This window comes from Aquarana catesbeiana, linkage group LG06, assembly GCF_042186555.1.
Source record: "Aquarana catesbeiana isolate 2022-GZ linkage group LG06, ASM4218655v1, whole genome shotgun sequence".
In the NCBI taxonomy this organism is placed as follows: domain Eukaryota; kingdom Metazoa; phylum Chordata; class Amphibia; order Anura; family Ranidae; genus Aquarana; species Aquarana catesbeiana.
This window is the reverse complement of record NC_133329.1, coordinates 146,881,130-146,953,218: the sequence shown is the minus strand read 5'-3', so window position 1 is coordinate 146,953,218 and position 72,089 is coordinate 146,881,130. Positions and strand designations below refer to the sequence as shown.

The 72,089-nt window shown below is 44.9% G+C and overlaps 1 protein-coding gene across 2 annotated transcripts; it reads right to left on the bottom strand.

The window, feature by feature from the left end:
• Window positions 1-17,658: 17,658 nt before the first annotated feature.
• Window positions 17,659-58,320, bottom strand: LOC141101732 (ras-related C3 botulinum toxin substrate 1). Of its 2 annotated transcripts, XM_073591025.1 has the most exons (7): window positions 58,032-58,320; window positions 41,910-41,981; window positions 40,147-40,264; window positions 39,347-39,382; window positions 38,906-38,968; window positions 38,031-38,190; window positions 17,659-19,889 (listed from the first exon to the last, which is right to left on the bottom strand). In XM_073591025.1, exons 1-7 carry the CDS (start codon window positions 58,064-58,066, stop codon window positions 19,759-19,761), a joined length of 615 nt encoding a protein of 204 aa, XP_073447126.1. In that variant the 5' UTR covers window positions 58,067-58,320; the 3' UTR covers window positions 17,659-19,758. The 2 variants fall into 2 exon arrangements, with proteins under 2 accessions (XP_073447126.1, XP_073447127.1); XM_073591026.1 differs by lacking the exon at window positions 39,347-39,382 and having other exon boundaries at window positions 58,032-58,317.
• Window positions 58,321-72,089: the final 13,769 nt, after the last annotated feature.

The window sequence follows — 72,089 nt, the reverse complement described above, 5'->3', positions numbered from 1 at the left end:
CTGGGAGAAGAGGCTGGAGAGAGCGGAGAAGAACCGGATGCCGGGAGAAAAGGCCGGAGAGACCCCCGAAGTCGGAAGAAGACCCCCAAAGTCGGAAGAAGACCTCCGAAGCCGGAAGAAGACCCCAGAAGCTGTCTAATAAATTACTTTAAAAAACTGTGTAGTGTGTTTTTTTTATTGACACTTTTTCCCTAGGTGAATGGGAAGGGGTACGATGTACCCCATACTCATTCACATAGGGTGGGGGGCCGGGATCTGGGGGCCCCCTTATTAAAGGGGGCTCCTGGATTCCAATAAGCCCCCCGCCCGCAGACCCCGACAACCAATGGCCAGGGTTGTCGGGAAGAGGCTCTTGTCCTCATCAACATGGGGACAAGGTGCTTTGGGGTGGGGGGGCCCGCAGACCTAAGGGCCTGGTATGCCCCGCGACGGGGCTCGCAAGGTGCCAATCTCGCCGATAAAAGGGGCGAGATTGACTTCCTTTTCTAGTCCCGTTGAACCCGAGTCACGTTCAATATTAATGGACTTGTCCGTGTGTGGGCAAGTCCGTTCATTCGGAAAGTCCGCCGTAACTCCGTCGAAAGTCCGTCAGGAGGACCGGCGGACCTATTCTGCCGGATAGTCCGGTCGTGTGTAGGCAAGTCCGTCCGTTCAGAAAGTCCGTCGGAAGTCCGTCGGGAAGAACGTCGAACCTAGTTTCCCAGAAAGTCCGGTCGTGTGTACACTGCATTAAGTTGCAATGGATTACATATTTTTTATGGGTTTAATACTGCTGTAATGCAAACACAGAGCAAAGTCTCTGGGAGAAAATGATTTCAGTGCTACTGTAATCCTTTAAGATGAGTTGCTCTACAGTGCCTGCAGCTACATAAAACTCAGTGATGTTCCCAGGTGCTATATTGAAAAAAAGACGGGGGGGGGGAGCTCAGGAACCTTCAACCCAAAGCTGTGGTCTTCTTCACCACAGGATGTCCTTAGGCTTCCGGGTTGAATGAAACCTAGTGTCACTCAACCTGAAAGATGGAGGATATTATAGTAAATGCAGCGTGTCATGGCACCACTTCCTGAGGGGGTGGTTATCTTGGCACCCTTCATTTAGCCCATATTCACACTACTGTAGTGTGTTGAGTGCGTGCGCACACACTCGTTTTTCATCTGTCACCCTTCATGCACAGAGTAGTCTATTTCAGGCTGTCCTACATGAGAAAAAGAAGCTCGGGCATCTTTTTGAGCTTTTCGTGAAGATAGTTTGGACAAAGCTGGCCCAAACAAACTACTACCTTCACTACTAGATGTGCCTGCTGTCTGCGCTGAGTTCCAGCAGTGAGAAGGGAATTTCCTGTCTCACTGCTGGAACAAAACAGTCAGGCTGAGTGCTGCTCAGCTTTTCACAGGGAGTTTTGTATTCTATGAATGAGTAAAAAGCTGATTGGCTGAGTCATACAAACAAGCAGATGATGTCACGATCTCCGACTCCATTTCACAGAATACAAAGCGGCGCTCAGGCCCAACTTGATTTTAGTCCCCGTTCCACTGCCAGAACAGAGTGCTGTATGTAAAGAAATGTTCAAACTGTTTGCACTATATAAAACCTGTATAATAATAGCTGGGATACATACAGCGCACACATCTAGTAGTGAAGGTAGTAGTTCCCTTGGATCAGCTTGGTCCAAATGAACTATATAACCACTTCCCTACTAGCTCCTGTACATATATACGGTGGCAAGATGGCTCTCCTGCGTGAATCGGCAGCTCCTTTAAGAGCAATAGCAGGCACGGAAACCAAAATGGGAATTTGTGTGTTCTGTTTCTCCTCCCCCTCCTAAGTAGGAACATTGATGTGGAATACATATTGGCCTCAACAGATGAAGAAATTTGTTTTTTAAAAAGTTTTGAGGATATTTATCATAGCAAAAAGTAAAGTAAAAAAGCAAAAAAGTTTGTTTTTCAAAATGGTCGCCCTTTTTTTGATTATAGCACAAAAAAAAAAAAAAACAACAGGAGGTAATCAAATACCACCAAAAGAAAGCTCTATTTGTGAGGAAAAAAAAGGGCATCAACTTTGTTTGGGTACAACATCGCACGACCACGCAACTGTCAGTTAAAGCAACGCAGTGCCATATCGCAAAAAATGCTTTAGTCATTAAGGGGGTAAAACCTTCCACAGCTGAAGTGGTTAAACTTCAATAAAAGCTTAAAATTTGCTTTAATTCTGTGTTTGTAGTGCCATTAACAATGAATGGCACTGCAACACATGGTTATTGTACTACACAAGTGTGAAAGAAGGCTTAAGCTCCGTACACACGGGCAGAATGTCGGGCGACATTTGCAGGTTCAAAAAAAAAAAGGGTGACAATCGGGCCGTGTGTACGTCAGTCTGTCAGAGGTGCATGCTGGAAAACCAGCAGCTGCCCGACTTCCGATCAGCGCTCTCAGCCAATAGCAGAGGCTGGCTGTTTGGGAAGGGGGGCCGTCTCCCTGTCAGAACACAACAGCTCAGCAGGGGAGATCACTGAACTAACCTCGCATGGTTAGTACAGCGGCTCTGACCGGAGCGGTCAGTTTTTTTAGTGGATTGCACAAAAAAAAACAAACACTTTAGTGTGTACCCGGGCTTTACACTGTCCTGGTGCAGAGAGCAGCGCCGATGTCATCACAAGTCGCTGTCTGCATCAGTATGGAGTACCCAGCCGAGACAAGATGAAGAAGACCCAGCAGCATCACAAGACCCACTGCAGCCAAAATGACCTTTTTTTATTTTATTTTAAGTTAATGGAGTTGTAAACCCTCAAGGTTTTTCACCTTAATGCATCCTATGCATTAAGGTGAAAAACCTTCTGCCCTGCAGCTGCCCCCCAGAGCACCCCTTTTACTTACTTGAACCCGATCGTTCCAGCAATAAGCATGAGCCCAGCAGCTCCAGCCACTGTCTTGGGTCCTAACTGAATAAATTGATAGCAGCAGGAGCCATTGGCTCCCGCTGCCGTTAATCAAATCCAGTGACACGGGAGCCTGGGGCAGGGCCGAGTCCTGCTGTCTGTGTCAATGGACGCAGCAGCAGAACTCGGGAGCACACCCGCACAGGTGCCCCCATGGAAAGCGTCTCTCCGTGGGGGCACCCAATGAAGGAGGAGCTAGGAGCACCGCCGGGACACCCCAGAAAAAGGGGATTGGGGCCGCTCTGTGCAAAACCCTTGCACAGAGCAGGTAAGTATGACAGGTTTGTTATTTTACAAAAAAAAAAACTTTACAATCAATCTAAGAATAAGCTGCAGAACAGTTTGTCATGTGCTCACTGGTCTAGTGAGACCAGTGCGAATATTTCTCCTTACTTCCTGGCCCAGTGACACCAGGACAAGTAAATGACAACACCTGGTTTTGCCAAGACGTGAAGACATAGCATTAACCTTACAGAGGTTCTAACCCTTAGAAGGTGGTTAATATGTGGGGGTTTTTTTTTCCACTGGAGAGATTACGTATCACTTCCTGCCCCTGGGATACCTTGTCATTAGTGCAGGAGCTAAAGCGATGTCTCAGCAAAGGGGGAAAACTAGACTAAATGCTTTAAATGACAGCAAACCATATCTGTTGAAAGTACAGCCCACCACTTAAGATATTCTGGAACACTTTAGTATGCAACGTAGAATTCCATTCTAGTTCTGTCTTGTTACTTCAGAATATATCTGAATCCATCTGGGTATAAAGAATGAACAAACTGTAGGGTGAAAATTCCAGATAAAACTAGTTAAGTCATGTAACCAAGTGTAGCCTGTATTTTAAAGCAAAAATGCTGATCACCCAATCATAAATTGTCACTTGTTTGTGGCGCTCCACTTTTCTTTTAGATCACAAGGGTTAAATGCTTGTTTAGTCGGGGGGGGGGGGGGGGGGGGGTAAGGATGTAAAGCCAAGAAATATTGCTATGTGACCAGTCCCACAAAGCTGCTTCTATTTGCCAGTCAATGCTGCATTACTCTCTCCAATGTTCTCATGTACAAGACAGGGCTACTATATGTGATAACAGACAAAAAACTTCAAGTTTTTCTGCTGGCTGGAGTTTTTCTTTAAGCAATTAAGATTACCTTTGTGTATTTTTTTTTTCTTTTCTCAGCCACCTATTCCTCATCCAGCAATTTTATAATAGATCATACCAACAAACCTGTTCCTCCGACATAGTCACTATGTTGACTGCCTGGCGCTGCGCTGCCTCTGCCCAAAATATTTTGACTTCTGCAAAACACCACCCATGAGTGCAAGGCACTTTATTAGAAAGTATGTCCCCCAACTTGACAGACAGCCTATACATTCAAGTGAATGGAGGCTGCGATACATGAGTGGGCACAGCTCTGTAGAATTCAGATTATGTTGGGAATTCCTGCACTTTGAAAATGCCAGCTAAGCAGGGTTATAGACAAGTCTAAAATTGATGAAAATACCACAGGTGGTGTCAGGAAGCAAGAAGTACAAGTGCACAATGTTCACCATTACCCAATACATTTAACAGTACACCATCAATGGTGTAAATTATTATACAAGATTTATATAGCGCCAACAGTTTACACAGCGCTTTACAATATAAAAGGGATACAATACAGCTTTTCCTTCAGCCTTGTGCTATTTACAGACATCTAATGTACCCTTAAATACCCAAAGTATACAAATTGCTGCAGTATGAAAATAGAACACGGTCACCCCCTTAGCTTAGACGCATATACAAGGAATTTCTTCAAAGAAAATAAAAACAAAAACATTAAATAGGATTAGGATCCAGGCTATGGAAAGATAGAGGAACATTTTCAGGTGAAAGTTTGCTCTAAATGTATCACATTGTACATCATACAGCATCCAGAAAGAATAACATAGCAAGATTCATTAGCTCACAACAGCGCAGTTCCATTCTGTGCTATGAAGTACATGTATAACTCACAGAAAACAGCATAGCCCGTCTCCTGGGAAACAGTCCCAGGGAAATGCATCCTCTTAATAGGAGGGGGCAGGGTAGGAAGAGCAGTGTGTTGTAACTTGAAAACAATCATTAATGTGCACAGATTTAAAAAAAAAATAATTAGTTTTTAAATGATCCATTATAACTACCACATGCCATCTTGTGATTCTAAATGATAAAATTACCTATTCATTTCAATACTGCCAAATTTTTCTGCCTTGCATGAGAACAGTGCTCATGTAGATTATTTTTTTCCCGAATTGCCATCTGTGCGTGTCTACAAATGGCCATCTTCCACAGAAGTCTGCACAGAGCTAAAAATCCAAATAAAGGTCAACAGTTATGTCCTTAGCGGCAGTGCGCTGGGAGCTTCATCTTTGGCAAGACAGCATATCTACTTGTAAAACAGGGTTGCAGGATTGAGAATATAAGACATAAAAAAGTAAGAGCTTACAATCAATTATCTGCAGACGAGAAGCTGGTACTGTATGTATCAGCATTGGTGCCAAAATCCTTGCCATGTTACGTGACTGACCTGGAAAAGGACTAAATATTTAGTTTCAAAAATTTTGAGTTAGATTTTTGTGTATATTTACAGTTTAAAATGATTAACATGTACCAGGTGTTAAAAAGGGTCTACAATTCCTTTAGGGCTATATCCTTTATACTTAGATGGCAAGCATTCCCAGCTGTAGGCCCATTGCTCTGCTGAATGTACACTTGAAATGGTTTACCAAAATATTGACAAACAGATGGCTTCCACACTAATCTTGTATATACCAACTAGGCAAGCTTCATGCCCCATCGAGAACCCTGATACAATCAGACTCCTAAACCTTTTCAACACTGCCAGAACCACCAGTCATCTTCTGCTACTTTTGACAGACATTGAGAAGACGTTTGATAGGGAGGACTGGCAGTTCACGCAGGCCAGCCCCTGCCATATCGGCCTAGGAGTAAACAGGGCCAAGTGAGATCCTCTCTATATTCAACTCCATCAGCAGCCTTTAAAGTGAAAGAACTCAGATAAAATTATTTCCATATTACAAACGGTACAGGGCAGGGGGGTCTCCTTTCTGCAACCCTGACATTGCACGATACGATAAAGCTCCAGTTATGCACAAGATCGCTGCTTTCGCCGATTAGGTTTCTTGGTTTCTAAACCCCTCTCACCACGTTTCCTAATGTACTACATTTAGTAAAGGAATATGGATCCCCTTCGAGCTTTAAAATTAATACTTCCAAACCTATAGCCCTCAATATAAAATCGACCCCTCCAGCCATCGTACGACTTCAACAAAATTTCAGTTCCATTGGGCTGAGGACTATACGTTATCTTGGAACAAATAGAACCAATAATCCAGCGACTCTTTATGCTGTGAATTTTGAACCACTCCTGTAAAAAATCAAAACCTATTTGACTCACTGGCACTCCCTTACCTAGACTTGTTTTGGAAAGTAATTCTTTGAAAAATACAAATTTTCCCTCATACTTTCTGTTGCAAGTCCAACCCAATCAAAATACCCTTCACCTTTTTCAAACACATTAGTGGAATTTGTGTGGTCCTATAAAAGGTCTAGGATTAAATACAAACACGATCTCTCCCAAAGGTACAGGGCTGCATAGGTCTGCCTGTTATGCTTGCATATTACCATGCTGCTGACTTAACCAGTATTGACTGGTGTTGCAATGAGGCAACTAAATGCTGGTTATCTATGGAGATGGAAGACTGACAACATGGCTCAAGGCCTTCTTTGGCTTTCTTCAGCACTACCTCCTGAACTGGGAGACGATCCTACCCTGGGTAATACCAATCTCAATTGCTAGATAAACCTTCCATTCTTCCATGAAATCTCCCTCTTCACTTAGTTTGGTTATGGGTAATGGAGTTCAGGTCCCAGTATACGTAACAAAAACCTTCAGACTGCCCTTGTGCAGCAAGTCGAAATTCATGGATTTTCTGCTTCTGAACAAGATACCATTCCACACGGACTTGGCGCAGTCTTCAGACCCACCTTTAGTTTCATGGTGTGTCACAACTACACCACTTTTTGCTTTTACTGTCAGAGAGAGAAGGATAATACCACCTCTGATGGCATTTGAATCAGTTTGCCATAAGGGGGAAACATTTTGCCATGCCTTCTCTGCCAGTTATGCATCCCTGTTAACACTAAGGACCAAGTTCATTCCACCCCATCTTAAAAAATGGTAATCTTAACTTGATACCCAATTTACATCCCCCCGCCCCCCAGCAACAGGTGAAAATTATTTTTTTTCTCCCATAGATCATTTATGGATAATCAGCTCCAGGATATTAACTAGGTGGTACCTACTCCACTCCATCAAATTTTCCCTCACATTCCAGATAAGTGCTGGCAGTATGGCAAGGAAAGGGGCGCTATGTTGCACTTTTTTTGGAAGTGCACTAAATGTCAATCTTTCTGGACAGATGTCACTGACAATTTAACAACTCACCCCTTACTGGATCATCAAGAACTTCAAAAGGAGAGGAGGTTCAATTGTTGTGAAGAAGGCTTCAGGGTGCCCAAGAAAGCCCAAGTGCCAGGACCGTCTCCTACAGTTGATTCAGTTGCATGATCGGGGCACCACCGGTGCAGAGCTTGATCGGGAATGGCAGCAGGCAGGTGTGATTGCATCTGCACGCACAGTGAGGCAAAGAGTTTTGGAGGATAGCCTGGTGTCAAGAAGGGCTGCAAAGAAGCCACTTCTCTCCAGGAAAAACATCAGGGACAGACTGATATTCTGCAAAAGGTACAGGGAGATTGGACTGCTAAGGACTGGGGTAAAGTCATTTTCTCTGATGAATCCCCCTTCTAATTGTTAGGGGCATCCGGAAAAAAACCTTGTCCGGAGAAGTAAAGATGAGCGCTACCATCAGTCCTGTGTCATGCCAACATTAAAAAGCATCCTGAGGCACCTGGAGCTGTACTCACCCGCAGACCGGTGCTGACCCCACCAGAGCCCCAGGGAGTCCCACAGATTAAGAGGGAGCCGTCTGGGATCGAGATCGCGGCAATCGCGGAGCTCCGGCCGCCTGATAGGAAAGGCCGTGGCTCCGGCCTTCCCACGGGGGAATGGTGGCCATCTTGCTCCCCCCTGGATACTGAGCCGGCACCGTCTCCGGCTGCTACACTTGCCCTGAGACCAGATCTCCTCCTGCAATATAACTGGGGACATACAGCCTGCTACCCGGGGCCCGTGATCCCCTCCGTGCCACTCTAGGAGGCCTGTCAGTGGGACCTGGTAAGTGACGGCAGCCATTTTGCTACACCCAGCGGCCTATCCATCTCTCCTGGGCCCAATCCGAACCCCAGCCACCCCCAGGAGCACCCTGGCCTGGCCAATTGAGACCCCCGACGGGGATATTAAGTGAACATTCACCCCAATCTGTGCTCAAGGTTCTGCCCTGGCCCCAGAGACTGAGTGTGGCAGCCATCTTGCTACACCCCGGCAGCCCCGTCTCCTCTGGGACTAATCTTAGCCTCACCCACCCTTGGTGGCACCCTGGCCTGGCAGATTGTGGCCCTCGATGGAGATACTAACAAGCATCTAACCCCATCAGTACGCGGACTGTAACCACGGCCCTGACCATAGCTGGTGGCCATCTTGCTCCACCCAAGCTGCAGTATACACATACGCTCCTGGTCTTCTTACCCCTCTGAGCCTAGATCTCTCCCTGCACAGCCACAAGAGTGGCCCAGCGGGGTCGGCGCCCACCTGTAGTCCCCATCCATACAACTTTGCAGAGGAGCAGGACAGACCATGTATGGCTAAAGCAATGAGCTGCTGAGCTCCGTGACTGCCTGTAGCTGACAGGCTATCCTTCAGTCATCGCACATCTTTGATAAGCATGTCCGCACACAGTGCTTCTTGTACTGAGTCCACGGACCCGCAACAGGGCACAATCCAACGATACCTGCTCCGCACATCTCAGTCTGATCCCCGCACTCCCAAAAACAAGATGGCGCCCGCTCGTAACCCGGGGAAGGGCAAGCCCCCTCCCCCCACTCAGCCAGCGACAGACAGCAACGAAAAATCGGATGACAACCCCCGGCCTGCACTCGGACCTATCAGCTGTGGCGTCCAGATCTGGGACCCCTGCTGCCCCGCTTCTGGACACAGGCCCTGGGGATGTGGCCCCTCAAGCTTCAGGAGGATGGACTAGATCTGAGGCCTCGACCCTTCTGGCGGCCTTCCGAGTGGAGTTTGAGTCCTGGGCGATCAAAATGGAGACCTCACTCCACAAAGACCTTCAGACCCTCCAACAACAGGTCTCAACTAATAGGACCGCAGTGTCTGCCCTAACTGACATTCAATCTGACCATGTGGCCCGCATCACATCCCTTGAACAGGCCTCCAGGGAGCACTTCACCGTATACGACAACATCAATTGCGCATAGAAGACGGAGAAAATAGGAGCCGCAGGAATAATATACGGCTACAAGGCATACCGGAGGCTACGGCAGGTACAGACTTAAAACCTTCTGTCACTGCCATCCTCAACATAGTCCTGGGCAGAGAGGCTTCATCCCCCATTGAACTAGACCGGGTGCACAGAGTGGGGAGGCCGAGGAGAGAACAAAGTGACCGCCCACGCGATGTCCTCTGCAGGGTTCATTATTACACCCTTAAAGAAGAACTTATGCACAAGGCATGGCGTTTGGGTCTCGTGGACTTTGATGGTTCTGCTATCCACCTATGCCCAGACCTCTCTCGCAACACTCCACATGCGCCGCACTACTAGACCTGATACGTCAAGCCGGAGCAACTTACACATGGGGACACCCCTTCAGTATTAGGGTAACCAGGGCTGAGCACAAATTTATCCCCTCCAACCCGGATCAACTCCCAGCCTTTTTCAGCTTTCTGGAACAAGACCCAACTGATGTACCGAACTGGCTGGACCCGCCGGATGACCGCACCAGGGTGCAAACACGTGACCCTCTCCCACAACGACGCAGGCACCCGAGGTCCAGATCACATTCTATAGGCCCTAGAATACGGCGGCCTACCTCCCCAGAAGATTAAGGTACCTCTAAGACGTTGCAAGAAATCATTTCAACACTCTCCACATGACTAGCACCAATCCAGTTCACTGCTCATCTTTTGTCTCCTGGTCAGGTCGATGTTTGGATCCCCCACTCCCCCTCTACAGAGTTTTTTGGGGGCTTTTTCTTTTTACATTCCTTCTTTGTTCCACCTGATTTCAGCAGGATATGTTACGCTGGGAGACAAAATGACCTGCTCCGTACCCCAATGTCTCAGGATAGAAGGTGCAAAACATTAGTGGGCCTTTTCCCTGCCCTTTGCTAGTGTGTTGTACCAAGCTGGGGTTCGGGAGAGGCTAAGGGACTGCAAATTTCTGATGTTGGATTTGGATATGCTATTGTTGAGCTTCTAACATATTTTACTACACTGGCCTAATCTTTATGTGTTAAGTGGAAATGTCCCACCTGGATACAGGTGGAGGGGCCGACAGATGGACTGGATGGGTCCATGGTCTCTTGCCATTATCCACGTGGACACCTCTAGCTCTCGGTATACGATTTCTCATACACCGCTTAGCCTCACCTTAAAATGTTATTACACATTGTTACTGACAGTATTACTACATAGATTTGTTTCCGGGGCCCCTGTTGGGGTGTATGGATAGCATATATTGAAAATGTTCACTCCCCCCCATGATGTTATTTCACGGATTGATGTCTCCTCTGTGAAGGAGAGAGGGCGGGCTTGTGCGGAGACATTTGCCCACACGGACCGCCACCCTCCTTCACAGACGATCTGATGTGTGTTCTGCGGTTTAAATGTTTTGTTACACTGATGTGCCTCAGATAAGCTACATATGCCTGTTATGCTACTGGGCTCACAGCTCGGATATGTACGATTTACGTCTAATCGACATTTGGAGGGTTCTGTTCCCAAAAAAAAAAAAATCGCAACTATACCCACTTCTCACAGGTTCATCACTCTTATAGTTGTATTGACTATTTTTTTCTTGACCACAGCTGTTTGGATTGGTCACCTGAATGTGAGATAGATAGGCGAGTGGTCAGACCAGACCATTGAGTCTGACACTAATGATTCCCTCCACACCGGTGCAGGAGTGGACGTGGAGGCTGAATGATTCCATCCTCACAAACTCTTGATTGCTCCCAAAAAGGTTTCAGCAACCATTTCTAACTTCTTAATAGATCATTCATCGGACACTACCTCGCTACCCTTACAATGGGAGGCGCTTAAAGCTGTCCTGTGAGGAATCTTTATTCAGATGGGGACCCGCTTGAAGAAGGTTCACTCAGCCGCAATAACCTCAACAAAGCTTCGAGACCTTGAGACCCAACATAAACGAGCCCCAACGGTGGCGACTTATATGAGGCTTTGGCTCGTACCTTTAGGAGGGTCTATAACATTAGGAGCAATGCTGTGACGCAAAGAGCCTTACATGTGCGTCTTGATGAACATGTGGGCAACATTAAACGTGGTTATTCTAAACACAACCTTTCCAGGCATTATGCCAAACGTCACGACAAAAAACTTAAAGGTACCCTTTTTTTTACTCATTGATAAGATTAAACCAGATTGGAGGGGGGTTAATAAGATTAGATCAATCTCCAAGCTTGAAACAAAATGGATCTTCGATATGAAATCTCACGTGCCCTTTGGCCTAAACGTCGACTGGGACATTGTTTTATCAATAATGCATAACCATTTTTCCTCTTTTCGGTTTTATATCTTTTAAAGATTTTACCATTTTAAATACATTTACATTTTAGTTTAGTGTATATTTAGTTTGCACGTCATAATAATTTACCTGATTTGTAAAATGTGTAATGTTAGTTGATTGTATTTTTTACGTCTGTCTCGGCTTCCAATTCCTGTTTTGCTGTGATCCATAGCTCACTACATTTTATATTCTTTAATGTACTACTCTTATTCTGCCACAAGATGGCGTTAATATTTACAGCTTCCTCTTCTTCAACTTCAGCCAGCTTGCCATTAACTAAAATGGCGCTGGCTTCAGCGCTCTATCATTATAGTGGCCCTCACCTAAAATGGCGCCGCGCTACTATATAAACAATGTGCATGATGACCTAATCACAGCAGCAAATACTGACGATGTCCTATCGTGACAAAATGCGTAGGGCAGGCCTGTGTTCGTGACGTCATCACGTTTCTCAGTGTCAGTGTCTCTTTGGAGATCGTAGTTTGGTGATACAGCAACCAGCAGACGGAGGAAGCTCGTGAAGACGCCGCTATTTTTGTTTATACAATGCGCTAACATCAGCTTTATCTTGTAAGTGCAATCTTGTTTGATCTTAATAAACCATTTTAGTACATACTGCACTATGGGCGCAATTCTCTTTTATGTCTTTGAGGGATAAGGACCCAGCTGACCGGGACATCCGTTTAGGTTTTTGGGAGACCCAATTCCCTGGGCTTAGTGTGACCGCCATTGCGGTCATCCCTGCAGGTAAGGAGACTACATAATCACTCTGGGTGCATAATTTGATTGGAAGAAGAGCCTCCACTTCTCTCTTCACGGCGTCAAGTTGTTTCACTTGCATGGACATTTTTTATTTATTTTGTCATCGTATTTTGGGACTTTATTTGCTTTTGCAACTTCACAATCTATACGAGTGATTTTTGTATATACCTTGTGATCACCACTATATATATATATATATATATATATATATATATATATATGCGCCATTCCATCTTCTGTGATATTTCACTTCTATATTTGACTCATTATTATTATAGTCATTTATAGGATTTACACAATTTTCTCTCTTTTTTTTTTTTTTTTAACACAGAAAATGTTTATTGAGTATGTTGCACTTTACAATTGGATGTAGTAAATATCATTTTACAAGAAGCATCTGCGAATAATTACCACAGTTCAAGATAATACAAAGTTCAACGTAGGGTTATAACTGGGCTTATGGCCATGCACTTATCAATAATATTTATTAACAAATGTGATAACAAAGAAGATAAAACACTTTCTCACCTACTTTGAGTATGATATCTATTTTCCACTTATTGTGTCATTGCATACGGCAAGTCTGGTCTCCGTGAGACTCTTCCTGACTTAAAAACGTTGCGGTAGCAAGGGGGGGGGGGGGGGGGGGGAAGCCAGAAAGATAAGGAAGACTTGAGGAGCTGAAAGGAGTGCGAGGAAGATCACCGAAAGGGACAAGGGGGAAGTAAGAGAAGAGGTGGAGGGACAGAAGCAAATTTTCTCTTTTTACTTGTTTATATGATTGTCATTTTTCCTATTTTGAGGTTTAGGGATTTTTGCCTTAGTTTTCTTCATACACATTTTTTCACCACTACTGAATGTTCATTCATTTGGTCTTTGCTCCTTTTTTCTTGTTTTTGTGGTATAGGGACTTTGTCTTAGGTTTTCCATTTTTTATTTTATTCTTCAACACCACTGATTATTCACTTTATTAATTTTTTTTACGTCTGGATTAATACATTCAGCGCCGCACCCACCCCACGTTTTACACTGATTTGAGTTTTTGTATTTAGGACTTTTTGGTGCTGGCAGCTTTATACATAATATTTTTTTCACTTATTTAAATTTTATTTTCAAGCGCAGCATTAACCATTCGGTTTTACTATCTGGTTGTTGTAAGTGGTCGCAAGGCAAGGGATAACACCCTGAAACCGCTGCTTCTGACTATGCACGCACCCATGATGTCCCTCTATGCGGAAAAGGCATTTGACCGGGTCAACTGGCAATTCCTCCAGATGTCTCTGAAACAAATAGGTCTTGGCCCCAAAATGCTACTCCGAATTATGTCCCTTTACTCCTCTCCTTCTGCTAGAATTTGGGCGAATGGCTCATTATTACCTACATTTTCCATCCATAACGGGACACAACAAGGCTGTCCTCTATCTCCCCTTCTCTATGTCCTTGTCATGGAACACCTGGCAATTGCCTTGCGCAATAACTCTAACATCTCGGGTGTATCGATAGGCCCTACTCATTCCAAACTGGCTCTCTTTGCGGATGACCTGTTAATGTTTGTAACCCAACCCCATCTATCTTTACCACATATTATGCAGGAATTCATGAGGTTTGGGAAGCTGAGTAATTTCAAAGTGAATCATACTAAGTCAGAAATCCTGAACATCTTTGTCCCAGGAGGCCCTCCACCAAGTCTCCATTAAGTTTCCCTTTAAAACAGGTTCCACTTCCATCCGTTACCTCGAAATCCAAATACCCACAGAAAGGTCCCAATTGTTCTCTCTGAATTATGCTCCCCTTTCTGCTTAGAACCAAGACAGATCTAGCAAACTACACAAAAAAAAAAAAAAAAAAAAAACCTATCATGGCTAGGCAGGGTGAATGCTCTAAAAATGGATGTCCTCCCTCTGTTTCTCTATTTGTTCCAGACAATTCCCATTTCAATACCCTCCTGGTTCTTTAAGAAGCCTTGCCAACTGTTCTCCTTTATCTGGGGGGGGCTCGTCCTCGGATACACTATGAGACTATCACTCCCCAAGATTTGCGGTGGAGCTGGAGCTCCAGATGCCTCTATATACTATAGAGCAGCAGTACTCACACGTATACTTAACTGGTTCCATCATTCCTCCGCCAAATTATGGGTACAAATAGAGAGCCATATCAATTCAATAGATCTCCGCGCACTACCATGGACACCTACTGAATTCCTGAAAGGGGGATACCCCTGAGCGACCTCACCCAACAAACTATATAAATTTGGACACGAATGAATTCCTCCAAGACCCTATCTCCCCTGGAAGGACCCATGACTCCACTGTTTGGAACTCCGGCTTTTCCACCAGCCCTACAAGTAGCAAGTTTTGGCCCTTGGTGTAAGGAGGACCACAGAAGACTTGCCCAAGTCCTGCGTTCAGATTCTTCTCCGATTCAAGACGTTCCCTCCGGCCCATCTTCCCATACTTCAACGCACTGGCTGCAGAGGCAACAGGTGCTATCTTTTATTCGAACCTTCCCATCCTTGCCTGATATACTTACTGACCTGACAGACTTGGAGAGCATGCTGCTCCAGACTGACCCCCCTACGCATGTGGTCTCTCAACTATACTCTCTCATACATATGGTCTATAATCCAGACCTCCCCCCATACACACAGGCCTGGAGGGAAGATTTGGGTCACTCCATTTCACCTGTAGATTGGCAAAAGTGCTTCATTCTTACTCACAAAATATCCTTAGCCTCAAAATCGCAAGAAAAAGGATTCAAGTTGGTGACCTGTTGGTACAGATGCCCCTCGACTATACACTGGATAAACCCGGCGCGCCCAGATACCTGCTGGCGTTGTTTGTCATCCAAGGGAACCTTACTCCACATTTGGTGGGAATGCCCCCGTGTGGAGGTTCTGGCAAAAGATCCTCGACTTGTGCTGCACTCATGGCGACCTCAATTACACCCTCTCCTGAGGTAGTTCTGCTATCTATGCTCCCTGGCCCACTTAAATCGGTCAAAAAAGACGTTCTGCATCACTTTCTGGCAGCAGCTAGAACGGTTCTGCCCAGACACTGGAAGTCGACAAGCAAGCCTTCCCTGGGGGATTGGGCAATTGAAGTGGACCAAATCAATAGACTGGAACAAATGTTGTCACAGGAAACGGGTAAGGCGGAGCAATTCTCCAAGACCTGGACCTCGTAGTCTGTTTCGTTATTCCGTGGTATTCCATGGGCTACAGAGGACTCCACCGATGCAACTGTGTAACCAGAGTGGAATGTCTCTCTTAATATCTATATTCCTTACTCCCTTGTCCCCTCTATCCCTACTCTTCTTTTTTCCTTTCCCTTTATATGTTGCAGCACTACACGACCACCTAAATCATACTCGCTAATCTCATCAGACCGATAGTGTGACACACAAAGCTTCCCCCTCAGAGAAAACGGTGTTTAGCACAGCAACAAAAGCCCTAGCTTGTTTGCAATAGGTGGGCGCCACTCGTTGAGTGGATAGTGGTGCTCACCTACCCTTAATCAGTCAGGTTAGACGATATAGCTACACAGGCTTATATATATGAAACTAAATCAATTGAAGCTCACACATTGTCTAAACCATGAGACGATATGTTACCAGTATCGCATTGATGTCTATTTCTATTTTTGTATGACATAACTGTCTACTATACATTTTTCCCTTTCGCAATAAAACAAGATTGAATAAAAAAAAAAAAAAAAAAAAAAAAAAAAAAAAAAAAAGCCATCCTGGGGCCATTCATGCATGGAATTGCCTCTCAGTCAAGTGAGTGGGCTCACTCACAATTTTGCCTAAGAACGCAGCCATGAATAAAGAATGGTACAAAAATATCCTGAGAGCAACTTCTCCCAACCATCCAACACCAGTTTGGTGATGAACAAAGCCTTTTCCAGCATGATGGAGCACCTTGCCATAAAGGCAAAAGTGATAAGCGGCTTGGGAGACAAAACATCAAAATTTTGTGTTCATGGCCAGGAAACTCCCCAGGTCTTCATCCCAACGAGAGCTTGTGGTCAATCTTCAAGGAGGCAGATGAACAAAACCCCCACAAATTCTGAAAAACTCCAAGCGTGGATTATGCAAGAATGGGCTGCCATCAGTCAGAATGTGGCCCAGAAGTTGATTGACAGCAAGCCAGGGCAAGTTTCAGAGGTCTTGTAAAAGAAGGGTCAACACTGCAAATATCGAGTTTTTGCATAAACCTAATGTAGTTGTCCATAAAAGCCTTTAACACTAATGAAATGCTTGTAATTATATTTCAGTATACCATAGTGGGGGGGGGGGGGGGGTTTAAAACGCATACACACACTTAGGCTTGGTTCACGCCTATGCAATTTGCATTCCTGCAGTGCATTTTGCACACGTTTTGCATTTATGTTTTTTTTTTTTTTTAGCCAATTTGTTGGGGGGGGGGGGGAATAAAGTGCAAATCGTAGCAAAAACGCACTATATGCTTTTCTGCAGCTTCTCCACTGAACCAAAAACGCACTGTTTGCTTTAAACAGATGTGAACATGTCCCATAGGAAACCATGTTGAATGAACTGTAGTGCCTTTCTGCAAAAAGCAATAAAAATGCATAGGTGTGAACTGAGTCTTGGGCCCCATTTAAACTTGCACTCCTGCATTTAGCTTTTCTAAACGGGAAACATTTTTCCGTGGGAATTATACATTTTTAGGACTTCAAGATCACTTTTTCCTCCTTTTAGATAATCCAGGTTTACAGCAGGTTCACAGATGAGTGCAATCAGATCCTGGATCCATTGAGGTAGATGTACTAAAGGCAAATAAACAGTGCACTCATTTTCCCCAGAGCTTAGTGAAGATGGTAAAGCTTCACTTTGTAAAAAGATATCCGGTCAGGTGCAAGGGGGAAAAAATATGTTGTTTTCTTGCACATGATAATGCAAATCAGTAGAGCTTTACCACATTTACTGAGCTCTGGGAAAAATGAGTGCAACTGCACTTACAAAGTGCATGGTCTATTTGCCTTTAGTCAATCCATCCCAAAAAATTCTATTTTCTCTACATGCAGCTAAAATGACTGCAAGTATAAAACGCAGAGTGTGAATGACAACATTGAAAAATAATTACATGCATTTAGAAATACCATCTAAAAAACACATATGAAAGCAGGTTTACAGTGCCAGTGATAACAAGCCCTTACATTTGAAAAATAATTAAAAGACAGCTTTTTGTAGTTTAAGGATTTATTAATTCAAACATGCATGTAAAACACTAAACTGCATTAGCAAAAGATGTAAAAACACTGTTCACAATTTTTTTTTTTTTTTTTGCAACATTTTCAAATGCGCTTTGAATTTGTTCTTTGTAGAAAGGTTGAGCCATGTTACGTCTCATAGTGTTTAGTTAGGGGTGTGCATCATTAATACTCGCTCTATAATTAAGACCTCACAGACCCTATGGAACAGAACCAATAGAAGAAGAAAAAAAAAAAAGATAATTTCACTGGGGGGAGTGTCAGGATGACAGTATGAATTAGCTACTAATCTTGAGTAAAGTAAAAGTACAATTTTATAGACTAGGAAAAAAAAATAATAAAAATAGGAAAAAAACATAAAAAGGGTTACTGTGTATAGCAGGTTCACATGATTTGTACACCTAGTGTTACAGGAAAGGTAATGAAAACGCACACCTTTATAAGCAAAATAACATGAGAAGAAAGTATTAGGAATAACCTCCTATAAACTACAAAAATTTCCAAGCTACAATATTTAGAAAGATATTAAAATACAAGATATTCTACAAGCAAGCCAACATAGAAAGCCTGTGCATATCAGAATCTGTGGGAATGATGGTTGTAACCTACGAGGGCACTATCCCCAACCCTTTCCCTCTTTAGATAGGCACATATATAGTGGTTGATCATAAAATAGCACTACCACATAGCCAGGAATAAAGAAAACAGAACAATTCTATCCATCAACCAATGACATATGTTACCCAAGTGTTTGGCTGTCCCAGAAGAGAACCAAACTGCCCAAGTGAAAAGAGGGCATGGGGATTACCTGAAATTAAATACTCAACAGCAACTGTTTCTACTGCATTTATAACACATCTTAGGGCTGGTAGTCAAGAGCATTTCACTGCCCCAGTTTGTGCCGTCTGCAAGGCACCTGTCATAGTTAATGGTCCTATAAAGTTGACACTGATGTCCACATTTGTGGACACCAAGCTGAGAAGTAGAGGCAACTAAGGAAGATACATCCAACTAAGGTCAGTGACCAACTCCTGCAGCCAGCATAGAATGCTTCAACCATTCTCTCCCCCAACCTACTGCCCAGGAGTGGTTAAACATAAAAGCAAATCAAACAGGACCAGGCCTTATACAATAACCTCTTGAGTGGGGTAAAAAGAGGATCTCCACGAGGGACCAACACTTTCCAATTACTAATGGAGGAAATTGTTGGGCAAAACAGCCTTTAGCCCACAATTACTTTGTGGGTAGAAGAGGGCTGTATCATGTCTAAGCCCTTAATAAGGCTGAGAGAGCTTGCTGCACCCCCACCCCGCAAGCTGGTCTCCAAACACTAGGTTTCAAAGCCAGGCTTAGGCTTCACACAGACCACAGACCTCAAGTCTCCAAAGTTAACAAGCCAAGGGCTGCGAAACACTAAAATTCCTCCTTAGAAAAAAAGCAAAAACATTTTTAACTGAAAGTCTCAGAAGCAGTAGTGTCACTTTTAAATACTGTTGCTTATGTTTGCTAGTAAAATCCTGAAACCTATTTTATATTTTTGCCTAAATAGTTTGTCCAAAAGAGCAGATTAGTACCCTTTAACCAAAACTTTATTTTTAGCTCAAGCAGTAAAAAGATACATAATTGATCTAACATTCCTAAATAACAATTTTGATTTACAATGCAATACAGTGAATTAAGATTAATAAAGTGTTTAATATATGCAGTAAGGCTCCTGCCTACTGTCAGTTTTTTGTTTCCTCTGTCCAGAAAATCAGATCTGAGTAAAAAGTCATGTCTCTAATAGGTTCGATGGCTCATGTTTGTAGCAGAAAATATAGAAACTGAGCTGAGTGGGTGTTTTGGCAACATTTAATTAGTTCAAGCAAAAAGGAGAAACCGTTTTCAGAAAAATAAGGCTAAATTGACTGATCTATCATTCAGGAAAGGGTTTTAGTAGAGTCTGAAAAAGATGTGTCACTTAATGGATTTTATATTTAAGATTTTATAGGCAGAGAATGAATTCTTACAAATAGGACTGGGGGTTGGCATTTTCGAGTCTGGGACTGGGGTAGGAGAAGGAGTGCAAGGATTACAAAATCAGACACTTTCTCTTCCTCTTCTTCACTGGTGGTGGGCAGAGAACAGCTCTTATTGCTTCATCGAACACAGTCTTCAGTCCTCTTTGCGTAAGTGCTGAACATTCTAAGTATTTCACGGCACCTGTCAGAAGAAAGCCAAAGTAAGACAATCGTTTCCTCTCTCTGGGGATTTCCCATTTGATAATGAAAAAAAAATCTATTTAAATCCAAAAGGTAATATTGACAAACCCCTTTGAGCTATGGCAAAGCTTTTACAGATGTCAATGACTGTAAAATGAACTTTCTTGTTCTATTGACATCTGAGAAAAATAAATCTTTGGCCATGCTAATGACATTCTAAAACTGTTCGTGACACCAAAATAAAAAAGGACATTCAAGCATTTACCAGAGAAAATATTAAACCTATTCATTTAAAGCGGTAGTACATCACATCAATTTTTTTTTGACCCTGCAAGGTAAAAGGCATAATGTGCTAGTATGCATCGCATACTAGCACATTATGAAATACTTACCCTAGAACAAAGCCTTCCAGCGGTACGCTTCCATCTTCACCCAGTCTTCCTTCCAGGTTCGTATCCTCCGGCCGTCTGACTGGCCGTGCCGACGATGCGGAGGAGACACAGACCACGGCAAGGAGTTGGGTATGCTGTCCCTTCAGAGCTCATGCGTCGGTGACGTCACTGGCTGCATGCAGTGGGAATGTTTCCTAAACCATGCAAATTTAGGAGATATTCACTGTACCTACAGGTAAGCCTTACTATAGGCTTACCCGTAAGTATAAGTGGCAAAAAAAGGGGTTTACTTCCACTTTAACCACTTGCCGACCACTGCACGCCAATACACGTTGGCACAATGGCAGCAGTGGGCAAATGGGCGTACCTGTATGTCCCCTTTAAGAGCCGGGGATAGAAGGCCAGCCGCGTACACCGTGACCGGCGGACTATATGTCCGCCGGTCTCCCGGAGACTCAGAATAGGTAAGTGCCTAGGTAAACAAGGCATTTCCCCATTCTGGCTTGTGTCATGACAGAGATCACCGCTCCCTGTCATCGGGAGCAGCGATCGATGTCATGTGACTTGAAGCCCCCCCCCCCCCCAGTTAGAATCACTCCCTAGGACACACTTAACCCCTTCATCGCCCCCTACTGGTTAACCCCTTCACTGCCATTTACACAGTAATCGGTGCATTTTTATAGGAGCTCGCCACCATTACTAAATAAAAAAAAAAATTTAAATGCCATAAAACTATCCCCCATTTTGTAGACTTTTGCGCAAATCAATATACGCTTATTGCGATTTTTTTTTTTTACCAAAAATATGTAGAAAAATACATATCGGCCTAAACTGAAGAAAAAAAATTGTTTTATATATTTTTGGGGAACATTATAGCAAAAAATAATGCGTTTTTTCTTCAAAATTGACACACTGTTTATAGCGCAAAAATAAAAACTGGAGAGGGATCAAAAACCACTAAAAGAAAGCTCTATTTGTGAGGGAAAAAAAAAAAAAGAACGTCAATTTTGTTTGGGTGCAATTGTCAGTTAAAGCGACGCAGTGCCGAATCGCAAAAAGTGCTCTGGTCAGGAAGGGGGTAAAATCTTACGGGGCTGAAACGGTTAATACACTATTAATCTATTCAACTGCAGAAGTCTGCAGCCGTTTGGTGTAGTGGTGCACTGAGAGGGAAGGAAGATATATCCGTACCAAACTCCGCTCTGATGTAGGAAACCTGAAGCAACAAGGATTTTGTCACCATCAGTACCGGCTTGTAAAGCCGGTACAGAGAGATCTGGGGTCGAACAGTTTTTTTTGGGATATTTCATTTTATTAAAAATCGAAAGTGCCCTTGATCCTCCATTCTCACAGCAGATGCGAACACATATGTAAGCCCTGCATGCATATATAAACAGTGATCGCACCATGCGAAGTATTGCTGAAATAATTAAAGCAATAATCGTAGAACCAGAATTCCGGTGCACCTTACCTGTTAAGGCTTTTAAAGCGTCGCCTATGGAGATTTTTTTTTTTTTTTTTTTTTTTAGATACCGCAGTTGATCGCCATTGCTTAGGTGGCGCAAATTTAAAATGTAGCATGTTGGGTATTTACTTGGCGTAACATCTTTTATATTTAACCAAAAATTGAGTATCTTTGCTGGGGAGCACTTTACTGGGGTTCTCTCCTTTAGGGATTCTCTCTCTCTAAGAAATGCTTAATACAAGTGATATGCACTTCAGGCTCTGCATCACCTGACTGTCTTATCTAAACATTTCTTCTTTGTCCCTCCACAGGTATATTCCTGCTTTGCATCCACCCAAAACTGAAAATTTACTTTCAATTTTACTTTCACATAATTGGTATGCACTTCCTGCCTTCACTATCTGTTGCCCTGTTTGCATCATTATGTTTATGTTCCTCTGTAGTGTCTTACCCAAGTTATGGTCTAATCTTATCTTTACAACTCTTCCCTCTTGCAAGCCTGACTTAAGCTGGCCATACACCATACAATTTTCCTGTTCAATTTTCTTTAGATTTACCTTCAACTATGTAGTACAAGGGCCTGCCTGATTGCATCCAAATTGAAAGTGTTTAGGTTTGACCTCCTATTATATGGTTTTGGTAAATCTAAAGGAAAGTTGAACAGGAAAATTGAATAGTGTATGGCCAGCCTTAGATGTGGAAGGTTTGCTTTGATAGCAAGCCATCCTTATATTAACTCATAAACAACCATCCCTACACTTCGTGTAAAACTAGAGCACCCTTTTGGGGACAGCACTCTGTTGGGGTTCTTTCCTTTAGGGATTGTTTATACAAGTTATATGCACTTCAGCAATTGCACAAAGCAAACTGCATTGAAAAAGCACCAAACGGGCGGCAGGCGACCCTGTCTTTATTCAGCTGTCGTTTCACTCCAACATGCGCTCTCTACCACTCCTTTACGACAGTGTCCTCTGTCCTTAAACTCTTTCCTTCAGCTTAGATATCACCCTCCTGTCTGTCCTCCTATTACTGCACTCACCAACTCCTACCAATTCTACAACCACGTGCTAATAACACCTCCAGGATGCTGGGGTTATGTCCCTTCATATAAATCACACACTCCCAGATTACCTCCCTCACACTTCTGCTTCTCCTAACCCCTGGTGATATATCCCCAAATCTTGGGCATTCATCATTTAATTGTGCCCAACGCTCCCATCACCCTACACCCTCTGGCAGCAGCCACTGCAATCCACAGAACTTTGTTTCCATTCCTCTTCTCAAAACCAGCCTCCCCTTCTCCTGTGCCCTCTGTCGGTAACAAACTCACCTCCCTCCACGACCTCCATCACAAATTCCTTTAACCTACTTGCCATTACCGAAACCTGGGTTCATGAATCCAACACTGCTTCTACAGGTTCCCTCTCCCATGGTAGCCTTCTCTGGACTCACTCCCAGACCCAGTGGACAAAAAGGAAGGCGAAGTGGGAAACCTTCTAGCCCCACGCAGCACCTATCAGGTACTTCACCCACCTACCTCTGACACTTCTTTTGAGGCACATTGTATTAGTCTATTTTCTCCCATTTCTCTAAGAATTTCTGTGATCTACTGGCCTCCTTGACCGGTATCAACCTTCCTTGATCATTCTCGGTGACTTCAACATCCCTGTTAATGCAAATACTTCTAAACTTTAGTCAAACCTCTTGACCTGAAGCAATGATACAGGCTCCTTCACATTCCGACAGCAACACCCCCCTGCGTAACTTCTCAAACAATCCTATTCCACTCTCCGATTACCACCTTATTAGCTGCGTTCTCTCCCTGTCTTTCACCTCCTCTCCCTCCAACCAACTAATCATTACCTGTAAAATCCTCCACCACCTCAACCCTTCTCTGCTACAGACCACCTCTAACAAAATCTCACCCCTGTCCTGCCTCAATCTAGCCACTTCTGTCTACAACAGCGACTAGCTACACACAGACACAGACCCCTGCAACCTTGGCAAACAGATGACACCAGAAGTCTCAAAATACGTAGTCTTTCCCTAGAGTGCCTGTGGAGTAAACACCAAGTCTCAAAGATTTCAACCAATATAAATCTGCCCTCCAAAAATACTATTCCTGCCTCCTCATTGCCAAGCTGACCAATTTTTCACTCATTAACACCTTCTCATCCAGTCAACTCTTTTCTACTTTCAACTCTCTTCTTCGTCCTCCACCCACTAATTGACTCACTGCCCGGAGATCGACAATCACTTTAAAAATAAGTGATACAATTCTTAAGGAGGAGATCTCCAATGCGCAGATACCTCCCCCACTTAACACCCTATGTCCACAGGTACAATCATTACTTCCCTCATTCAACCCTGCTACTATAGAGGAGGTTGCTAAACTTTTTTTTCTAACGCCCACCTAACCACCGGCCCCCTGTTCCCTCGCAAATGCTACAGTAACCATCTGGCTCTATTGTACACCCTTTAACTCACATCCTCAATCTCTCACTCTCATCTGGCATCTTTCCCAACTCCCTAAAACATGCACTAGTAAACCCCAACCTTAAAAAAAAGTCCTCACTGGACCCCTTAACCATCTTAACCTAAGCCCCGTCTCCGTAGTCCCCTTTTCCCCCCAAATTTCGTTGTCTGGTCTACAACCGACTGAGCGATCATCTGACTAAGAACAAACCTCAGTCCAGATGTCACCCTAACACTCCACAGAAACTGCTCTCCCTAAACTCCCATACGATCTATTAATAGCTAAAAACCAATGGACACTATTCTGTACTCCTAATTCCTGGACCTCTCTGCTGCCTTTGACACGGTGAACCTCCTCCTCACAAAAATCTACTTCTTTGGGTCCTCGCTGGTTCCCATGCTACCTATCCCATCACACCTTCAGTGTCACTTACAATACTACTCCCTTTTCTCTCCCTTTCTCCGTCTGGGTTCCCCAAGGTACTGTTCTTGGACCTCTCCTATTGTAAATCTACACCTCCCTGGGTCCGTTGACAGCCTCCCATGGCTTTTTAGATACCATTTCTATGACAAGGACACCCAAATCTCTCTACCCCTCAGCTTACTCCATCAGTCTCCTCACATATCACCAATTTACTAACACAGACAGATCTGCCTGGATGTCACACCACTTCCTCAAACACAATCTATCCAAAACCGAGCTCATAATACTGTATCTCACAAAAGTGATTACACCCCTCACAGTTTTGTAAATATTTTAATTTGATCTTTTAATGTGAAAACACTGAAGAAATTACACTTTGCTACAATGTAAAGTAGTGAGTGTACAGCTGATACAACAGTGTAAATTTACTGTCCCCTCAAAATAACGCAACACACAGCCATTAATGTCTAAACTGCTAGCAACAAAGGAGAGTACACTCCTAAGTGAAAATGTCCAAACTGGGCCCAAAGTGTCAATATTGTGTGGCCACCATTAGATTCCAGCACTGCCTTAACCCTCTTGGGCATGGAGTTCACCAGAGCTTCACAGGTTGCCACTGGAGTCCTCTTCCACTCCTTCATAAGCTGGTGGATTTTAGAGACCTTGCGCTCCTCCACCTTTTGTTTGAGGATGCCCCACAGATGCTCAATAGGGTTTAGGTCTGGAGACATGCTTGGCCAGTCCATCACCTTTACCCTCAGCTTCTTTAGCGAAGCAGTGGTCATCTTGGAGGTGTGTTTGGGGTCGTTATGTTGGAATACTGCCCAGCGGCCCAGTCTCCGAAGGGGTCGGGATCATGCTCTGCTTCAGTATGTCACAGTACATGTTGGCATTCATGGTTCCCACAATGAACTGTAGCTCCCGAGTGCCGGAAGCACTCATGCAGCCCCGGACCATGACACTCCCACCACCATGCTTGACTATAGGCAAGACGCATACTTGTTTTTGTATTCCTCACCTGGTTGCCACCACACACGCTTGACACCATCTGAACCAAATAAGTTTATTATGCTCTCATCAGACCACAGGACATGTTTCCAGTAATCCATGTCCTTAGTTCCCTTGTCTTCAGCAAACTGTTTGAGGGTTTTCTTGTGCATCATCTTTAGAAGAGGCTTCCTTTTGGGACAACAGCCATGCCAATTTGATACAGAGTGCGGCGTATGGTCTGAGCACTGACAGGCTGACCCCCCCACCCCTTCAACCTCTGCAGCAATGCTGGCAGCACTCATACGTCTAATTTCCCAAAGACAACCTCTGGATATGACACTGATCACGTGCACTCAGCTTCTTTGGTCCACCTTGGCGAGGCCTGTTCTAAGTGGAACCTGTCCTGTTAAACCGCTGTATGGTCTTGGCCACCGTGCTGCTGTTTAGTTTCAGGGTCTTGGCAATAGTTTTATAGCCTAGGCCATCTTTATGTAGAGCAACAGTTCCTCAGAGAGGTCTTTGACATGAGGTGCCATGTTGAACTTCCAGTGACCAGTAAAAGAGTGAGCGATAATACCAAATTTAACACACCTGCTCACCATTCACACCTGAGACCTTGTAACACCAATGAGTCACATGACCGGGGGGGGGGGGGGGCTAATTGGGCCCAATTTGGACATTTTCACTTAGGGGTGTATTCACTTTTGTTGCTAGCAGTTTAGACATTAAAGGCTGTGTGTGAGTTATTTTGAGGTGACAGTAAATTTACATTGTTATACAAGCTGTACACTCGCTACTTTACATTGTAGCAAAGTGTCATTTCTTGGCAACAATCACCATTTTCGTCTCCAGGGTATCTGCTTTCAAACAAATATATGTTTGGCATTACGAAATTTCTAGGGGAAAAAAAAAAAAAAAGGTAGATTTTTATGGGAGAAGTGTCAGCAGTGGCTCAGGGGGCCAAGTGGTTAAGATAATGGACCTAGAGACTGTAAGAGAGGAGATATTTCAGATTCTGGAACACGATAACAAAACAGAAGTCAGGTGAATAGCAGCTGATAACGTGCCATAATACAGAATCTACTTTGCCAAAACACATTACACAGCCTATGACTCATTTCTTATTGTACTTTGTCAGTTAACAGAAAGATAACATTGTATAGGATTTCAGTTCTGACTTATGTTTGCTTTTTGTGGGAGTAGAAACCTGTAAAATATATATGTTTTACCGTTCACTAGACCCATGGATATTTACCTAGCGAGTACCTAATTAAGTGGAACCCCCCCCCCCCAAAACAAAAATAAAAAGCCCATAATGCTTATTGGATGCCAAGGCTTCTAACCATCTGTGATGAAGAAGAATTAGCACTCTGTTACTTTAACTGACAATTGTGTGGTCATGCAATGTTGTACAAATGAAATTTACATTTATAAAAAAGAAAAAAAAATTCACAATCATAAAGTCGATCATAAAACCCCCCCCCCCCCCCCCCCCAAGATTTTTTACTCTGCTATAAAACCTAATAGAATGAAAAAAAGTTTTACAAAAATCTTATTTCATAAATTTAGGCCCATTTGTATTTGAGTTTTGAATTCATAATAGCACCATTTTTTTTTTTTACTTAAAACAAAAAACACACACACTCCTATTGGGTATGCTCTTAATTAGATCAGCAGTATTATTCATATAAATGTTTCATCCTTTTCTTCTCCCCTCCCACTTTATCTGCCTTATCCTATATCCATCCACAGGAAAATTCCCCCAGCAGTGATACGGGCAGTCATACAAGTCTACCAGTGCACTGTCAAGACAATCCATTTATATCCTATACTTATCCCTCTACTTCCTCTTTCCTTCACTTATTCAACCCCCTTTTTACTTATCCATCCCCACATTTTCTATAATTAGAAAAGGATCCATCCATCCCTGGGGTTCCCTCTGTTGCTCTGATAAAAAGGAGTCATACCAGGCATACCCAACCACAATTCCCATGTTTTTTTTTTTCTCCCAACAAAGTTCTTTATTGTGAATCAGAATACATACAAGTCATATCATTTGCACGTATTTATACATGTATACATTGCAATGTAATTGTACGTGATATAAAAATAGTTACATATATAAGTGGTCTGTAGTACATTTCTTCTGATGTTTTCTATTGTTATTATCTTTTAATATAGGGTATAATTATAGTGTTTTCATTGAGGAAAGGTATTTCTCCAGTGCATAGAAATTTATATTGGTCATGAGCAGGTTTCCGAGTCCTGTAGCCATCGATCCCATATTCTATTATATTTGTCAGGGCAGCCTCTATTGATGTATATCACCCGTTTATATGGGAGTGTCCCATTTACCTCTGCTTTCCATTCTTTAGTCTCGGGTGGTAGGGGACGCATCCATTTCCTAGCTATTATCTTTCTGCATGAGAACAGGGTCTCCTGTAAAAATACCTTGGTGTATTTTTCCAGTGGGTTTGGGAACACACCCAACAGGCATTGTTTGGGGTCCAGTGTCACAGGTGAGCCCATGTTGTCATGAAGGAAGGTCACTATTTGTTTCCATAGGCCTTGTATCTGAGGGCATGACCAGAGGAGATGGTAGAACGAGCTCTCCGGGGACCTACACATTGGGCACAGTGTTGGACAGTTGTGTTTGTATCTGGCTATCCTATGTGGAGTTAGGTATGTACGGTGTATTATATTTAATTGTATCAACCTGTCTGACAGTTTGGGAGATACCTCCTTACATGTATCCAGTGCTTCTTCCCATTCCTCATCTTCTAAGTTACCCAGATTCCTTTCCCAGCGGGACTTGAGACCGTATATTATTTTTGTGGCTATTGGGATAGTGAGCATGTTGTAGAAACAAGATATTAATTTTTTTGGGTCTGTGTCTTTTATGATTGCTATTAGGGGATTGGGGGTTGACTGTGGTGGGGGTTGCGAGAATTGTGCCTGTAGTGCGTGTCTCAATTGGAGAAATCTGAATACCATATTGTTGGCTAGATGGAATTCCTCCTTAAGAGTGTCAAAGTTTTTAAGGGTTCCGTTTGACCAGACATGATGTAAGTAGAGTATACCCCTCTCCAGCCAAGGTTTCGGGTCGTGAATATTATGGAGTTCTTGTAGGTCTCTGTTGCACCATAAGGGAGTGAAGTCGTTGTGTCTAGGTATATTGAGTTTGCTGTTTGCAAGTTCCCAGATGCGTCTGTATTGATACAACAAAGATGTTTTGTGTGTGTTGCCTTCGTTGGTCTTAGTGCCCACAGTGATAGCGTATATGGAGTCCAAGGTTCCTTGGGCCCATTGTGGGCAGATTAGCATCCGAAATCTTTCACTGTCCACCTTATCTATATGGTATAGTTGGGAGAGTTGGGACGCAATATAGTAGTGATTAAGGTCCGGAAGTGCTGTACCCCCCCTGTCTGTTGGGTTTTTGAGGGTTTGCCATGCAATCTTATGTCTATTTTTTCCCCACACAAAGGGCTTGAGAAGGGACTCCATTATTTTAAAGTGTTTTAGAGGTATATATGTTGGGGTATGCCAGAGTATGTATAATATTTTGGGGAGTAGTATCATTTTTATGAGGTTAATGCGGCCCCATACTCCTAAGGGTAGTCTAGTCCAAGATTGTGTTTTAGTTTTAATAAGGGAATATAATGGTTTAATGTTTAGTGTTATGTAGTCTGCTGGATTTTTAGAAGTATTTATTCCTAAGTATTTGATTGTGTCTACTCTTTGTAATGGTAGGGTGGCTTGGAATTCCGTGGGTGGGAAAGTGTCTAATGGTAGAATTTGGGATTTCCCCCAGTTTATTTTGAGGCCCGAGAATTTCCCAAAACGTTCAATTGTTTGGAGAGCCTGGTGGAGGGAAGGACCTGGGTCCGCCAGATAAAGTAGTGTGTCATCAGCGTACATGCTGATTTTTTCTGTGAGGGTTCCAATTTTTAATCCTATGATCTCTGGGTCTGTCCGGATAGATACAGCCAGTGGTTCCGCAGCCAGAGCGTACAGCAGTGGGGACAATGGGCAGCCCTGTCTCGTGCCTCTGTGGAGGTCGAACTTCTGAGACGGCCATCCATTTGCCACCACTCTGGCCGTGGGGCTCTGGTATAGTAATTGCACCCATTGGATAAAGTTTGGACCAAAGCCATATCGCTCAAGACAGCACCAAAGGTATCCCCACTCGACCGAGTCGAAGGCCTTAGCAGTATCGAGGGTGACTATAACTCTTGTGCCTACGTTCTCATGTGTGGCCTGCAGGTTTATAAATAATTTCCGTAGGTTAAAGGAAGTGTTACGTCCCGGCATAAAACCTGCCTGGTCAGCATGTATAAGGTTGAGTATCACTTGATTGAGTCGCATGGCTAGAATTTTGGCCAGAATCTTAATATCAGCCTGCAATAAAGAGATAGGGCGATAGGATTCCGGGTGACCCAAGTCCTTGCCCGGTTTAGGTATCAAGACAATTGTGGCCTCACCCATAGAGGGTGGGAGGGTGAATTGTTGAAACATGACATTATAGAGGGTAAGCAGTTTGGGAGTGATTATTTCATTATAATGTGAGTAGAATTCTATGGGTAGCCCATCTGAGCCAGGGGATTTAGATTTGGCAAAGCTTGCGATTGCGGCGTCTATTTCTTCTTTAGTGAGAGGGGCCTCTAAAAGTTCCCTTTGTTCAAGTGTAAGTTGAGGGAATGCTACTCCTTCCAGGAAGGAGATCATATCATCTGGTCCCTCTTGGGTCCTGGAATTGTATAAGTCCACAAAGAATTCCCTAAATTTGGATGACACAGCAGGAGGATCAGTGATTTTTTGCCCCTCTGGGCTATGCAGTGCAATTACCACTGGGGGTTTGTCCTCATTTCGAGCTAGAAACGCCAAAAGTTTTCCAGCTCTCTCACCCTGCTCAAAATATTTCTGTTTGGCAAAAAATAATTTCTGTCTTGCTTTTTCGTATTGGAGTTGGTTCATGATCCTAGATTGTAGTTTTAAGTGGGAGGCATTAGCTTGGGATGGGTCATTTTGATATATGTGTTCTATGCGTGAGAATTCAGTCTCCGCCCTCTCATATAGATCTGATGAGTTTGCTTTGATCTTATTGATGCGAGTTATTAGGGTGGCCCTGGCGTGTATTTTAAAAGTTTCCCATACTATCGGAAAAGAAGCAGTGTTTGTGTTATCCCGAAAGAAGGTCTCCCATTCGGCCGACAAGTCGTCATCTTCTGGCAACAATGTCAGCCAGAATGGATTAAGGCGCCATGTAGTTGGTGGTTTGTCTACATGGAAGGCGAGGGTGATCCAGTATGGAGCATGGTCCGAGAGCGATCTAGGACCAAACTCTGTCTCAAGGAGACGTGCTATCAGATTGTGGGATATGAAAATAAAGTCAATTCTTGACATGGTATTGTGTGTTGCTGAGAAGCAGGAGTATTTACGCGTGTGCGGGTGTTTATGTCTCCAGGTATCCATCAAGTAAAAAGGTGAGAAAAGCCTGGCAAGTTTAGTATCTCTGGGGGGATTTGTAGCAGGTGGAGTTGGTCTCAGTCTGTCCAGTTCCTCATTGAGTGTGCTATTGAAATCTCCCATCCATACTGTCTGAGCTGATGGGTATTTTGCTATAAAGGAGAGTCCCTCTAGTAGTATGGAAGTGGAAAATGGGGGAGGGACATAGACAGCTAGGATCAAAAAGGGTTCCCCGTGTAATTTAGCGGATATAAATATAAATCTACCTTGTGAATCAGTGTGTAGTTCGCATAATTCAAAGTGCACTGTTTTTGCGATAAGTACCGAGACGCCTCTCGAGTGTGATGTATGGGTCGAGTGGAATGCCCAACCCACCCATGGGCGACGCAGTGTCATCTGAAGTCTCCCCTCAATGTGGGTCTCCACCAGGGTCACCACATCCGCTCTTTGCTTTTTAATAAATGCGAGGGCTGCCGCCCGTTTAATCTTATCACGTAATCCCCTCACGTTCCATGTAAGGAACTTCAGTGATATTTTAGGCATTGTTGTTTGTGCTTATATTTTAGTGTGTTAATGTAGCTTTTAGCCCCATTGTAGCGGGACGGTGTAGGAAGGTTAAACAATAGGGGTGCGTAATATAGCATATTGTATTTGTCCAGTGAACACCCGATGGGACCGGGGCGTGCTGGTGTTGTGGACGTAGCAATTAAAGTGCGCACGTTTAAGTCTAGTTTTTCAGCTTCCCTTTTCCACTCTCCCCTCCCAGCAACGTCCCCCGCCCAATCAGTGCCAGCCTGTGTCAGTAACAGATTTTTCTTTTTGCTTTGGCATCTGGTAGCGTAGTAAAGGAAGAAATAATAAAAGAGCAATAAATAAAATAAGACGGATTTCTGTGCACCCAGCCTGAGGCTCCCTTTCCTTAAAATAAATAGAACAGAGAGTATCGGACTTCTAATATATCTGCGGTATAACATGCTATGGGTAGCGATTGGGTGCCAGTTAGACGTAGGATATAGCACTGTCACACACAGGTTAACCGGGGTACGTGTAACTGGATCTGGCTTTTTAGATTCCCCTTTCTCCCCACCTGATATGTATTCTCTCCAATTGGTCTCGGTATGTATGTATGACAATGCTTTCCCCACAAACCCAGGCTTGACACTGTATTGAAGGGTAACATATTTATATAGGAACAGAAGTTGTAATAGAATATGTTTTTGTGATCTCAATCTGTGCCCTATTTTCCTTAATTGGAGAAAAACAGAAGTGGTTGTATTCTTTCTGGTTGTGTGACATAACTCACTGAGTGCAACATCTGAACACCAGTGAAACAAAAGGTATGTCGGTACCATACGTTTAAACATTAAAACACTTACATTGAAATTTAACTTGTAGGTTTCCCCTCCCCCCTCCCCCCTCCCTGCTTGGCATCTTCCCCAACTGATGCTAGCATTCACCCATAACAAAACTTTCTGTAGAGTCTCGGCCCTGACGGCATATTGAGAAAAAAAATGATGAAAGTAAAGTACTTGAAGTAGGATGTATGTCTGTGCCCTTCCAAATTTCTCCTTCCATGGAAGAAGAGACACAAAGAGGGCTAACCTCTCTTCACTCAGGTGTGTAATTGGAGTTTGCACATTATCAAGATTGGTGTTGTTGTGGTTTTTCCTTCTTGAGCCGCCAGGTTCAGACTTGTGTGGGGGCTGAATACGCTGCACTCCGCTTGTGGACTGTAGGACTACAGCAGTCCAGAGCTCCTTTAAGATGTAAAAAGTGATGTGTGTAGTTCAATCATTTGGGAATCTGTCCCAGGAAAATCCAGCATTGTGTGTCAGAAATGATCCGCAGAATACAAACTGGATCTAGGCCCACAATGGGGGAGTATATGTAGATATTTGCGTGTAGGCACTATGTCCTTCTACCCCTTGGGCTATTCTTCACAACGGTAACAACTGGTGAAGTAAATAGTAGTGGGTGTTCAGTGAAGAATGATAGTGGATTATTGTTGTATCTGTGTCAGGGGTGTGCATGTGGAAGATTAACGTATGGTTGCATACTCACAGACACTTTAGTCCGCCTGTTCTGGGTTGTTTCTGCGTTCCAACCAGGCCAGCAGCTCAGCAGGATCTTCAAAAAAGGAAACTCGGCCGTCGTGTTCCACTCGGAGACGCGCTGGAAACAGCATGGCATATTTCATGTTGAGGCTTCTAAGTTTTCGCTTTGCTTCCATGAAATTTTGTCTGCGTCGCTGTACCTCCGCCGAGAAGTCAGGGAACACCGCAATTTTCACGTTGCCTAGGGGGATGTTGCCCCTTTCTCTTGCAAGTCGCAGGGCAGCGTCTCTATCTCTGTAGTTGAGCATTTTGGCTATAAAGGTACGCGGCGGGGCTCCTTGTGGCGGCGGTCTGGCGGGCATGCGGTGGGCTCTTTCAACTGCCAGCATGGGGGAGAAGGCCTCTCTACCATAGGTCTTGATGAGCAACTGCTCCAGGAAAAGCGTGGGATCCTTACCCTCGGCCCCCTCCGGCAGACCAATGAGACGGAGGTTACATCTCCTGCTTCTGTTCTCGAGGTCTTCTTGCTTAGAGAATAGTTGTTGGATTTGCTGCTTCATGTGGTGCACCTCCGTTCTCATTGGGGGAATGGTATCTTCCATGTCGCTGATGCGAGTTTCAGTTTCTTTAACTCGGTCTCGGAGTTTGTGGAAGTCTTGTCTGAGTAAGGATATGTCTACCTTGACTTCTTCTATCTGTGAGGCAAGTGATGTTCTGCAGAGAGTTATTGCTTCCAACAGCTTTTCTGTGTCTCCCGTTGTGCGCTCCTCGCTATGTGTATTGTCACCGTCATTTTCTACCTGCTCCTCCCTGTCCTGTCGGCGGTATTGGTCAAGTTTAGATGCGGCAGTTTTCTGAGATTTCGATGGCGACATGATGCCCAGATGTTAGGGTATCTGGGAAAGTGGGGACAGGAGTTAATCTTGCTGTGTCCGTATGCGGGGTATTACCCCTCCTTTCTCAGTGGTATTGGTAGATTGAAGCTATGCCCTGTGGAACATGTAGCGGTGGAGGGGGAGATCAGGACCACTGGTTATATTGCAGTATGTGCAGAAGAGCTAGGTGTACCAAAATGGCCGCCGGTCTCAGCACAGGGGCCTAGGCCGCAATCCAGGCCGTTCTCTCTGGGCCTTTGATGAATTTATAGGCTGGTAGTCAGGGGGGTGAGTGCAGAAACGTTCTCCCAGGGGGCTGTCCCGCAGCTATGTACCTTTGTATTGTCGTAGACTTCAGGCAGGGCCGCAGATGAGGAGGACCAAGATGGCCGCGACCTCCGGTGGTAGGCCGAAGCCGCGGTCTAAATTTCGGTGAGCCGCGGAGCGGGAGATCGCCGCTCCGTTCGGGCCGTCCCGCGTTTTTTCTCCACAAGAGCCGGCTAATACTGCTCCAGGAGTCCCAGGGACACAATCCAGCTGGTTGGATGGTGCAGGATGTGCAGGATTAATAAGGATTAGGAGTGATGGACGGAGCTCTATTCCTGTGCGTCCTACTCCATGCTGCGTCAGGCCACGCCCCCACAATTCCCATGTTTTATGAAATTTTTTCATCATCCCCTTTTCTGACAAATTTGCCATGCTTTTAATACAGTGTCATTAACCTGTCAACGTCTTTCCTCATATGTTGGAACATTCGAGGATATCCATTTTTGTGCGATTAGCTTTCGTGCTACAAATAACACCTTGATAATTGCTGGCATATATGTTTTTTTTTTCTAGGCACCCCAGTAAACTTATTTTAGGATCCATTTGTACCTGTGTTTAATATACCCGGTTAATAGTATCAATTACTTTTTGCCAATACCTAAATTTAGGGCATTTCCATAACATATGTACTAAGTCGGCATAGAATATTCTTTTTGTAGTTCTTGAAATGTTTTTAAACTCCATCGGCGTATAATTGATCAATATATTGAATCCCCAATCCTTTCAGTTTATCTCCTTATAATTTATATTATCCCATAAAGAGGTATGAACTGATCCGTCTATATATATTGCATTGTTTAATTTCCTACCATACTATATTCATCAACACTAAGGTTGGTTTTTGACTAGCATTCCCGATGGACCCGGATTCCAATTGGGCTATTAAGTGATCATAGGACGGTCGAGTCAGAAGTAATGATTGGATGCACCCTGTCTACAGAACCCCATCCTACCATCTGTTGCAGTTGAGAAGCAACCCATTTGTATTCTGTTACATATTTTTGGGAAAAAACAAAAAAAACAAAATCACAATAAGCCTATATTGATTAGTTTGTGCGAAAGTTATAGCGATTGCAAACTAAGGTATATATACACTGGAATTTTTTTTTTTTTTTTTACACTAGTAATGGTGGTGATCAGCAACTTCTAGAGGGACTGCGATAGTATGATGGGCAATCTGACACTGAGTGGGAACCAGTGCCAAAAATACACTGTACTGGCAGGGAATAGGTTAAACATCTAGGGCAATCAAAGGGTTAAATGTGTGCCTAACCAGTGTTTAGGTGTGTACTGTGAGCTGCGCCAGTTTTTATTCCCTGCTTTGCAGGAAAACAAACTGGCACATCCCCGCCGACAGGACAGAGCTCTCTATTTTTTACATTGAGGGAGCTCTGTCCTGTCTGCCTCCTCGCCAATCGAGTGCTGGCAGTCAGTCAATCATCAGCCGCTGATCTGCGTCTAATCACCGCATCAGTGGTGCGCCCCCTACCCGAAGTGCTGGGTTACATACTAGATACGTGATCCGGCACAGGAGAGCTGCTCTGCAGCTGGGCAATCTGTTAATACAGATTTTACATTACAACGCAAGTTAAATAGGATTTGCCATCCAAAATGTCTAGGTGATTTTTTAAAAGGAATTTGAATTAGTCTTTGACCACTTATCTCAAGAGCATTTTTTTTCTATAGCGTATTAAATTCTGCATTTTGACTAGAACATACAGTAATTTAATACCCTCAGACAATTATATTTACTCCTGAAAGAAGGGGCTCCGTGGAATAAAAAGATGTCAGTTGAATTTTTATGTTACGAAAAAAAAAAAAAAAAAAAAAAGCACCACACACTAAAAACTTATTTTAATGCACACAAAAAAACAGCACCCTGATTTTTTGGAAAAAAAAATAAGAGGAGGTTGTGTTGAGAAAACAGACTTCAAATTGCTCTAAATTGCGTGGGCCTGCAAAATGACAACGCTATCCAAAACCATCAATAGGCAACACTTTAAATGCAGGAAACTTGAATTCCTGCCCTTAAACCTACGTTTGTGGCTATACTATTTACATACACATGCGCCCCTGACATGTGCGTGCATGTGTGGGGGTGAGGATAATTTTTATTTTATTAGATTTTACTTTTTTTTTGTTTTACCTAATGTGTAACTAAAAAGAAAACTTTTATTTTAGTTTTGGATAGAATGAAGGGGGATTAGAACCCGTGTCAGTTTTTATTGCTGTCTGTGCCCCCGTTAGGGAGATTTAACCTCTCTTTGTAATGTTTACCGTTATTACTGAAAGTAAAAGAAAAGCAAATTTGGGGTTGACACCCTGGGATTCCCTTTGGATGGATTTCCTCACTCCCTGTTTTGGATATGGGACAGGAAGTGAAGAAAAACAATGGACAGGGGTGAACACCCTTCCTTACTCTATACAAAAATGAAAAGTTTTGCCTTTAATTCTACTTCTAACTTTATTGCCATCACATAGCAGCATCTTCCAGTTATATAAAAGTGATCAGTTGGCTCCATAGCCACCCAGATCACTTTTATAGTAAAGCCCAGCACAAACAGATAAAAATTTAAAAACAAAAAACAATTACACTTTGACTTTAAAAAAAAAAAAAAAAAGTAAAAGTTAGCCCGATTTTTTTTTATATTGTGAAAGAAAATGTTACGCTAAGTAAATTGATACCCAACATGTCACTCTTCAAAATTGCTCCCGCTCGTGGAATGGTGACAGTTTTCCCCCTAAAAATCTCCATAGGCAACGGCTAAAAACTTCTACAGGTTACATGTTTAGAGTTACAGAGGAGGTCTAGGGCTAGAATTATTGCTCTCAATCTGACGATACCTCGCAAACCAATCAATATACGCTTATTGCGATTTTTTATCAAAAATATGTAGAAGAATATATATTGGCCTAAACTGAGGAAGGAAAATTTGTTTTTAGAAACATTTTTGGAGATATTATAGCAAAAAGTAAAAAATATTTTCTCAAAATTGTCACTTTTTCTGTTTATAGCGCAAAAAATAAAAACCGCAGGAGGTGATCAAATACCACAAGAAAGCTCTATTTGTGGGAAAAAAGGACGTCAATTTTGTTTGAATGCATTGTCACACGACCATGCAATTGTCAGTTAAAGCGATGCAGCGCCGTATCGCAAAAATGGCCTGGTCATTAAGAAGCCAAATCTTCCGGTCAGTAAGTGGTTAAGAGCATTGGGCGGAAGTGACGTTTCTTCCGCCCTCAAATGCTATGGACCTGAGTGGGGGCCATCTGCTACCGGTGAAGATGACTGGAGCGAGGTGGGAGCCCTCTTCCACCACCGATAAAAGTGATCTCGTGGCAAACCCGCTGCAAAGACCACTTTTATCTGAAAACAGATCACCCGCTGAAGAAAAAAATATACCGGGGTCATGGAGGCTAGCTGCTGCCATAACGATACTCCTCTTGAAAGTGCCGATGTATATTCATGGTGGGCGGTCCATAAGTGGTTAACAGGAGGAATTATAAAACTCGTTCCTGGCCTGATGTCACATGACAAATTGACTAAACAAAATTTAGGATAAACTCAAGCCATTATTTTGCTATGCTGGAAAGCCTTTTTCACCAGTTATAAATAGAACAGAAAACACAAAAACAAAAAAAAAAAAAAAAAACAAAACGAAAACACAACATACCAATCTCTTTTGCCATGGCAAGTCCCTGAGGATAAGTTATGGGTGTAAGCTTCTTCTCTTTCAGTTTCTCAATTGTGTCTTTATCATCTCTCAAATCAAGTTTTGTACCCACAAGGATGATAGGAGTGTTGGGGCAGTGGTGTCGGACTTCTGGGTACCACTATTTGAAAATACACAAATTATACACAGAATAAAGTTCTAGTTAAATGAAAGATCTAGTAAAGTTTCTCCAACCCACAGCTTAAACTAAATGTACAAACGTTCTGCTTTATGCCTACATGGACAAAGGGGTTCAAAACTAACAAAATAGTCAGGGCAGATGTCAGGTAAGCAGGCCAAACACTGGGGTCTATGGTTCCAAAATATCTCCATTTTAAGACAATGTACCATTAATGCCGCGTACACACAAGCGGACTTTGACGGACTAGGTCCGACAGTCTTTCCTAACGAACGGACTTGCCTAGACACGATCACACCAAAGTCCGACGGATTCGTACGTGATGACGTACGACGGGACTAAAATAAGGAAGTTGATAGCTAGTAGCCAATAGCTGCCCTAGCGTTGGTTTTAGTCCGTCAGACTAGCATACAGACGAGTGGATTTGTTGACCGGACTCGAGTCCGTCGGAAAGATTTGAAAAATGTTTTATTTCTAGGTCCGTCGGACTTTTGGGGAAAAAAAAGTCCGCTGGAGCCCACACACGATCGGATTATCCAACGGAGTCCGGTCCGCCAGACCAAGTCTGCCGGAAAGTCCGCTCGTGTGTACGCAGCATTACATTGATTTTTTTCCCCAATACAAATAAACATCCTTACATTCCTGTAGTGTGGAAAACCCCAGGTTAAAAAAAAAATTAAAAATTAAAAAAGTTTACCTTGGCACGGACATTCTCAAATGAAGCTGGGCTCACAAGTGAAAAGCAAATTAGGAATACATCCTAAAAAGATAAAAAGGCAGACGGTACATTAACAAGTGTTTCAACAATATTTGATTATGCTGCAAAAAATTAGATCTTGCAGGAGGAAGAAAAAAAAAAAAAAACAAAGTGCACTGAATTAGAATCAGGAAGTGAAAACATTGAAAACATAGGACATGGAGACTGAATTACCAGTTCCTCTATTTTTTTTCCCCCCATACCAGGTCGTTTTAGATTGCAGATCAAACGGGACAAGAAAAGCATTAATTGTGCTTTGCAAGCAAGGCAATAAGCTCTGTAAATTGCAACCCACACCAACAGAAGGTGGCACGCATGGACGGACAAACGAACAAATGAATTGCAATCCCCTCTGCTAGCAGCAGGTATTAATTAACTCACCGAAACATTGGAAGCTTGGGGGCTCGGGCTAAAAGCCTAGTAAGAAACACTCAGATTCAAAAGCAGATTTTAGTGCTTCAAATTATCTAAGTTCCCTTTTAATGGGAGACAGATACATTTAGGAAATATTTTCAGAAAGGCCTTTTGCACAGGAAAACAGAATTGGTTTAAAGAGAAAGAAGCAATAAATTCTGCTTTGTAAAGAGAGCAACAATCCTTGCAATAAAACCTTAAAAGATTCTTGTCTAGTTGATAAAAAAGATCCCTTTGCAGGTAACAAGCCTTTTTTTGCTAGAGATGGTTAACATTTGAAAGAGAACCTTCAGGAATCAATTTGCCAAGTTTCTATTTCTACATGATTACAGTTTTAAAAAAAAAAAAAAAAAGGGGTTTAAAGTGGCCCAGTGTACCCAATGACACAACAGGCAAAACAGCCACCAAGCCCCATCTGTTTATAATAGAAATTATATTTACCTTAACCACTCCTAAAACTGCTGAGGAAAAAAGGCAGGCACTAGCCCACACATGAAAAGGGTTGCTGTTGACATTACGTCCACAGTATGATAATGAAGAGCATGGAAGAGGGCAGAAAGCCTTCTGGACTGTGACAGCTAATGTTACAGTGGCTACTTAACCACTGTGGGCAGCATCAAATATTGCTTGTGTGCCTCCTTTATAAAATATATATTGGAGGCACAAAGAAATACATCCAACTCGGAACAATGTGATCCATTACATAAACACAGTGCTTTCACCCATGCTCACACAGCTGTACAAAAGATCAAAACATGGATCCTTACCGTCTGTGGATAAGACAATGGACGCAGTCTATCGTAATCTTCTTGTCCAGCTGTATCCCACAAGCCCAAGTTAACTGGTTTTCCATCAACCATAACATTGGCAGAATAGTTGTCAAAGCTGAATTTGGAATTTAAAACGTATATGTTCACAATAGCTTAAACAGTTTAATATATATAAAAAAAAAAAAAAAACAAACACACACACACACACACACACACACACACACACACACAAACACCACACACAAAAAGTCTGTTTTTTTAAAGGCCTTCAAGCCCTAAGGCTGCTTTTACACTGGAGTGGGCGGGCGTTGACTGTAAAACGCCGCTATTTTTTAGCGGTGCTTTACCCTTGTGTTTGCAGAGGTTTTCAGCCGCTAGCGGGTGCTTTGAACCCCCGGCTAGCGGCCAAAAAAGGGTTAAAACAACCCGCAAAGCACCGCTGCAGTGGTGCTTTGCTGGCGGCGCTGCCCATTCATTTCAATGGGCAGGAGCGGTGTATACACCGCTCCAAAGATGCTGCTTGCAGGAGTTTTTTTGGGTTTTTTTTGTAACGTCCTGCCAGCGTGTCGCCTCAGTGTGAAAGCACTCGGGCTTTCACAGACTGCAGGGGACCCGTTTTTCAGGCGCTTTTTTTAACCCAAGAGTGCCTGAAAAACGCCTCAGTGGGAAAGGGGTCCAACACTAATATACTTCCTTTAACTGGCCCTAGCATCCAATAGGTTTCCATGTTAAAACTAAAAAAGGTACTACATGTAGAACATCCCACAAGGCCATCAAATTTTCCAGATAGACTCAATCACTAACTAGGGACAGCATCTACTTCATGGACTGAGATAATGGCTCAGAGAGGTCATTCATGTTAATCCTAGTGTGTCAGTGTCAAGCCTGGTACACACGGTACGTTTTTTTCATTCAGCCAAAACTGAGGAGCTTGTCAGGTCATAGTATCAACTATGTGATTTTAGTACAGTGATCTCCCCGCTGAACTATTGTGTTCTGACAGGGGGACCACCTCCCCACCAGAACACACTGATCAGCCATTGGCTGAGAGCGCTGATGTGATGCCGATCAGCTGCTGGTGTTGTCAGCTTTTGCCAAACAGAGACTTGTACACACGGGCCGAATGTCACCCAGTATCTATTGTACTGGCTGATTTTGCCCTGTGTGTATGGGCCTTTACATTTGGTGTATTTACAATGTTCCAGTCTGATCTCTTTGAACGAGGAGACTTGGAAAATGCTTCCTCCTGCAGACTTATTTCAGGGCCGGTTGATACGAATGTGGTGCGGGAAACCCACGTTCCTCCACATTTCCCGTACTGTGTTTAAAACACGTTGCAGTTGCACTATGCAGTGAATGTCAATATTAAGTTAATGACATCTTAATAGCAGGTTGCAAATAGTGTGTGTTTGCCCACACTGGATCTCATGGTACAAAAGTACAATGCAATGTGGTTGCAGTGAATTTCCAAAAGTAGTGCATGCACTACTTTTCGCACGGTTAAAAAAAAAAAAAAAATTGTCTCAAAATCGCACAGGAACGCGCTTCCTGTGCAATTCCCAGTGTGAACTGACCGTTTGTCTGGACAAGTTGCCTTGACTGAAGCAAAACAACTGCTTTGTAATCTTCAAATGGTACAGCAGTTTTGAAATATATATACACTGACCTGTCATAAACTTGGTCAGGTAGACTTGTCAGTTTTAAATGGCTTGTCAAATTAGTTAAAGTATTACAATGATGGGACCTTGTTTTTTACTTACACAGTTGGGATGTATTCTCCAGGGAATGCATTGGTGGTGTAACTTATCAGCAAACAAGTCTTACCAACCGCTCTGTAAAAGAAAAAATAAATAACTCAAATGCTTTATTTCAATATTAAATGTAAACAATTAAAGAACAGCTGAACTAAAAGTATTCATACCCCTTCAAATTTTCCACATTTTGTCACATTCCAATTAAAAACGTAAATGTATTTTATTGGGATTTTATGTGATAGACCAACAAAGCGGCACATAATTGTAAAGTGGAAGGAAAATGATAAATTTGATTTTTTTTTTTTTTTTTTTTTACAAATAAATATCTGAAAAGTGTGGCTTGCATTTGTATTCAGCCTCCCTTTATTCTGATAACCCTAACTAAAATCTGGATGTTTGTTAGAGAACCTTTGTGAACAAACAGCACCATGAAGGCCAAGGAACACACCAGACAGGTAAGATGGGGAAGTTTAAAGCAGGGTTATGTTATAAAAACAATCCCCCAAGCTTTGAACATCTCACAGAGCACTGTTCAATCCATCAGAGAATGGAAAGAGTACCACACAGCTCAGGTGGGAGAATCTGTCCACAGGACAACTACTAGCCGTGCACTCCACAAATCTGGCCTTTATTTAATCTATCTTTATTTAAGAGTGGCAGGAAGAAAGCCATTGTTGAAAGCCATATGTAGTCCTGTTTGCAGTTTGCGAGAAGCCATGTGGGGGACACAGCAAACGTGTGGAAGAAGGTGCTCTCTGGTCAGATGAGACAAAAATTGAACTTTTTGGCCTAAAAGCAAAACGCTATGTGTGGAGGAAAACCAACACCACACATCACCCTGAACACACCATCCCCACCGTAAAATATGGTGGTGGCAGCATGATGTTGTGGGGATGCTTTCCTTCAGCAATGGACAGGGAAGCTGGTCAGAGTTGTTGGGAAGATGGATGGAGCCAAATACAGGGCAATCTTAGAAGAAAACCTGTTAAGGATCTGCAAAAGACTAGACTGGGGTGGAGGTTCACCTTCCAGCAGGACAACGACCCTAAACATACAGCCAGAGCTACAATGGAATGTTTTAGATCAAAGCATATTCATGCGTTAGAATGGCCCAGTCAAAATCCAGACCTAAATCCAATTGAGAATCTGTGGCAAGACTTGAAAATTGCTGTTCACAAACGCCCTCCATCCAATCTGACAGAGCTTGAGCTATTTTGTAAAGAAGAATGAGCAAACATTTTACTCTCTAGATTCGCAAAGCTAGTAGAGGCATCCCCAAAAATACTTGCAGCTGTAATTGCAGCAAAAGGTGGTTCTACAAAGTATTGTCTCAGGGGGGCTGAATGCAAATGCATGTCACTTTTCAGAGATTTGTAAAAAAAAATAAAAACTAACGTTTACAAAAATTTTCCTTCCACTTCACAATTATATGCCACTTTGTGTTGGTCTATCACATAAAATTAAATTTACGTTTTTGGTTGTAACATGACAAAATGTGGAAAATTCAAGAGGTATGAATACTTTTTCAATGCCTCTTTTTAGTATACTGTTATGAGCTATTTTTCTGTATTTGCAGAGACTTCAAAATGAAATGCATAGTTTTTTTTATTTTGTATATACGCTTTAAGGAAAGTGGCTATAATTAGCTACAGGATCCATCCAGCCAGCTTACATCTCAGCCTAATGGATCAAAAGTGGGGGTAGAAATAGGAACCGCTGTCCAAAGAAGCCCATTAAATCTAAATCTAATCATTATCCCACTGAATTAAGCCCGGGTTCACACCTATGCGAATTAGATGTGCGTTTCCGTACATCTAATTCGCATAGCAGGAGAATGTGACTGGCTCCCTATGGAGCCGGTTCACATATCTCCGGGGCGGCTGCGGAGCGCCCTGCGTTTCAGGGCCGAATTCAGGCATTGAATCGGCCCCGATTCGTCCCTGAAACGTGGAACAGGGACGCACAGCGCTCCTGTGCGATCCGCAGCCCGTTGTGGTGTGAACCCGGGCTAAAGGTGAAAATTATTGCAACACCTGAAATTTTCTGCTTATTTTTTTTCTACACTTTGAAGCCATTAGGCCAGTCCCTGACCTGAGAAAAGTAGGCAAACCAGGAATTTATCTTTTTCTAGGTCAGGGACACCTGCTTGCATTTGTCGCTCCCTTGGCAGCTGGATAAGCGACAGGTCACTTTTTAGCTGGCAACCTACATGCTGACATCTCACTGATTCAGTCTGTTAGCAACACATACAAGCAGATGAATTGTAAATTTTTGCAGTTCATACTCTAGCGAGTTCTTGCCAGCGACGGGATCACAAGTATGACAAGGGCCTAATGCTTAAAGTGATTGTAAAGTTTTTTTTCACTTTTTAAATATAACATACATGTTATACTTACCTCCTCTGTGCAACTGGTTTTGCACAGAGCAGCCCCCATCCTCTTCTCGGGTTCCGCTTCGCTGCTCCTGGCCCCTCCCTTCCATTGAGTGCCCCAACAGCAAGAAGCTTGCTATGGTGGCAACCGTGCCAAGCTGCAGCTCCGTGTGTCCATTCAGACACGGAGCTGCAGCCCAGCCCAAGCCCAACCCCACCCCCTCTCTCCTGATTGGCTGACTGACAGCCAAGGGAGCCAATGGCACCGCTGCTGTCTCAGCCAATCAGGCGGAGAGTCTTGGACGGCTAAGACACTCGTGGACATCGCTGGAGAGGGATGGGGCTCAGGTAAGCATTAGGGGGGCTGGGAAAGCTGCTACACAAATTTTTTTTTATCCTAATGCATACAATGCATAAGACCTCTTTCACACCGAGGCAGTTTTCAGATGTTTTAGCGCTAGAAATAGCACCCCTAAAGAGCCTGAAAACTGACCCCCATTCACTTTAATGTGTGCTTTCACACTGGGGCAGTGCGTTTGCAGGACAGTAAAAAAAGTTCTGCAAGCAGCATCCTTGGAGCGATATAAATAGCGCTCCAAAAACACCCCCCTGCCCATTGAAATGAATTGGCAACGCTTCCAAAGCGCCTTAACCACTTCCGGACCGCCCAGCATGGATTTACGTTGCTACTTTGATGTTAAAAACTGTTATAGCAGCAGATAGCTGCCATAACCCCGGTATTTTCTTCAACGGCGGGATCCGTCGGTAGCGGCGGAGATGATTCGATGCCATCCCCTGAGAGGCAGGCAGTCGAGTGAGGGAATGATGGATTCCACTCAACTCAATGCCATTGGATAACGGAAGGGACGTCAAATGTCACTTCTGCCTAACGGCCTTAAAAAGGGACAGTTTTGTTTTTTTTTTTTTGTTTTTTTTTTTTTTTTATATATTGCATTTAAAGTGGAGTTCCACCCAAAAATGGAACTTCTGCTGTCCGGATTCCTCCCCCCCTCCGGTGTCACATTTGGCACCTTTCAGGGGAGAGCAGATACCTGTCTAATACAGGTATTTGCTCCCACTTCCGGCGAAAGATCGCCGAAGTATCCGCCGCGATCTATGCCATGTGCGGCACCACCACCGACCCCCCCGTCTTCTGGGAGACACACAGGTCCCACAAGACAGCAGGGGCCACACAGAATGTGCACTCACGCATGAGCAATAGGGAGCCAGGCGGCTGTAAATGTGAAATCTGAGGTCTTTTTGACCCCAGATCTCTCATTAAAGAGGTCCTGTCATGCTTTTTTCTATTACAAGGGATGTCTACATTCCTTGTAGTAGGAATAAAAGTGATCCAAAAAAAAAAATAACTTTTTTTTAAAAAGGGACAGTGTAAAGATAAAAGAAAAAACCTCCCCTGAAACTAAAAACTGGTAACCTGTAGAATTCTTTAAACATTGCCTATGGAGATTAAGCGTCAAAGTCTGTCACCATTTCATGAGTGGGCGCAATTTTGAAGCATGACATGTTGGGTATCATTTACTTTGCGCAACATTATCTTTCACAATTTAAAAAAAAAATTAAAAATTGGGCCATCTTTAGCGTTCTCTTACTTTTTAATTAAAAAGTGTATTTTTCCCCCCCAAAAAAATTGCGTTTGTACACACACACACACACACACATATAGTAGTTTAACTACTTTTTAAAAAAAAAATCTTGTCTGGTCATGTGATCCAGCAGCCCTGACTTCCCTGTGTAATAAAGCACTCAATGGCTGTTCATTATCAGCATCACTGTCCGACTCCATTGTCTCCTCTCCCCTGAAGCATTCGTTCTGTGACACAGGGGAGCCATAACTGCTGGATCACATCACCGCTTTGAAACTAGGTACTGTATTTACACTCTCTTTTTTAAACAGGCCATGCAAAATAAACATGAGAGGGAGGCAACAATTTAAATAATTATTACCTTTAATTCCACATTAGCCACCTACAAAACACCTTTTTTTTTAAGTTTTATCATTTTAGTTTTCATCATCAGTACAAAAGTGCTATTGACTCAGCTTCTGATAATATGAACACAATTACACAAAGATTAGGAGATAAGATCAATTCATCTAGAAATTACTTTCAGTAGGATGTAAATAAATAGTTAATCAGCACACAGGACTAACCATGACATGCACGAAAAAAAAAAAAAATCCAACTAGACAAACAAGTCACAAATATGGAAACTTGCTTCCTGCTTCAAAATTCCCCAGTTCAGTAAACAGTTGACCTTAGGATTACAGTCAGTTCTGATAAAGTAACTGTTAAGTGACCAGTCCTTCACTTCCCCCTACTAAAAAACAGGTTTGGGTTTTGGGACAAATTAGAACATTCATATTTCAATTCATGCTGGACACTGGTTAGACTTTTTCCCTATCAACTGTGTTCCGTCTAATAAGCCAATGCACACACAAACACTTCCCTAACATGACTGCAGATCCTACCTGAAAGCTTTCTATAAGGGTTTCTTATTCCAGGTCTAAAAAAGCATAACTTTACCCATACCAACCTGTCTAAAAAATAAATGTTAACAAGCAGCATACATTCCACATTATTAAATTACGCTACAAAAATTAGTGGGTGCTGTAAATAGCCTCCGGCATGGACTCTGTTTCTTCTTGCCGGAGGCTGCCATTTTGCTAAAGTTCAAAGCCCCCCGACCTCTAGGGGCTCTGATTTTCAGCACAGTGTCAAAAAATCGAGAGCAACTGAGCATGTGCAGAGAGTGAATTACTGGATTTTAAAAACAGACACTTATTTTAAATGTTTTACATAGCTATACCTGCAAAAAAAGGGCAAGACTGACAAGATCCAGCAACCCTTAATTTTCTGACTTAAGTTCCATTTTAAAGTGGTATTAATTTATAATATCTTTACTAAATCCCCCAAAGGCCCTCAAGAAGTGTCCAGAATAGTTAGATACAAAGAAGAATATAGCCCCGATATCTCCATAAATAGTACCTGTCACGTGCCCTCGATACCACATTTGCTTGTTAGTCCCCTTGTGATAGCTATAAGGCTACATGTACACTAGCCTACCATGACTGCAGCCGCGTAAAAAGGTAAAGCGTGTTTTTTTCCACGGGCTGCGGTCAAAACGTTCCCACCCTGAACACAATTCTTCCGCGTTCAGGAGAGGGAGGTTTAACCTCACCTAAAACGCGGCAGCTCCTACACTCTGCTAAAAGCCCATGTGTATGTGGGGACACAGGCTTTTATGGAGATGAGTTTAGGAGCTTTGGCAAGGGAAATAAACAAAAAACACAAAAAAAAACACAACACACCAAACGCTCCTAAACTCACGTTTGGGAGCTGCCAGTTTACATGAAAACGAAGGTTAAAATAAAAAAAAAATTTGCGAACAGGTAATATTTTTCGTTCACTAATGTGCGCTGACAAAGCAGCACTGGTTGGCACTGTTGAGACTGCATTGATAATCAGGACACTGATAATCAAATGCCCTGATTATCAGTGTACATGTCCCTTTTAGAGAAGCCAGTTATCGGCTCTCTTCTCCTCATGCTGTCAGCATGGGAAAAAAAAAAAAAAAAACATAGTTTTTACATCCATGATCAGCTGTCATTGGACACAGCTGATCATGTGGTAAAGAGCTGCTGATTGGCTCTTTACCTCAATGTGTGATCAGCAGTGTCCCCCAGACAGTGTGATCACAGAGCGCGCCGCCCATGATCAAGGGAGGCCGTCATAGGATGGCCTCTTAGAACTAGCCGGCCATGTTGTAGCTGTCATTCGGCTATAGCAGTGGTTCTCAACTCCGGTCCTCAGGACCCACCAACAGGCCAGGTTTGTAAGATAGCTGAAATACATCACAGGTGATATCATTTGCTGCTCAGTGATTGCAGCATTCTAGTCTGCAACTCCCCAAGGTAATACTTAAAATCTGGCCTGTTGGTGGGTCCCGAGGACTGGAGTTGAGAACCACTGGGCTATAGTGTGGTCAGCAAGTGGTTAAAATTATTTTTCCTGGAAATAAGCGAGAAGAGACATGTAATGTCTCTTACCTGCCTTTTCACATACCCCTGTAGAATGCACGCCAAGCTGCGCATGGGCAGCCAGTTTACATTGTGGCACACTGCCTGTGTGCCAGGATGTGCAGTCATCCCGCGCAGGCCAATCAAGATGACTGAAGACTGGCTCCCAGAAGCAGCCAGGGAGAAGATGCCAGTGCAGGACCTTGTGGGCATCAAACCATTGGAACAGAGTACTTTTGCCTTTAGTTCAGTTTTAAAGGATAAGTTCACCTTTTAAAAAAAATAAATGTATATTTCTGTAGGTAAAAAAAAAAAAATATACACATTTACTTTTTTCTCCTCGGGAACCCACAGAGCACTGCACCACAATCAGCAGGGGGGATGGGGGTGCGGGGACTGATGCTCAGTAATGTTACACCCTAAATACAGGTGTGACATGTTACCAAAAGGTGAACAGGCTTTAAATCTGTCTTGATATCAGTCACCTATCTTTTGCACATCAGCAAATAGGACTTAATCTGGCTCTGCACATGAGCCAATAGTAAACATGCAAAGACTGAAATGGAAAGCAGAGTAGTTGCTGACTTATGAGTGTTTTGCTGCTTCTTCTAAGACCCCTCAGTGAGCATTACCAGTGATGACAGATAAAACCTAGCATAGGTGCATGAAGTGCATTACAGATCACCCCAGTGAAAATTTGTAATTACCATCAAATGATTAATGCAAATACTGAAGGTGAATTCTAAACTACTAAGGTCAGCCATAGAAGAGGCAATTTTCTTTCCTACAAGCATGAAAATGGCTCGATTCCTCCATCAGCACTGACTGCCCTCCCACGGAGCCATTGTGTTCTCCCAGCAGTGGGTGGGGAAAGCCATCCCCGCCAGAAGAACATAGCGACTATTGCTAACAGCCGCTGGCAATCACATGTAAAATCCAGCAGGCTGGTTGTACCCAAGGTGATCGATCAACTTGGATACATTCACCTGCCCATACATGGTTCAACCAGCCAAGATCCGAACCATCTATAGCCGGCTTTACTAGTATTTCAGACCACTTTATCTATCTGACAGACAATTTATTCAATTAGAAAATAATTGGAACAGGAAGTTTCAAATAAGCTGTTTCCCCATGAACAGGGGAGGTACATTCAAACATGCAGAACAGCCACATCTAAACCTGACTTAATCCACCTAGAATCTATATTAAAGTTAAGCAGGGAGCGGCCGAGATGCGAACCATGTATTGTCAAGGCTGATTATGCCCAAATTGATCCATCGATCGACCTGCGTACAACCAGCATGTTGGCTTTCTAGCATGCAATTATTGTCAGGGGCTATAGCTGCTAGCAATAATTGTGTTCTCCCAGCAGGGATGGCTCCCTGCGCCATGGTTGCAGCAAATAAAATTGCATAATTTATGTCCTACCTAAGCCTGCAGCCATTGACATGAGTGCAGTCTGAACTAATGCAGAAAAAAAAAAAAAAAAATTAAATCACCAAATTAGCACGAACACCATGAAAACGTGTCAGCTTACATACAGACCTTAAAGGGTAAGTTCACCTTTACAGAAAATCTGTAAGGTGAACTTACACAGGATCCCCTCCTCACCGATACCCCCACCCATCCCAGTTCCACTGACCTGGAGCGCGGCAATCACCCTCTAGGAGACATCGGGTCGCTGTCTCACCAGTCCGGGGGTTAGAAATCCCCCGGAGCTTAATCTCCGAAATGTACCTCGTAAGGAGGTACGTTTAGGAGCGTTCTAATTGGTCAGCGCCATCACATGGGCAACGCCAACCAATCAGAACCCGCATAGCCCGTCCTGTCACCACAGGTGAAGAGGAGAGAAAGCTGTGGGGATTTCGAATCCCTGGACGGTACAGTGGCAATACGATCTGTCAGTGCAGGTGATCGCCAGACTCCAGGTTAGCGGGACGGGTGCGATGGGGAGAGGGGCCAGTGCAAGTTCACCTTACAGATTTTCTGTAAAGGTGAACTTACACTTTAACCACTTGCAGACCGCCCACCATACATTTAATGTGGCAGGACGGCCGCTCTGTGCCACATCACGTACCTAGTACGTGAGCTGACACCTCCGTGTCTGGGGCACGCGTGACGGCAGCGACCCGCTCCTGCTGTCATCACACACAGTGGGAGCCCAACAGCAAGTACCACGGACTATGTCCGCCAGCACCCGATGATTACACAGGAAAAACAATCTGCCTATGTAAACAAGGCAGATTGTCCTTCTGTCAGAAGGGAAGGTATTGATCCTGCGTTACTGCAAAGAAGGAACAGGATCTTTACATTTTTTTTTAGCACTGATCTCTGTATTGGTGTCACTGGTCCCCAGTGTCAAGTGTCATTTAGGTGTCCGATTTCTCCACTGCAATACCGCAGTCCCACTAAGTCGCTGATCGCCATTACTAAATAAAAGAAAAATCCCCATAGTTTGTAGACGCTATAACATATGTAGCAGAGTACATATTAAATGTGTACACAAGTCCGTCAGACAAAAGACCAAAGTACAAACACGCATGCTTGGAAGCAAGGACGAGCCAGAAGCGGTCGGTCTTGTAAACTAGCGTTCATAATGGAGAATTAACATTCGTGACGCGGACCAAGTGGACATGCATCCACCCACATCTTGTCGAGACAGTAAAAGTGGACCTGGACACAAACTTTTCCTGTTTGAGTACTGCGGTAAGTTTTTGATCTGTGTACCATATTCATACACATTTGGTTTCAGATGACCATCCAGCTGTTGTGTGTTTTAACATTCTCACATCTGCATTACCCTACTTCATGCAAAACCTTGGGAGGCTAAGTTTTTACTGTATCTGTCTTATAAAGAATTTAAAAAAAAGAAAAAGGAAAAACAGACTGCCAGAATGCCAAAGGGAAAAGGGGCCTAAAGAGACTGTCCCTTTGCCCATACAGGGCACAGCAACCCAACGCCCGCATACTATTTCCCCATGGCATTTTGCAGGGTAAAGTGCCTGCATCATTAACCACTTCAGCTCCGGAAGGTTTTACCCCCCTCCTGACCATTTTTTGCGATACAGCACTGCGTTGCTTTAACTGACAATTGCGCAGTCGTTGGACACTGCACCCAAATAAAATTTATGTCCTTTTTCCCCTACAAATAGGAAATTTTGGTGGTATTTGGTCACCTCTGCGGTTTTTATTTTTTGCGCTATAAACAAAAAAAGGACAATTTTGAAAAAAAAATATTTTTTACTTTCTACTATAAAAAAAAAACACAAAATATAAAAAAAAAAAAAAAAATTAAAATCCCAATAAGCGTAAATAGATTTGCACAAAAGTTATTGTGTCTACAAATTATGGGATAGATTTAGGGACTTTATTTTTTTTATATTGTTTTTACTAGTAATGGCGGTGATCAGTGATTTTTAGAGGGACTGCGGTGGACAAATCTGAAACTAAGTGACACTTTTTGGGGACCAGTGCTATACAAAGAAAAAAAAAAAAAAGCACTGTCACTGTATAAATGACACTGGCAGGGAAGGGGTTAACACCAGGGGCGATCAAAGGGTTAAGTGTGCTCCTAGTGAGTGCTTTCTAACCGCGGGGGGAGTGCTGACACTGGAGGAAAACAGATCCGTGTTTCTGCTTAGCAGAAACACAAGATCTCCATTTACCTCTTTGGCAGAACAATGGTCTGCCTTGTTTACATAGACAGACCGCCATCAGACCTGCTGAGTCCAATCACAGCCGGAGCAGGGCTCTGGCGGCACGTGCGCCCCAGAGCAGGAACAAGAAATGACGTACAGGTACGTGACTTTGCACTAAAGGGCCGCCCTGTCGCAGTACTTGTACGTGGGGTGGTCCTTAAGCAGTTAAAGTGGTTGTTAAGGCACTTAGTGTTCTTTTTACAATCCCCTCTGTTATAGTAAATGTCCCCAGTGTATGTGTTTTTTAAAAATACGCTTGTATTAGGCCTTATTTTAGAGCGCTGCTCATGTGACCGGGCGCCTCTCTCGAACTAACAGCTTCACCGGGCAGGGCCAAGAATCCCCCACTGGCGTCAGCCAGGAGGAGAGAGGCGGACGGTCACATGAGCGCCGCTATGAAAAAAAAGGTATACAGCGGCTTATAAAAAAAAAAAAAATACATACACTGGGGACACTTACTATAACAGAGAGGATCATAGAAGGAACACTCAGTTACAATGGTAGCAGCAGAAGGGGAGGGCTGGGGAGGGGACGGAGCTGACAGGTGGGAGCTGCAAATGTGGGCACCGGAGGCACGTAAACGACCCAGGGTGGTGTCTAGGCTTAGCAACCATGATAAACCGTGGTCAGTTTACAGGAGTGGGGGCAGAACCGGGCAGGAACAGCGAGGTTCCCCCAACCCCCCCAACACCACTTACCTGAGGTCCCTCTCTATCCAGCAATGTCCACGAGTGTCTCGGCAATCCAAGATTCTCCTTTCTGATTGGCTGAGACAGCAGCAGCCCTATTGGCTCCCACTGCTGTCAATCAAAGTCAGCTAGCCAATCAGCGGAGAGAGGGGGTGGGGGCTGGGTCAGGGCTACATGTCTGAATGAACACAGGGCAGGAGTGACCCCACAAGCTGCTTGCTGTGTGGGCACTTGACAGGAGGGAGGGGCCAGGATCACAGAAGAAGGGACCCGAGAAGAGGATATGGGCTGCTCTGTTCAAATCCAATGCAACATAGCAGGTAAGCATAACATGTTTGTTATTTTTATAGGGGAAAAAAAAATAAAAGATAAAACTAGACTTTACATCACTTTAAAGCGTTTATATACCCTCGTTTTATTTTTACCTAGCGGCAGTGTTAATTTTGTTAACTAAAACATTTTAGTCAACTAAAATACGAAAAAACAAAATGAGAGGACTAAAATGGCATTTTAGTCAAAAGACTGACTAAAACTACCGGTAAATTGAAATTTGACATAAAAAATGAACACTGGTCTGTAGTGCATGTTCATACCTCAATACCATAAATAAGATATTAGATTTTCCACTCCAGCAGTATATAATGAGTTTGGAAATTGTAGAGAAAGGTTAACTACGGCATTACAATTTAATTACACCCATTATATTTTAGACGACTAAAATGAGTTTTAGTTGACTAAATACGACTAAAACAATTGCAGAAGACTAAAATGGGTAAAAACTAAAATGCCATTTTAGTCCTAAGACCAAGACTAAAACTAAATCAAAATTTACTGTCAAAATTAACGCTGCCTACATGTAAGCCTATAATAAGGCTCACCTGTAGGTAAAATGAATATCTCCTAAACCTGTATAGTTTAGGAGATATTCAATTTGAATGCAGCCGCTGATATCAGCGGCGCATGCACTGTGAAGGCCCGGCAGACGCTGCCGGACCTTGTCGGGAAGAAGACTACCGCGCGCATGCGCGGGAGCGACGTAATCTCGGCTCCGGCCACCCAGAAGAAACGCCAAGGGGAAATGTCAGCTCCCTCGGCGTGGACTGGGATCAACACCTCGTTCTAAGGTGTTTCATAATGAGCTAGCATACTAGCTCATTATGCCTTTGCCTTACAGGTTTTTTTGTAAAAAAAAAAAAAAAAAAAAAAATTTGTGCGGGTATACAACCGCTTTAAGGGAGCAGGATTCTTTTTTTCTTTTTTTGGGTAACAATCATTTTAAAGTGGAGTTCCACCCAAAAGTGGAACTTCCGCTTTAAAGACTCTTTACCCCCTGAAATGCCACATTTGGCATGCCTTTTTTTTTTTTTTTTTTTTCGGGGGGGGGGGGGCCGGTACCTAGCTTTGACAGGTACCCAGCTCCCACTGATGGCGCAGAGGAGAAGTTCTCCTCCTCCCCCCCTTGCAATCTTCTGGGACACATCACAGGTCCCAGAAGATTGCCCGGCCATTCAGAAAACGCAGCACGACTCACGCATGCGCAGTGCACACCCGGCTGTGAAGCCGCAAGCTGTCACAGCCAGGTGCCCACACTTGCAATGCCGGAGAAAAGAAGAAGGAGAGAAGCGAGGCTTCCAGCGGCCGTATCGCTGGACCATGGGACATTTTTCGTAGCTGCTGACTTTCAAACACCAAAATGGGTGGAACTACGCTTTAAGCTACACATACTTTAAAAATCACACCTTCATTTTTGCTCATCTGCTTTGTGTGGTGAGATGCCATTTTACATAGCACCCCAACACAACAGAGCTGCATTCTAGTAAACCAGTTGTGTACTGCACTAGAAGAGGAAAAAAAAGGGGGGTAAGGAAGATGGGCAGTGTTAATGGGTCAAAACAATGGGCTGCCATCTTCCTTACCATTATACTTGTTTTTTTGTGTTATGTCAACCCACGCGTGTGGGGTTTTTAAATTATGTTGATCCTCTGCACTTTGATGTTTTGTAAAAAATGTATAAAATTGACAATTGAATAATAAAAAAAAAAAAATAGTAATGGGCTGCCTTACCACAGCACATGTTAACACGTGTAAGATGTAAAACCAGCATTTGAACTTCACCATTTTTTACTGTCTCTACTAAAATATTTTACTAATTGTTTTTCCAGAGCAATAAACCTAGGAAAAAAAACCCTCATATAGAGCATATAGCATTTTTTTTCATAGTACTAGCGGCGCATTTCCTTAATGTAATAATTTCCTAATCTCCAATAATCTAAAATAAGGTACACAGGCATCACCTAGTCCTAGGAGTTCATGAGCCACAGGAACAAGTTTTAAAATGAAGAATATAAAAGATATACTAATCAATACCACTTGTATAAGGCCCCTTTCACACATGCGGATCCAAATTCAGCCATCCGTATCTGTACTCTGTGCAGGGACGGACCTGTCAGATCTCCGCTCTCCTCTATGGGGGGGGGGGAGGGGGGGGAGATCAATCGATTTCGGACCGCCTGTCTGCTTTCACCTGATCTACCAGGCGGATGTAAAACAGGGTTTTTACCCGTCTGGATTTTGCGGAGCGGATGTCAGCGGACATGTGACCGCTGACATCCGTCGCTCCATAGAGATGTATTGAGCGACCGTTCAGATCCGCTGAAAAAACTGACTAGCGGATCTGGACGGTCCACACGTGTGAAAGAGCTGAATCTTTCAGGACAAAAGCAGATAAAGCGAAGTCTTGCATGTCCTCAAGTCTTTTTGTCCATAAAACATACCTAGGAGGAGAAACCTGCACTTTGCCACCTGTAAAGGTTAGTGGCTCAGGCTGGGACTGGCACTGCTTGACGTTGTGTATGGGGGAAGTGATGTGTTGTAACAACGCATTGTACAGTTTACATTTTTCAGAACTATAAGCACAGAAAATGACACTTCAATCAACTCTGAGGTTTGTCGTGTTGGAATGCTGCATTTTTATGCAGCACACATGTATGGACGTGAACAGAGCACATGGTAAACAATTGTGTTTAATGCCAGGTACACACGGCAAGTTAGTTTTGTTCAACCCAGGGGCTGAAAAGGAAAAAAAAAAAAAAAAATTAGGTCTCTACTAACTATGCAACATTAGTACAGCAATCTCCCAGCTGTGCTACTGTGTTCTAACAGGGGATTTGCCAGTGCGAACCAGGCAGTGCTTGCAGCCATTGGCTGAGAGTGCTGATAGGTTGCTGGTTTTCCATCATAGTCGTTCGACACAAGCTAGTTGTGAGATTGGCTTCTGTTGGAGAAGGGAAGGACCTGTACACACAGGCCAAATGTCAGCCGGTTTCTACAGTATCTATAGTACCGGTTGACAGCAGCCTATGTTCAGCCCCTGTGTAGGGAGCTTTAGGTTCCATGGTATTGATCTGTGTGTGAATGAGCTGTCAGAGAAAAACAAGCAGCACCCGGTTAGGTTGGAGGCCATTCTCTCCAGAGCCATAACGTCTGAAGTTTAACTCTTTCAATGGCGTCTCATCTCTTAGCACAAAACCAACCCTATTCTAGAATATTGAGCAAAATGAAGCTCCCAACTACAGAACAGGCAACTTTTAAACACAGATCATTTCAAGCTGCTCTGGATTGCGGATCTCTGCTGCACTCTGCAGAGGCCTGATAAGCGCCATCTGACAACCGAGCCGTGTACTGAGTGATTCAAGAAAGATAATCAGCTCTCATCAAGTGCTCTTTACCACTCTGATTTTCTAACACGTTGAAAATCTCTGCAACTGATTTTTTTCCCCCACAGTGAACAGCCCGCTTGCCGCATGTGCGCCATATCCAAGGATAGGCAATCAGCACGGTCTACAATCTCATGGGGGGCTCATTTACACTAACATGCACCTGCGCTGGACTCCATTGTGTATCAACAGTGCAATGTGTTCTTACAATTCATTTCACCATTTACCTTTTTGTCCACTCTTTATATGTCAGATAAACTATGGAACGACACAACTGTCAAACACGGCCATGTGAAAAAAACTGTCTGCTGCAATGCACATCATTGACACAGAGCATTAATAGGCACTTGTAAGGCTTCAAAACCGCAGCTGAAATGCCTGCTTTTGATGCTAGTGTAATATTAGCCTAAGGCCTTGTTCACACTGGTATTAGAAAGGCATTTGTGATGCGTTTTTGCCGCTTCCCGAATGCCTAGCAAAGCAGCATACAGCGGATAATATAGACAGCAGACAGAGCTGCTCACATTTGAAAAACATGTATCGTTTGCTGCAAAAAAAAAAAAAAAAAATTAAGCTACATGTGGAGTCTGGAAAGCATTGAAGCAAGTCAACTCCTTCCACTTAGGTCTACGGTAAACGCGACTGAAGCCTCTACAGCACGCTTGACAAGCGTTTATTAAATATCAGTGAAGTGGCGCTTTACAACCCCCCCAAAACACCTCCTTTCATGTAAACGCAGTGCAAAACACAAAAGCAGCACATGTGCCCTCATGGCATTTACAGCACATTTCAGATGCGTTTAGAAAGCGCTACTGGCTGAGCCGGTAACACAAGAATCCATACAACAGAAAACCAAACGCATCAAAACATGATAGGATCATTATTAAGGGTATCATGGGATCTAAGATTCCCGAGCACATTATAAATAAGCCCTACCAATGTGAGCTGGGCACACAGAGAACAATCATACCCAGGATCCATACAGATCACCAGACATGATGTGGATGAGCCCCACCGGGCACAGTCTATGATCAGCCTGATGTACTGCACTAGAGGATCTCCAGCCTTCCCCAGGAGATGAAACATGTCACCTCATTGGCTGCCAGTGTCTGCCCCCTAGTGTCTGGGGTGATAGAGAGAGATAAGACATGTCACCTCATTGGCTGCCAGTGTCTGCCCCCTAGTGTCTGGGGTGATAGAGAGAGATAAGACATGTCACCTCATTGGCTGCCAGTGTCTGCCCCCTAGTGTCTGGGGTGATAGAGAGAGATAAGACATGTCACCTCATTGGCTGCCAGTGTCTGCCCCCTAGTGTCTGGGGTGATAGAGAGAGATAAGACATGTCACCTCATTGGCTGCCAGTGTCTGCCCCCTAGTGTCTGGGGTGATAGGGGCAGCCAATGAGGTGACATGTCTTGTCTCTCTCTATCTGCCCCCTAGTGTCTGGGGTGATAGAGAGAGATAAGACATGTCACCTCATTGGCTGCCAGTGTCTGCCCCCTAGTGTCTGGGGTGATAGAGAGAGATAAGACATGTCACCTCATTGGCTGCCAGTGTCTGCCCCCTAGTGTCCCGGGTGATATATAGAGGGAGAAGTGATGGCAGAGCCTCTACTCACCCGTCTCCGACCACCACACACTTGATGGCCTGCATGGCTGCTCGCCGTCCGGGAAATAAAAGGGAACAAAATAAAAAAATAAAGCCCCGAGGCGGCGCAGAGGAGCCCTGGACTGGCTAGGAGGGTCCCCGGCGCTGAGGTGTGCCCCGGTCCGGTGACGCCGGCTGTCCCTGAACGAACGTGTGAGAGGAGAAGCGTCAGAATGCGGCCACCACCCAGAGCCCGACCATCAAACACCTCAACAAGATACAGGAAGCGCTGTGCCCGCGTCACTACCGGCCTCGCCTTGAAACGCCGCGGGAGCGCGCTGGGTGCGCCCAGGCGACAGTGGCCGCGCTCGGAGGGGTTGACGTCATAGGGGAAAGCGCGGGCAAGGGGCGTGCTGGTGTGTTGTGTTTACAGGCTGAGGGAATCCGACCCCTCAGGGGAAATCCGCTCCCTTCCTCATCACATACCATTCATAATAAACCTCCTCCTCTCCGAGAACATGACATGATAATGAGAGTCCTGGCCACGTTGTATTAGTGTGGAGGGTGACTTCCTGGAGGAGATCTAGAGAATAATACTGGAGACAGACAAGGGGATAAAAGAGTATCGTTATCAGCTGTTAAGCCAGGAATAAAATGTATGTTTCCATTGGGCTTGACTGGGCTCAAACCCATGGGCCCCGGCCAATAGGGTGCCCCGCCAGCCCCAGCCATTTCGAAAGCTGCCGAGATACACAGGACATCCGGTGTTCTGCCGAGAAAGGTCTGCCCGGTGGATAAGGACCCCCCTGTACTGCGCAGGCGCAGCGCTTGCGCAGTACGAAGGACTACGGATCTGGCGAAAATTGCTGAACGTAAAGAGCTGCGAGCGGGCTGTACACCGCGCATGCGGAATTAACATGACATTGTACCAGACGATGGCGCACACTCCCCATGCTCGTGCTACTCTGCAAGGGGCGGGTCTATTATTACTGTTATATCGTGTAAGGGGCGGATGGCTACAGATATAACAGTAATACTAGACCGTAATAATAGACCCGCCCCTTGCTTAGACGATATAACAGTAATAATAGACCCGCCCCTTGCAGAGTAGCACGAGCATTGGGAGCGTGCGGTATAGTTTGGTAGAATGTCATGTTAATTGCACATGCGCAGTGTAGAGTTCACACACAGCTGTTTATGTTTGGCAATTTTCGGCATCATAGTAGTTTGTACTGCGCAAGCGCAGCGCCTGCGCAGTGCAGGGGAGTCCTTATCCACCGGGGGAACTTTCTCGGCAAGACACCAGCTCTGCATCTCAGCGGCGCCATTTTTAAACTGAAAGGCAGCAATGACACTGGAGCAAGGCTACACTGACAAGTCTGCAAATGACACTGGGACAAGGCTACACTGACACTGGGACAAGGCTACACTGACACTGGGACAAGGCTGCAATGACACTGGGACAAGGCTACACTGACAAGGCTACACTGACACTGGGACAAGGCTACACTGACACTGGGACAAGGCTGCAATGACACTGGGACAAGGCTACACTGACAAGGCTACACTGACACTGGGACAAGGCTACACTGACACTGGGACAAGGCTGCAATGACACTGGGACAAGGCTACACTGACAAGGCTACACTGACACTGGGACAAGGCTACACTGACACTGGGACAAGGCTACACTGACACTGACAAGGCTGCAATGACACTGGGACAAGGCTGCAATGACACTGGGACAAGGCTACACTGACACTGGGACAAGGCTACACTGACACTGGGACAAGGCTACACTGACACTGGGACAAGGCTGCAATGACACTGGGACAAGGCTACACTGACACTGACAAGGCTACACTGACACTGGGACAAGGCTACACTGACACTGGGACAAGGCTACACTGACACTGGGACAAGGCTACACTGACACTGGGACAAGGCTGCAATGACACTGGGACAAGGCTACACTGACACTGGGACAAGGCTACACTGACACTGGGACAAGGCTGCAATGACACTGGGACAAGGCTACACTGACACTGGGACAAGGCTACACTGACACTGGGACAAGGCTGCAATGACACTGGGACGAGGCTAAACTGACACTGGGACAAGGCTGCAATGACACTGGGACAAGGCTACACTGACACTGGGACAAGGCTACACTGACACTGAGACAAGGCTACACTGACACTGGGACAAGGCTACACTGACACTGGGACAAGGCTACACTGACACTGACAAGGCTACACTGACACTGGAGCAAGGCTACACTGACACTGGGACAAGGCTACACTGACACTGGGACAAGGCTGCAATGACACTGGGACAAGGCTACAATGACACTGGGATAAGGCTACACTGACACTGGGACAAGGCTGCAATGACACTGGGACAAGGCTACACTGACACTGGGACAAGGCTGCAATGACACTGGGACAAGGCTGCAATGACACTGGGACAAGGCTACACTGACACTGACAAGGCTACAATGACACTGGAGTAAGGCTACACTGACACTGGGACAAGGCTACACTGACACTGGGACAAGGCTACACTGACACTGGGGCAAGGCTACACTGACAAGGCTACACTGACACTGGGACAAGGCTACACTGACACTGGGACAAGGCTGCAATGACACTGGGACAAGGCTACACTGACACTGGGACAAGGCTGCAATGACACTGGGACAAGGCTACACTGACACTGGGACAAGGCTACACTGACACTGACAAGGCTACACTGACACTGGGACAAGGCTACACTGACACTGGGACAAGGCTACACTGACACTGGGACAAGGCTACACTGACACTGGGACAAGGCTGCAATGACACTGGGACAAGGCTACACTGACACTGGGACAAGGCTACACTGACACTGGGACAAGGCTGCAATGACACTGGGACAAGGCTACACTGACACTGGGACAAGGCTACACTGACACTGGGACAAGGCTGCAATGACACTGGGACAAGGCTACACTGACACTGGGACAAGGCTGCAATGACACTGGGACAAGGCTAAACTGACACTGGGACAAGGCTGCAATGACACTGGGACAAGGCTACACTGACACTGGGACAAGGCTACACTGACACTGGGACAAGGCTACACTGACACTGGGACAAGGCTGCAATGACACTGGGACAAGGCTACACTGACACTGGAGCAAGGCTACACTGACACTGGGACAAGGCTACACTGACACTGACAAGGCTACACTGACACTGGAGCAAGGCTACACTGACACTGGGACAAGGCTACACTGACACTGGGACAAGGCTGCAATGACACTGGGACAAGGCTACACTGACACTGGGACAAGGCTGCAATGACACTGGGACAAGGCTACACTGACACTGGGACAAGGCTGCAATGACACTGGGACAAGGCTACACTGACACTGGGACAAGGCTACACTGACACTGACAAGGCTACACTGACACTGGGACAAGGCTACACTGACACTGGGACAAGGCTACACTGACACTGGGGCAAGGCTACACTGACACTGACAAGGCTACACTGACACTGGGACAAGGCTACACTGACACTGGGACAAGGCTGCAATGACACTGGGACAAGGCTACACTGACACTGACAAGGCTACACTGACACTGGGACAAGGCTACACTGACACTGGGACAAGGCTGCAATGACACTGGGACAAGGCTACACTAACACTGGGACAAGGCTACACTGACACTGGGACAAGGCTACACTGACACTGGGGCAAGGCTACACTGACACTGACAAGGCTACACTGACACTGGGACAAGGCTACACTGACACTGGGACAAGGCTACACTGACACTGGGACAAGGCTGCAATGACACTGGGACAAGGCTACACTGACACTGGGACAAGGCTACTCTGACACTGGGACAAGGCTGCAATGACACTGGAACAAGGCTGCAATGACACTGGGACAAGGCTACACTGACACTGGGACAAGGCTACACTGACACTGGGACAAGGCTGCAATGACACTGGGACAAGGCTACACTGACACTGGGACAAGGCTACACTGACACTGGGACAAGGCTACACTGACACTGACAAGGCTACACTGACACTGGAGCAAGGCTACACTGACACTGGGACAAGGCTACACTGACACTGGGACAAGGCTACACTGACACTGACAAGGCTACACTGACACTGGAGCAAGGCTACACTGACACTGGGACAAGGCTACACTGACACTGGGACAAGGCTGCAATGACACTGGGACAAGGCTACACTGACACTGGGACAAGGCTGCAATGACACTGGGACAAGGCTACACTGACACTGGGACAAGGCTGCAATGACACTGGGACAAGGCTACACTGACACTGGGACAAGGCTACACTGACACTGGGACAAGGCTACACTGACACTGACAAGGCTACACTGACACTGGGACAAGGCTACACTGACACTGGGACAAGGCTACACTGACACTGGGACAAGGCTACACTGACACTGGGGCAAGGCTACACTGACACTGACAAGGCTACACTGACACTGGGACAAGGCTACACTGACACTGGGACAAGGCTGCAATGACACTGGGACAAGGCTACACTGACACTGACAAGGCTACACTGACACTGGGACAAGGCTGCAATGACACTGGGACAAGGCTACACTGACACTGGGACAAGGCTACACTGACACTGGGACAAGGCTACACTGACACTGGGGAAAGGCTACACTGACACTGACAAGGCTACACTGACACTGGGACAAGGCTACACTGACACTGGGACAAGGCTACACTGACACTGGGACAAGGCTGCAATGACACTGGGACAAGGCTGCAATGACACTGGGACAAGGCTACACTGACACTGACAAGGCTACACTGACACTGGGACAAGGCTACACTGACACTGGGACAAGGCTACACTGACACTGGGACAAGGCTACACTGACACTGGGGCAAGGCTACACTGACACTGACAAGGCTACACTGACACTGGGACAAGGCTACACTGACACTGGGACAAGGCTGCAATGACACTGGGACAAGGCTACACTGACACTGACAAGGCTACACTGACACTGGGACAAGGCTGCAATGACACTGGGACAAGGCTACACTGACACTGGGACAAGGCTACACTGACACTGGGACAAGGCTACACTGACACTGGGGAAAGGCTACACTGACACTGACAAGGCTACACTGACACTGGGACAAGGCTACACTGACACTGGGACAAGGCTACACTGACACTGGGACAAGGCTGCAATGACACTGGGACAAGGCTACACTGACACTGGGACAAGGCTACACTGACACTGGGACAAGGCTGCAATGACACTGGGACAAGGCTGCAATGACACTGGGACAAGGCTACACTGACACTGACAAGGCTGCAGATGGACACTGACAAGGCTGCATTGATGGGCATTTAAATGTAAGTTTTTTTCCTTAAAATTCCCTCCTAAACTTGGGGTGCGTGTTATACGCCGATAAATACGGTAATTATCATTTTATCCATTTGTATTGCTTTTATTAATCGTGGACCCAGGACGAATACCAGTACAGTATCCCCCACTTATATATTATCTACTTTTGTGAGTAGCCATTTGGATATTTTGTCTTGTCCAATTAAACAGAAGTTCTTTAATACTGCACTGAGTCTGGCGCACCTTGTCCTTTTCTATTTCTGTTTTATAGAGCTGTGCATATGTATAGAAGGTAGGGCCCGAAAGTGACTCAAGCCCAGGGGCCCCCACCACCCTAAGTCCTGCCCTGGCCGCATGACAAGTCGTACCCCATGATTTCCAATGAGTACCATTCATATCTGTGCAACTTCAAAGTAGTCCCTGCACTACTTTGGTCCAACTTTGATTCGACTTGAGGGCAAAATCACATCAAAGTCGCACGACTTTCAGGTCGCACAAGTGTGAAAGTGGCCTAATGGTTTTGCACAGAGCAGCCCCCATCCTCCTCTTCTTGGGTCCCTCTTTAGCGCTCCTGGCCCCTCCCTCCTGTTGAGTTCACCCACAGTAAGCAGCTTGCTATGGGGGCACCCGAGCCGAATCATAGCTCCATGTATCCATTCAGACACAGAGCCATGGCCCAGCCCCGCCCCCTCTATCTCCTCATTTGCTTACTGGCTTTGACAGCAGCAGGAGCCAATGGGGCTTCCTTGTTGTCTCAGCTAATGAAGTGGGAGTCTCGTGCAACATCGCCGGATCGAGATGGGGCTCAGGTAAGTATTAGGGGGGCTGACGGGGGGCAGCTGCACACAAAGGCTTTTTATCTTAATGTATAGGATGCATTAACCGATTCAGCCCTGGAAGAATTTACCACCTTCCTGACCAGAGCACTTTTTGCGATTCAGCACCGCGTCGCTTTACAATTGACAATTGCGCGGTCGTGCGACGTTGTACCCAAACAAAATTGACGTCCTTTTTTCCCACAAATAGAGCTTTCTTTTGGTGGTATTTGATCACCTCTGCAGTTTTTATTTTTTGTGCTATAAACAAAAAAAGCGACAATTTTTATTTCCTCAGTTTAGGCCGATATGTATTCTTCTACATATTTTTGGTAAAAAAATTGCAATAGGCGTATATTGATTGGTTTGCGCAAAAGTTATAGCGTCTACAAAATAGGGGATAGATTTATAGCATTTTTATTTACTTTATTTTTTTTTTACTAGTAATGGCGGCGATTTTTATTGTGACTGCGACATTATGGCGGACACATCGGACAATTTGACACAATTTTGGAACCATTGACATTAATACAGCAATCAGTGTGATTAAAAATGCATTGATTACTGTAAAAATGTCACTGACAGTGAAGGGGTTAACACTAGGGGGCAGTGAAGGGGTTAACTATGTTCCCTGGGAGGTGATTCTAACTGAAGGGGAAGGGACTAACTACAGACACACGATCTGTCACTCCTGTCAGAAAAGAACAGGGGAGTGTGTGTTTACACACACTTGTCCCTGTTCTGTGTCTCCTGGTCACGATCGCTCGTGGCAGGCGGTCATCGCGACCGTTGGCCACGAGCATTGGCACCCTCCGCTGTGCAGCGGGTGCGTGCGCCTCCGGCGGCGCGCGCGCCTGCTATCCGGTCCTCGCAAGATCACGTACAGTAACGTGATTTCGCACAGGAGAGTCAGCCTGCCGCAGTAAAGCTGCAGCGGCTGGTCCGGAAGCGGTTACAATAAAAAAAACCTGAGTTTACAACCCCTTTAACTACGGAGTCCTTCTGTAGAATGTTGTCCCATGTCACCACACACTTCTCTTGCTGTATATTGCACTAAGGAGTGACACCTCTGAGCCCTCCATCAGTCCTGTGTACCTCTGTCACCTCACTCTCAGTGACAGAATGGGATCCCACATGTACAAACCTTATGCGTGCACTTAATTAACTCTTATCACTCACCCGTGCCATGCAGCTAAGCTGTGGGTTGCTGCAACGTGGGTTCAGTCCCAATAACTTCAGGTTACCAACAGCTGGGGAGCAGGGTTGCCAACCTACTGTGGCATTTTTTACTGACACAAAATGGGAAATTTTCTAACACATTTTTTTAATGACAACCTGAAAAAATGACGGAATTCCTATTTAAAACTAAGAATTGATATTTTGACAGTATAAACACGATATGGAAACACTGACAATACACATAACAATTTGCCTGGTATACACTTACAAAAGGCAACACAGCATGACAAATTATCAGCCCCTGATATTTATGGACAGTTGTAAAAGTCACTGATTTTACCCTGAGGGAGCCAGATCACGACCCCCTCGCTACCGGAAGACCCTTCACCATGCCAGGTACAACGCTTTATGACCGGCTGCAATGTACCTTGCACTAGTTCTTGGTTACTAGAGATGGGTGAGCTGTTCGGGCCAAGCATTGGTTCGGCTCCGAATAGCACCCATTCAGGTGTGCGCCAAGTACACAGAATGTACAAAGAATGCACAATGCATTTTGGGGCCCTGATTGGCTGAAGCAATGCACCTGTCAGGAACACACTGATCATGGTACCGCAGTGACTCTGAGGAGACATGCGCGGGTGCAGATCGAGCATGGATGTGCGCATGTGCACGCGGTAGCTGTGCCTTGTCACCCAGTGGGCTATAAAGATGCATCAGCTGCACTAGTTCTTTGCTGTTTGATCTGCAGCTGTACCCTGTGTTCTGATCTTGTGCTTCTATCTGATCCAGTGCTGACACCGCATCCTGACTATGCTGCTATCTCCAGTCCTGATCTTTGGCTTGCTTGACCCTGCTCTTCCTGCCCGTATGCCTGATTCTCCGTTGCTAAACCCAGCCTGAAATCTGACCACTCTCTGCCTGCTGTTTATGCCGATTGACCCTCTGTGTATGAGCTGGCTTGTCTGACTCCGCTCCAGCCTTCTGTCCTGCATCCGCAGCACACCTGCACTTGCTGTCCTGCATCCGCAGCACACCTGCACCCACTCTCCTGCATCCGCAGCACACCTGCACCCACTCTCCTGCATCCGTAGCACACCTGCACCCACTCTCCTGCATCCGTAGCACACCTGCATCTGCTGTCCTGCATCCGCTGCTCAGCGATCCGGCCCGGTCCTGCTACTCATCGGCTACTACCACATCCAGCAAGAGACTCCGCAGGCACTCTTACCTCACCGTGCTCTCGCAGACACTGTTTCAACTCCAGTGGTCCCTGAGCCGGGGCTGTACGAGAGGTTTCCTTCTGCACGTCAGGCTCACCTCCGTGGTACGTGACAGTATCAAACAGCCATGTCTGAGTCTGCAAGAGAAGCCGCTCCTATGGACGAGATTTGCCAGCATCTCGCAGCCCTCACCCAAGCCGTGAAAATTCTTCAAGATGATTAAATCCAATTAGAGGAAGGTGTGCAGTCCCAGGCTACTACCGCAAACCCTCCTTCATTGTCAGCTCCTTCCACTAGCATGGCGCCAACAGAGACTGCTACGGTGTCCACCATAATGATGCTGCCCCCTGAACCTAGGGTTCCTGTACCGGAGAGGTTTTCTGGGGACTGAAGTAAGTTTCGTGCGGTCCGCAACACATGTGAACTTTACTTTTCATTACAGCCTCAGACTTTTTCCTTAGAGATTACCAAAGTGGGGTTCATCATTTCATTGCTACAATGTGAACCACCTTGGCCCATCGTCTGCTTGAGGAGCACCATGTACTGCTAGACTTCTTACCATCCTTCTTCAACGCCATGGCCCAGTTGTACGACGACCCTCAACAGACTTCCACTGCAGAGGCTGCCCTTCATGCACTCCAGCAAGGTCGTAGATCGGTCGAGGACTATGTCATGGACTTCAGTTGCTGGAGTGCAGACACTCAATGGAACGATGCAGCTCTGCGGTACCAGTTTTGCCTTGGTCTGTCTAAAAGTTTAAAAGACGAACTAGCCAGAGTCGGCATTCCAAAAACATTGAAGGCCTTAATCACTTTGGCCATTCAGATAGACCGACGGCTTCTGGAACGTAGGACAGAAAGAGCTACCCATCAGTTCTGTCCAGCCTGGATGTTACCTCGAGTGCCAGTTCCTGTTCACACTGTTTCCACCAGTCCTGTTTCAGCCAACTCTGTACCTGCTAACCAGATGACAGATACTTCTGAACCCATGCAACTTGGACTGATACAACCTTCTCTGTCAGCTGAAGAACGCTTCCGCCGGCAACAGAATAACCTATGTCTGTACTGTGGGGAGGCTGGCCATTATGTATGCTCATATCCAGCAAAGCTACATAAGTGTCTGTCTATCTTTCCTTCCAGTTATCCATCACTTCCTGCCAGCACCACTCACCTGGCTCTTTCCATCTTGTTTCAGCTTCCTGAAGGTCCAGTGCTGGTCACCGCAATAATTGACTCTAAGGCATGTACTTGTTTTATTGATTTTAACTTTGCAGCACAACAGCACATCCCACTCTGGCCCAAGGCTCAAGGACTTTCCTTTTTTGGTGGATGGATCCCGTATCAAATCGGGATCAAACCCCTCCTCTACCTGTGACCATTTACACAGACCACAAAGAACTGTTGAGCTTGGATGCAATTGCACCCCCCTTGTTTCCAGTTATCTTGGGCTTACCTTGGCTGCAGGCTCATAACCCACAGATTGACTGGGGTCCCGGAGACATTAAGTTCCAGTCCTCATACTGCCAGCATCATTGTCTGCCCACACTCCCCAGCTCCTCTGGCCCTCTGTTATGCTTGGAACCAGATTCAGAGGTATGTTCAACAGTGCCTGAGCTCTATCATGAGTATCTGGATGTCTTCAGGGAACGGGGGGCAGAAACTCTTCCCCCCCCATCGTTCATATGATTGTCTGGTCGAACTGCTTCCAGGAGCTGAGATTCCCTTCGGACGAATTTTCCCACTGTCTGAATGAGAGCTGGAGGTGCTAAAGAAATATGTGAACGAAAACCTCAAGAGGGCATTCATCTGACTATCCACTTCATTCGATTTCTTCGGAATCTTTTTTTGTAGAAAAGAAAGACCACTCTCTTTGGCCCTGTGTGGACTACCGAGAACTAAATAAAATCACTGTCAAGAACCGGTATCCTCTTCCCCTGGTACCTGAACTTTTCCAAAGGCTAAGGACTGCTTCTGTGATTACCATACTAGTCATGCAAAGGGCCTACAATTTGGTCCACATTTGTGCAGGGGACGAATGGAAGACAGCATTCCGCACCAGGTTCGGCCATTATGAATACCTGGTGATGCCCTTTGGCCTGTGCAATGCCTCTGCCACCTTTCAACATTCTGTTAATAAAATTTTCAGAGACTGTTTGGATATCTTTGTAATCGTTTATCTAGACAACATCTTGATTTTCTCCACATCCCTTGACCAGCATCGGGGACATGTCCTGAATGTACTCTGCCGGCTCCGTCAACATATGCTAAGCCAGAAAAATGCGAGTTTGAGTGGCAGAGCATCCAGTTCCTAGGCCTGGTAATATCTACAGAAGGATTCAAGATAGACCCACAAAACGTTGCAAGATTCATGAAGGGATTCTCCGCTATTATCTCTCCAATTACCTAGCTGACAAAGCAAAATACTCAGTTCTGCTGAACTTCCGAGGCAAAGGCTGCCTGTCAGGACACCTGAGTCCAGGTGACAGATGCACCCTATGGGGGACTGGAGTGCACCGCAAGGTAGTGAACCTTACGGCTGACTGCTGATGATGGAGCCCTGGGTGGTCCAGGAAAGCAGGTATTCTGGAGCACCAACACGGATCACACTGGGAGCTAGGGCATGAGATTTCCCAGGGAATCTAAGAGCCAGCGGGTGTTCACCAGGGACCCTGATGGTGGGGATGGACTTTGCTGCAGTCTGGCTCCAGGTCGCGGCCCCCAGGGTCTCCCAGCTTACGCTCACAGTAGAGTACAGGGGGGTAGAGAGGAAGCAGCAGACTGTGACAACAAAGGATAGTCAGGAGATAAGCCAAAAGGTTAGGGCAACAAGCAGATAGGGATAGTCAAGAAACACGCCAAAGATCGGGATATGAAGCAGACGAGGACAGTCAAGAACAAGCCAAGGTCTGTAAACAGGATCAGACGTAGGACATAGAGCAATGAACACACGGAAGCCAAAACACACAATATTGATCAGCAGAGCTGGCTTGTAGTGCACAGGTTAATATAGAGTTCCCTAATAGGGGCTGGGGTGGAGCCATGCTTTGAGGAGAGATTACTTAAGCAGCCAGGTGAGAGTGGCTGGCCTCTAAATCTGAACACATGGAGAGGTAAACTGACAGACAAACATTACTGTATAACCTTGACACTGCCTTTGCAACTTTAAAGGGACTTTTCACATCTGCTCCCATCTTGAGTCATCCAGATCTTGCTCTGCCTTATCTGCTCGAGGTAAAGGCCTCAGAAATAGCAGTAGGGGCAGTTTTTTCTAAACGCCAAGGCCTCAAGGACTTGATACACCCAATAGCCTTCTTCTTCCGTAAACTCTCTCCAGCCGAGAAAAACTACGATGTAGGGGACCGAGAGCTTTTGGTCATCAAAACTGCACTTGAAGAATGAAAGTATCTGTTAGAAGGAGCAGCACACCCCATGCTCATCTACACAGATCATAAGAACCTGGAATACCTGAGAGCTGCCAAGTGCCTGAAACTGCACTTTCTCACATGTTTGATGATCCAAAGGAAGTGTCAGCACCAGATATCATCCTATCAAAAGGCAAACTTGCTGCTTTTACAGACGGACCTGATGTCTGGCATAAAGCAAGCTTCAGTAAACGTGCCCTGTCCTCCTGGAGTTTCCCTGATATCCAAAGATGGGTTGCTATGGAAGGAGGATAAGATTTTTGTGCCAGAAAGTATCTGGGTAACAGTATTAGGCCTTTGTCATGACCATCCCCTGGCAGGCCATTTCAGAATTCAGAAGACTTTTGAGTTAATACAAAGTATGTTTTGATGGCCGGAGCTCGAAAAGTATTGTAAGGAATATGTGAATTTATGTGCCACATGTACTCGGAACAAAACTGCTAGAAGCAAGGCTTGGGGTATGCTCAGACCTCTACCTGTCCCTGATGGGCCATGGAGAATAATCGCTATGGACTTTATAATGGAACTTCCCCCATCAGAAGGATGTTCAGCTATCTTTGTAGTGGTTGACTGCTTGTATAAAGAATATGCCTTCTGCCATGGAGACTGCCCGGGTCTTCGTCAAGGAGATTGTAAGGCTGCATGGGGTCCCAGCGAACATTGTTTCGGATAGAGGGATTCAGTCCCCCCCCCCCCCCCCCTTCTAAAGATTGAACTGTCTATGTCTTGTTCTTATCACCTGTCAGTTTATAATACTGTCAGTGCCCTGATTGCTCAATCATGGCTCAGTGCTCATAGTTCCACCCCACACTATAAAATGTTTCTTCCAGCAGGAACCTTTTGCAGTGTGTTGTTGAAGATACATAGAGCAGATAGCTAGTTAGTGTTATTGTGACTGAGTGTAGAGTGTCAGTGTAGTGTGAGAGTATAGTGTAGAGTGTCAGTGTTGTGTGAGTGTAGTGTGAGTACATAGTTGCCAACATTGAAAAAAAAAAATGTGGGACACTTTTTTGGCTGTAGGCGGAGCCGTACAATAATTAGGGGGTGGGGGCATCCGTTTGTAGGCGTGGCTCAGAAAAAATTTATAAGTGTGGCGCGCAGCGACGAAAAATGGGCGTGGCTTACGTGAAAAGTGGGCGTGGCTTACGGGAAAGTGAGCGTGGCTTACGGGAAAGTGAGCGTGGCTTGTGTGAAAGTGGGCGTGGCTTAAATGGGCGTGGCTCAAGAGGGTGTGGTTAGAGTCTGAGATGAATGAGGGTTGGAGAGGGAAAGGGGGAGAAGGAAAGGGGGAGAGGGGAATGTCGGGACAGCAGCCCCAGATCCTACACAATAGAAATATGTGTATTCTAGAAATTTTAACAATCAGCAGATAAAGATACTCCAAATGCCTGGTGTTAACGCTTCAATCATCCCGGCACCATGGTTGTTATGGTGTCAGGATGATTGAAGCACATTATTTCTATTATTACATTGTAATATAAAATTAAATCATTCAACTCACCATAATGCCGAATCAGTGGGATCCCTGAGCGTGTCACTAGCCACGTCGCCTGCCACCAGCAAAGTCTGTCCTTGCATCAGGTGCCCCCGGCATAGTCTGTCCTTGCATCAGGTGCCCCCGGCAGAGTCTGTCCTTGCATCAGGTGCCCCCGCCAGAGTCTGTCCTTGCATCAGGTGCCCCCGCCAGAGTCTGTATAGACCCCCTCAGTGCAGATCCCCTCCATCAGTGCAGATCCCCTCCATCAGTGCAGATCCCCTCCATCAGTGCAGCCCCCCCTCTATTAGTGCAGCCCCCCCCTCTATTAGTGCAGCCCCCCTCTATTAGTGCAGACCCCCCTCTATTAGTGCAGACCCCCCTCTATCAGTGCAGCCCCCCCTCAGTGCAGCCCCCCCTCTATTAGTGCAGACCCCCCCTCAGTGCATCCCCCCCTCTATTAGTGCAGACCCCCCCTCAATTAGTGCAGCCCCCCCTCAGTGCAGACCCCCCTCAGTGCAGACCCCCTCAGTTAGTGCAGCCCCCCCTCAGTGCAGCCCCCCCTCAA

What these genes read in the sequence shown, in the direction of transcription:
- LOC141101732 (XM_073591025.1), bottom strand. Translation starts at nt 58,066, where the DNA reads ATGCAGGCCATCAAGTGTGTGGTGGTCGGAGACGG. An exon ending in TGTGTGGTGGTCGGAGACGG is followed by an intron (nt 41,982 to 58,031) that starts GTGAGTAGAGGC and finishes TTTCTTTTACAG; the next exon opens with AGCGGTTGGTAAGACTTGTT. An exon ending in TGCCATGGCAAAAGAGATTG is followed by an intron (nt 19,890 to 38,030) that starts GTATGTTGTGTT and finishes TTCTTCTGACAG; the next exon opens with GTGCCGTGAAATACTTAGAA.